Raw genomic sequence first — 72,089 nt, 5'->3', positions numbered from 1 at the left:
TTAATTCTCTGAGATCTGTTCTTAGTGAAGTAGATCAATGATGAAAATAGCTGAATCTGAGCATCAGAAGACCTTCCAGTCTGCCTGATGCATGATCTTCATACTTCTGAGAAGTAAAAGTAATTTAAAGCAATAAGGCCTTATGTCTGGGATTGTCAGTGTGTGAGTATGAATGTGAGCGTGTGTGCATGCATGTTTATAAAAGTGACAGCAGAGAACCAAGGACTGGCTGATGGATGAAAGAGATGGGAGGGTATATGTGTGTATGAAACGCTCATCAGTGCTGAGCAGTGATGAGAAGGTTTCATTGCTGACCTTTGTGACTATGAAGATTTCTACACTTGAACTGAACTCAGAATTTTAAAAAATAAGATATTTAAGATCACGTTCAGTACCATTTTCACAATATCTTATGCAACCCCTGCTGCAAACCTTTTTCTTGTTGTTGTTGTTGTTGGCAACATTTTAATAAAGTTTTTAATTTAAATTCCAGTTAACATACAATATATTAGGTTCAGGTGTACAATATAGTGATTCAACATTTTCATACAAAACCTGGTGCTCATCACAGCAAGTGCCCTCCTTAATCCCCATCACCTATTTAACCCATTCCCCCACCTACCTCTCTTCTAGTAACAATCAGTTTGTTTTCAAGAGTCTGTTTCTTGGCTTGTCTCTCTCTTTTTCCCCTTCTGCTTATTTGTTTTGTTTATTAAATTCCACATATAAGTGAAATCATATGGTATGGTATGGTACGGTATGTCTTTCTCAGACTGATTTCTTTCTCTTAGCATAATATTGCCTAGTTCCATCCACATCATTACTCATGGCAAGATTTCATTCTTTTCATGGCTAAGTAATATCCCGTTGTATATGCATACCGCATCTTTATCCATTCATCCCCCTGCTGCAAACCTTTAATCTCAGCCTGAATTATCTACAAATACATACTTATCAGAGCATAAAGTTGTCACAAACTCCAAGGGCTATTTAAAGGCTGTGCTGAGGCACATAGCACTACTACCAATATTCAGACAAATCACAACCTTAAGTGACTTTTACTTCAATCTACCTTTGAATTTCTAGGAAAGAACCTTGTTTCTGCACCTCAGTCCTTTCCCTGCTACTTCTTTGTTGACCTGTTTGATCTCTAATCACAATGCACACCTATCAACATATATTTTAGATGAGAAAACTCAGGCTCAGCTCAGGCTCCATGCAGCCTGACCACCATAGGGAGCAAGTAAGTCAAGACAGTGTTAATATCTCTATGTTCCATACAAATGGGAAATATGAGTAAATTTTTCTTGCATTTTAGTAATCTTGATTCTTTACACCAGGGCAATGATATGTAATTTCTTTACTTATTTTGCTATAAAAGACTTTATTTTTTAAGAGCAGTTTTAGGCTCACAGCAAAATTGAAAGGAAGGTACAGAGATTTCCCATACACCCTCTCTCTCAACACATGCGCGGCCTCCCCATCAACAACATCCCCCACCATAGTGGCACACTTATCACAACATGAACCTACACTGACACCTCATAATCACCCGAAGCCCATAGCGTAGCTTAGGGTTCACTCTTGGTGTTATACATCCTATCAGTTTGGACAGGTGTATAACAAAGCTTATGTTAACTAACTAGAATTTAAATAAAAATATGAAACCACACAAAAAATGTATAACATAGTATCATACAGGGAATATTCACTGCCCTAAAACTCCTGTGCTCTGTCTCTTCACCTCTAGCTCCCCACCCTTAACTCTGGCAACCACTGATCTTTTTATTGTCTCCATAGTTTTGCCTTTTCCAAAATATCATATAGATGGAATCATATAGTATGTACCCTTTTCAAACTGACTTTTTTCACTTAGTAATATGCATTTAGGTTTCCTCTATGTCTTTTTGTGGCTTGATAGCTAATTTCCTTTTAGAACTGAATAATGTTCTATCATCTGACTGTACCACAGTTTATTTATCCACTCACCTATTGAAGGGATGTCTTGGTTGCTTCCAATTTTTGGCAATTATGAATAAAGCTGGTATAAGATGTGTGTGTAGGCTTTTATGTGGACAAAAGTTTTCAACTCCTCTGGGTAAATACATACCAAAGAGTAAGTAAGTATCAAAGTCCTATAGTATCAGGCTTTCAGATTTGTTCTTCCTCTTCAATGTTATGTTGGCTTTTCAAATCCCGTTTGTTTGTTTTTTTAAGTTTCCTAAAATGCAGTTGTCAAAGATGCCACCCTGTCCTCTGAGATCGAATCTAAATTTTATTTTAGGAAGTCAGAGAAGTTCAAACATAGACACAAAGGAGTTTTCTCAATTTATGTTTTAAAAAATTACATGTGAATGCAATTTTGAGTAAACCAATGCTCCTAATTCCCTGTGGTTTTTATTTAAATTAAGCTGGTACAAGAGTATGGGGAAACAAAGAATATGTACACAAATATAATCAATCCTACTGCTGGAGCACACAAAGTCACACTGAGACACTGAGTGTGGCTATTCACTCTGAGTTTTTAAGAAAGAACACGGTTTCACTGTCATCTCAATCATCATCATCAATAACCACAGCTAATGTATATAAAAATGGTGGCTATGTAGGTCTTTTAAATACTTTACACATATTATTTATTTAATCTTCACAACGATCTTATGATGAAGACATGGTTGCCCTCACTTTTCAGATTAAGAAACAAAGTCAAAGAGCAGTTAAATAATTTCCCCAAGGTCACACAGCTATTAGGCAGCAGAGCTGTTATTGATCAGCCTTAAAAATGTGAGTGATTGATTCACAGAATAGTTTAGAACATTTTTTAAATCAAAGAGGTCTAGGTTCAAAACTGGGCTCTAAGGATTAAAGTACAAACTCATGAGCATAGTGATTAAATTCTTTTAACTTTAATTTGTTCATCCATAAAGCAGAAACCATATCCCTGACTAATAGGTGCCTAGGAAGATGAAAAGAAATAAGGATGTGAAGGTGCTTACCATTGGTCCAGACGCATAAAATGCGCGCAGCAGAAGTTAAATGCTTTTATTATTACATTTCCAATAAAATCTCTGTTGGTTGTAGCAATCAGCACTGCTATATAAACTATGCTCTCTACATGAACTTCATTCAATTCTTGACGTGTCAAAATAGTTACCAATATTTTCAGTAAAATTTTCCACCATGTGTTATGTATTCCCTGGCTCATTAGACCAAATGTACTGAATCACAAGATAATCATTAGGAAAAACAATGGTACTTGTGAACAGTAGAAATGAACGCAAATGTAGCTGGTTAAGGGAAGGACAGGTAAATGCCTGTTGGATTAAGCAATTGTTCTTAACTCTGGAAGGCTAAATTGTACTAGTGGGGATGCCTGATTTGTAGCTCAGAGATGCTCTTAAGGACTAAAGCAGTAGGCATTTTCCACCTACTGCTCATACCTCAAGGCCTGCCATAATCTCACCCATGGCGGAATGAAGCTTGGAAACCTGGGCCGACAAAGATGACAGTGTTAAGTTGACCCTAATGTCCACGCATATCCTCATTCCCACACAAAGAGAAAGCACACAAAGCAGTAGGCCCCCTTCTGTCCTGACTAGCTGAGGTTTTTTATTCTCTGCATCCAGAATCTTCCCTAATTGTCATTTTCTTTTGTGAAGTTCCATTGGCTGCTGCTGTACCCAAATTTGTATTTTCTAGTATTCTACAATCTTCTTTCTTTAGTGTCCCATAACGTCTCTCATATATATGTATTTGTTGAGTCCATTGTTTTTGGAAATGGGAAAATCACCGTAGGTCCCATCTCCCTTATTCCAGGAGTTTTATCCCTTCTCTCTCTCTGGATTAAAGGAATAGTTCGAAGTAATGAAAAGAGGTTGGGTCAGCTACTGGGAGACCAGGGCTTTATGAGTCACAGCCCCAGATGTATGTCTTACTAGCAGTGACAAAGTTACCTACCTTTAAGGAATTCAAATTCCTTGCCTATAAAATGGGAGAACAATTGTACCCATGTCACTGGATGGTTGTGATGATTATTTAAATGAGTTCACAGATATAAGGTGCTATTACTATTATTATTTATTAGTGCAATCTTTCAAAATCTTGACTTCCTGACTAACTGAAACCTTCCCATGCACAACTCATTCATTAGGGAATCCTCATTATTCCCACATCGCTGACAATGTTGAATTTTACCCAAAACCTATGATCCTAGAAAAAAGCAAAGTTTAAGAAATTTCCCCCTCCTTTTGTATTCTAGGCAACAGCTTATCATAAAAACCCACACTTCCCCATATGACTTAAATAAAACTCAGGGATGCTCCTCTGTTTACCTATGACAAGGCCAGACACAGACCCTCCAAATTCCCATCTTTGCTTCATAAATGATTAAACTGCTGTCCCCATTGATCAGCCAGAACAAAATGCCTGTTAGCTATAATTTGGTTAAGATTCTCTCCTTCCCGCAGGCCCCCAACTTTGACCTACCCTCATCCTGAGCCATCACTAAGCCATTTCTTAATAGCCCTTCCACAGTGTAGGCTGGCCTCAGGGTAAAACCTTCTCTGATCTGCTTTCCCATCATGCCATTTCTGTTCACACCACCTCCCTACACCCTGTTCTTGCTAGCTCTGTTTTCTCCTCTATGTAAAAGAAAAAGTCTTTTTGCCTAATCCCTGAGAGGTGTGCAGGTCTTATGGTCAATATGGTCTCTCTATAACAATAGTCCTCCTTCTATTGCAACTGCCCCACTCTTTGTAATAATTCATCTAAATAAAGTCCTTATCAAGTTCAGATTAAAAAAAAATTTTTTAGCACCTTCATATTCAAATTCTTGCTCTCCCTGAAGGAGAACTTCAAATTCCACTTGTGCAGGAAACTTTCTATGACCACCCCAGAATTCCTACCACTGTTTATGATCCATTTCTTTCACACTGCACTTTTTATTTTGCATCTTATTACATGCATAATTTATCTCTTCTGCTCAATGCAACTGCCCCAGGAGATCTCTGCCTATTTCATTCTTTGATTTATCATAGTGCTTAGAACATTACACAAATAATAACTTGGTTTTTATAAAGGAAATGAAGAATGGACTTAGTACATCTACAGAATCCATCAAACGGCAGTAGACAGTAAAACGCAGTCAACAAACAGGTGACTTTAAACTATTATGTCATGTATGATACAGTTTAAATCAGATAAAATATACAAAGTACTTATAATCATGCATACAGAAGGCATTCATAAAGGCTAGTTTTCATCATCATCATAAGAAGCAGCAGCACAATCCTCTTTTCATCTGCATTAAAGAGATGTTTACTTAATAACAGCCAACTTACATAATTATTATGTCTGAAATTAACCAGGGAATACTAACTGATTTTTTTCTCTCTTATATAATTCTTTAAATATAATTTTATTACAGTTTGTATCACGGTAATGAAAACTGACTGTGACCATTCTGGTGTCAAACAACCCCTCGGTACAAGGATAGACATGTAGCTAACTTATTGCTGCTTTTAGTTTTTCATTTGGTTGTTCTTTTATATTTTATACGCCAGAGGGAGGAAACAAGCTTTTCTCGAGAGTCTATTACATGCTATGTACTGTGCTGGGTGCCTAAATATAATTCAACTCTCATCACAATTTGAGTTAGACTAAAGGAAGTAACTGTGAATAGTTAACTTGCCCATGGTATCATTTTAGGAACAACAAAAAAATCCTGGTTTAGATTAGTATCCACACAATAAGCATTTCTTGAAAGAATAGTAATGGTTTATTGGCTTTTGGAGATTCTGTTCTTTTAAGAATAGCGTTGCCCTCCCCCACACGATGAAGAGATGCTATTCAGGAAACTTGCAAATATCAGAATAGCTTTAACTGTTAAACGTTTTATTGCATTAGAAAACTTTAGCCCTGGAAGGAGTCATAGAGTTCCCTAAGATACAAGTCTGGGTTAAAAACATTGGCCTAAACCAGGTTGGAAACAGGACCATAATGTAACGTCACCTTGCTCTGATCCAGACTCTTTCCACTATATGGCACTACCTCACATAATTGATAAGTCCCTTTCCTTTTCACTTTCTAAACATTTAAAGTATTTCTAATATTGCATCTTACAGATAATGCTGCAAAGAGACAGCTTAGTAACAAATGCTTCCTTCCTTCCTTCCCTCTCTTCCTTTCCCTTTCCCTCTCTTTCTCTCTCTCTTACTCTCCAAGATTAATGCTTAAGAAACACTCCCTCTACAAGAAGACCAGGCATATTTTTCTTTTTCACTCTCTCTCCTCCCTTTCTACCTCCTTTCTCAAATGTATTTATTTATTTTTCTGTTATCCTCTTCTTTTTAGGGGGTATGTCTTCTGTTGGCATTAGTCTTCCAAGCTGTTTCGGTATTCTATTTATTTTTTCATATTACGTTTGGAAGATTCCAACTTTAAACTATTTTACTATGTGTTTTATAAATGAATTGGTACATCCCGATGTTTACAGCAGCATTATCAACAATAGCCAAATTATGGAAAGAGCACAAATGTCCATTGACTGATGAATGGATAAAGAAGATATGGTAAACACACACACACACACACACACACACACACACACACACACTAGATAGATACACACACAATGGAATATTACTCAGCCATAAAAAATAATGAAATCTTGCCATTTGCCATGGCATGGATGGATCTAGAGGGTATTATGGTAAGTGAAGTCAGTCAGAGAAAAATGAATACCATATGATTTTACTCATATGTGGAATTTAAGAAATGAAACAGATGAACATAGGAAAATAAAAAGAGAGAGGCAAACCAGAAAACACACTGTTAATGATAAAGAACAAACTGAGGGTTGATGGAAGTTGGTGATGGATGGGCTAAATGGGCGATGGGCATTAAGGAGGACATGCGTTGGGATGAACACTGGGTGTTGTATCTAAGTGATAAGTCACTAAATTCTACTCCTGAAACCATTATATATGTTAACTAACTGGAATTTAAATAGAAACTTGAAATAAAAATAGTGGGGAAAAAAGTAAATGAACCTCCAGACTCTACAAGCTTTTAAAAACACTTCAGTTGACCCTATATAAGAAAGTATATTGTGCTTACTTTAAAAGAAAATGATATCATTTGAATTACTATGAAGAAAACAACCGCTATTATAGCTCATTGGGATTATTATAGATTAATTTGATAATAATGACTATAAAAAGAATTTTAAACAAAATAGTTACATTTTAACTTATTTTATGTATAAGCTGAAAGCTGTAAAAATATTACTTACATAACAGGTTTATGATTAACACTAAAATAACATGTAGCTGAATTATTTAGAATACATTCATTAAATACATACCCAATTTAGCTTTTGTTTATTCAACATTTCAAAAACTGCTCATTAATCATCTAATACTATGTACTAAATAATGCAGAATTACTGATAAAACCAAAATAGACAAGATGAAGCCTTACCTCAAGTAAGTTAGAGGCCATTGAAAAAGAGTGTCAATATAGCCCAACAACCAAATAAGCATAGAAGAAACAACGTCAGAAGCAATCTGACCTCTAGCGAAGAAGGGACTGTCCTGAACTAGGAGGAAAGCACTGAAGGCTGACTGGAGGGGATGGGTTTTTGATTTGCACCTTGAAAGACAGGTAGACTCTGAACATGCAGAGATCTGATGGATGTGCAAAGCAGATGGAGAATAAGTATAGAATGAGGTATTCAGACAGGAAAGTGGGAGTACAGCTTAGCAGTTTGCCTTTCAGATCTTTCATAACTTGACAATAATCATCTTTTATTCAAATGACTTTGCATTAGCAAAATGTGCCTGTGTTATTTAGGATAAAAGCTAGCAGCTGTAAGAGTAAACCTCAGGATTTTAGTGGTTTAACTTAAATGATGGTCATTTCTCACTCACAGAAGCATGCAATGAGAATTGTTCTGGTCAGTGATTAGCTTTCGCCCATGATGTGATTTAGAGATAAGAGCTCTTTCCCTCCAATGGGGCATAGGCATTCTCTGTCTCTAAGCAATTACTGTGGTAAGAACAGGAGAAAGAATATTCATTTCCTCACTACTTTGGCTCTGAAGTGACAGTTCCTCCTTTCCCTTCATTGGTGAGAACTAGTCATGTGGCTTTACCTAGAAGCAATAGGGGCTGGGAGGTAAACAGTTCATGAACACCACAGGTTTGAATGGCGCAGGTCTACTTGTACATACAGTTTTTACACTAAAGTACTATAAATATATTTCTTCTTGGGTCTTTCTTTCTTTCTTTCTTTCTTTCTTTCTTTCTTTCTTTCTTTCTTTCTCTTCCAGAGACAGAGAGTGAGAGCAAGGGAGGAGCAGAGGGAGAGGGAAATAGAGAATCTTAAGCAGGCTCCACGTCCAGCAAACAGCCCATCATGGGGCTCGATCTCATGACCATGAGGCCATGACCTCAGCTGAAATCTAGAGTTGGATGCTTAATCGACTGAGTCACCCAGATGCCCCATCTTCTTGTGATTTTCTTTTCTCAAGCTTACTTTATTATAGGAATACAGTATACGATACATACACAAAATATGTGCTAATTGACAATTTATATTACTGGTAAGGCTTTTAGTCAACAGTAAGCTATTGGTAGTTAAGTTTCTGGGGAGTCAAAAGTTACATGCAAATTTTTGACTGCAGAGGAGGTCAGCCTACAGAATGGGAGAAGATATGTGCAAATGATACATCTGATAAGAAGTTAATATCCAAAATATATAAAGAACTTACACAACTCACACCAAAAATAGAAATAATCCAGTTAAAAAATGGGCAGAGGACCTGAGTAGACATTTTTCCCAAGAAGACATTCAGATGGCTTATAGACAGATGCAAAGATGCTCAACATCACCAGACCACACAAATGTAAATCAAAACCACAATGAGATATCACCTCACACCTCTCAGAAAGGCTAAAATCAGTAAGTCAGAGAAAGACAAATATCGTATGAGTTCATCTATATGTGGAATTTGAGAAACACAAGAGAAGAACATAGGGGAAGGGAAGGAAAAATAAGACAAAAACAGAGAGGGAGGCCAATGATAAGAGACTCTTAAATACAGAGAACAAAATGAGGGTTGATGGGGGTGAGGGGGGAGTGGGGTGAGTTAAATGGGTGATGGGCATTAAGGAGGGCACTTTTCAGGATGAGCAATGGGTGTTACATGTAAGTGATGAATCACTGGGTTCTACTCCTGAAGCCAAGACTACACTGCATGTTAACTAACTTGAATTTAAATTGAAAAAACCTCAGATATTAAGGAGGTTTGTAAAATGCCAAAAAAAAAGACAAAACAAAACAAAACAAAACAAAACAAAACAAAACAAAACAGGTGTTGGTAAGGATGTGGGAAAAAATGAACCCTCACATATTGTTGGTGGTAATGTAAACTGGTGCAGTCACTGTGGAAAACAGCAAGGAGGACCTCAAAAAATCAACTAAAGAATCACCATATGACCCAGTAATTCCACTACTAGATATTTATGCAAACAGAATGAAAACACTAATTCAAAAAGATACATGCACCCTACTGTTTACTGCACCATTATTTACAACAGCCAGTATACAGAAGCAGCCCAAGTGTACGTCAGTAGATAAATGGATAAAGGAGATGTAGTATACATACACAATGGAGTAACACTCAGCCATAAACAAGAATGAGGTTTTGCCATTTGCAATAATGTGGATGGACCTACAGGGTATAATACTAAATGAAATAAATTAGAGAAATACAAATACCATACGATTTAACTCACATGGAATTTAAGAAGCAAAACAAACAAAAAGAAAACGAGATAAACAACAAATCCAGAATCTTAAATACTGACAACAAACTGGGGTTGCCAGAGGGGAGGTGGGTGGTTGGAATGGGTAAAACAGGTGAAGGGGACCAAGAGTACCTTATCATGATGAGCACCGAGCAATGTATAGAATTGCTGAATCATTACACTATACACCTGAAACTAACATTATACTGTATTTTAATTATACTCCAAAAAAAAGCAGTAAAAAGGAAATCCTTGACTCCAGACTGTTTTTACCAAAGAAATTCAATTAACAAAAAACGCACAAACATGACAGGTAAATTTGTGACTACATAAGAAGCCCTGCCCCTAATCCCTGCATCGATCAAGGGGTAACTACAGTTGTGGACTGAGCAGCTGCTGTCCAGCAAGAGCTCAAACTATATGAAGGAAAGGAGACTCTTTCCCACCCAGTACTGTTTGGCAAAGTACAGAAACATGTATATGAAAATCTATCTTAGATTCCAATTAATGGGATACTTGATACATTTATATCACAGAGCTTCATGTATATTGGCAACTGTGACTCCAAGAACTGCAGTCAAGTGGAAGACTTAACCACTACTACAGGAGAATTGCTGAAATCCTCTGCCATTATCTTCTAGGAATGTGGTTATACACCAGAGTAGAGCCAAACAAAACCAAATTCTCAGACTGAATTGGACTTTAATCAATGACGAGGAATGATTTGAGTAAGAGTAACAGGTCATTATAGATGTTTCTAAATTAAACAGACAAAAACCATGGAAATGTTAGGATTCCTATGAATTAGAAACGTGGGATCCTAGTTGAACTTCTGAGGATGGAAAAGTCCACCAAACAAATTTGTATTTTTTTACGTAACTGTATTTCACACATATAAAAGCAGCCTCTCTAGTTTTATTTCTCTGGAAAATCACCTTTTCTCAACATCTTTGTTATCTTTGCAGCATTTTGTCCTTTGACACCTAACATTCTACTCTATACATTGTTCCTGAATAATCCCATTCACTGTTATAGGTTCCAGTGTCATCTGTGTGATTAATGCCAAATTCTTATCACCTTTCTGTCCCATATTTCCAATCATCTCCTAAAACCTGCCAACAGATATCCCATAGATACCTCAAGTCCAACTTTACCAAACCTTAACTGCTACTTTCTGGGCACAAAATCTAGCAGCCTCTCCAAACCACCCCTCCCCCCACCCCACCCCCACACACCATCCTTGCCATCCTTGTTGTCCTGATATTGTTCACCCTACTCCAGGTCCTCATGTGCTTCATGGGGAGGCTGAGAACCTTCTAAGTGCAGGGTTGAATCTTGAATGGTCATAAACAGTCATATTGACAGTGATCTTGGCCCCCTTTCCAGTGATTGGTTTATCCATGGGCAATTTTTAACAATAGGATGGTGGTTGGAAGTGTGCTCTGGGAGCTTCTGGGAAAACGGACCTTGCTCTTATTTAGGGAATATAATATGGACCAATTCTTTGTCTGTAGACACAGGGGTCTACACATGATGCCATTTGTGAAGCCAGGCAAAGAGGTCAAGTCATTTGCAGAGAATGGCAGAGAGGAAAGACAAAAAAGGAAAAAAAAAACTGTACCTGATAATGTCATTGTAGCTGCTGAATTACCAGTCCTGGGCCTTATCTACTTCTGGAATTTTTGTTAGAGAACATAATACATGGGGCATCTGGGTGGCTCAGTCGGTTAAGTGTCTGACTTCAGCTCAGCTCATCATTTCGCTTTCGTGGGTTCAAAACCCAGGTTGGGCTCTGTGCTGATAGCTCAGAACCTGGAGCCTGCTTTGGATTCTGTGTCTCCCTCTCTCTCTGACCCTCCCTTAATTGTGCTCTATCCCTCTCTGTGTCTTAAAAAATAAAATAAAATGTTAAAAAAGAAAACATAATGTATGTCTTTGTTACTTAAGTCACTAGTTACTTGAAGTAAAACAAACAAAAACCACCTCAAAATTCAAATCCTCCAGACAAAAACCAGGCCCCCACTCCATGAATACTCACATGTAACAACTAATCATATTATGTGAGATACACCTAGGTATATTTCAGATCTGTTACCTCTTCTTCAAACTCACTGTCTTACCTTTGTTTCAGCCTCTTGTCTGCCATCAAAAACAGCACTTCTCTAAGCATTTGGGGTAAAGAACCTCTTGACTCTGTTATTTCCAATCTATACATTGAATGGTACCAGCGTAGAAATTCTCTATAACTTCTAACTTTATTTAAAATAATAAATGCAGATCTTACAACCATAGAGCACATTCACTGATACAGTGTAAATAGCTTGTATACGTACACAATTGTTGCTCTGAGTGTAACTGTATTTCTTACAAAATGTTTATCAAATGATTTTGTTGAATAAAAAAAGCATATAAAAAAGGTAGGTCAAGACTATTCAGTTTATTTAACTCAGAGAGAAATTAGATTAATATAAAAGGATCTAATTATATACCCCAAATGGAAAATATCATCAAAACTATTTCATTACATTTGTACTAAGCTTTTTTGCTTTAATCTAATTTTAGCAATGTCATAGCCAACCAGTAAACAGTGAATAGCCTACTACCTCTTTGCTGCCCCCATAACATATTGCTTTCATGTTAATGGATATTTTTCACATCTCTGCTATTTCACTCCCATCCTTCATGTTTGGTGTTGACAGGTGCTATTGGTTTCATTATTCTGAAAGGGTTATATGATTAGCTAAATAGCACCATAGCAACAATATCTAAGTAGAAACATTCTGTTTTCAGGTTATATTTTTAATCGGGGACTCATAAAAGTTGATGCATAAAAGAAACATGACATGTTCGTGACATTCAGAAGCCATGGTTTCACTTAAAAAGTTTAAAATGCATTTTTACATTTTTTTAAAAAAGGACATGTTTCAGCGTCATTCTTTCATCCTTAATTTGACAAAGCAAACCTCAATTAAAAAAAAAAAGCTCAGTATGTACTTTGCAATCCTAAGTGATATATTGAAAACTAAACATTTTAAACAAATAATAGAAATCACAAGACTTAGAAAGCAGGGCATAGAAACAGTAGCATTTATATTCACATTTAGAGTATGTGTCAAGGTTTAGTGAATAAAGCAAATGTGTCCTTCAAGAGATGGCATTATGGAAAACAGCATAATTTTCTAAGGGAACATTAACAGTAAGGACTCATTAAAAATTCCATAATTTTCTGTTGACACCACAACACAGGAGTGACTACTGATAGTACTTCTATATTTAAAATAATACCTCTTAACTTTAAGAGACAAAACAGATGAACATATGGGAAGGGAAGCAAAAATAATATAAAAACAGGGAGGGGGACAAAACATAAGAGACTCTTAAATATGGAGAACAAACAGAGGGTTCCTGGAGGGGGTATGGGAGGCGGGATGAGGTAAATGAGTAAGGGGCATGAAGGAATCTATTCCTGAAATCATTGTTGCACTATATGCTAACTAACTTGGATGTAAATTTAAAAAAATAAATTATAATAAATAAATAAATAAATGAATGAATGAATAAATAAATAAAATAATACTTCTTACATGTTAATTTGTATTTTTTTATTTCCCTGATAAGCAAAGTATACTGTATAATTTGAAATAAAGTCTATGAAGTTCATAATGAATCTGTGGTGTTTATATCCCAAGAAGTCATAGGTTGATATATTGGAGTAGAACCCAAGGCTGAACCCAACAGATGATTAAGAAATATATAGTAAGATCTTCTAGTTAAGGCAAGAGTAAACTATTTCTTACATCTTACATAGAATTCATAAAATGTCTTTAATTTGCATATTCATGTTGAACTGTCCATTTATAATTCATTGGATTTTTTAGGTCTTCCAGATGGAACAACAGATGCTAACATAATGACTAAAAGCTTTGGTCAAGCATTTTAAGAAATGAAAACATTAATTCCTCTTATGCAAAAGCCATATATTTTGACATGAATAAAACCAATTCTATTTCTATGTGGTTTTCTCATAGGTAGTTCTAAAAATTCTTTTAAATATGTATTACACAATGTCCACATCAATTGCAAGTTACTTTGAAGAGTTACCTCTTGATTTTACCAAGAAAGAGACTTCAAAATTGTAGGAGAGACAAGTTAGAATTCTGGAATACTGTATACCTAGTGGACCTGTTCAGAGTGTGAAGATAATAAAAGCTCTTCCAAATAGTTAAAATCTTTTGAAAATAAACATTCATCATTCAAAAATCTCATTATGTAATTATTAAGTTGTCATATCAAACCCTAATATTTTGATTTTAATTGCTTCCTGGTTTTTAAACCATAAAATATCTTTGAAAAATGTGAGTACTAAAATAATGAGCATAATGGAAAATCACTAGAGTCTCCATGACCTTCCTCCAGCTTGTCTATGCCTACACATACCTCAGAGGGGAACTGATCATATTTTTCTTAAAAGTTTATTTATTTATTTTGAGAGAGACAGAGACAGTGCAAGTGGAGGAGGGGCAGAGAGAGAGTGGCGGGGGGAGAGAATCCCAAGCAGGTTCCACACCATCAGCACAGAGCCCGATGTGGGGCTCAAACCCACGAGGCTGTGAGATGATGACCCAAGATGAAATCAGGAGTCCGACGCTGAACCGACTGAGCCACCCATGTGCTCCAAATCTATCTTATTTTAAAAACCTCCAAAGAAGCTAGCACCAGCAATCTCTCCCAGTATTGAGCAATGAGTTGTCTAGGAACCATTGTCAAATGCTAAATTCATAGAACTATAAATTGAATCTCCTCACTTAAGTAGAAAGGATATGTGGAAAATGTAAACGTACTGTCATGTAGCAGTAAACAATTAAAAAAAATAAAACCTTCTAAATCATGATGAAACCTTTACTTGATGTATTTTTAGTGCAATAACTTCTACTTGCTTTTTCATTATTGTGAATTTTCCCAATTCTCTTTTTTTATTTTTTTTAAATGTTTATTGATGAGACAGAGAGTGTGTGTGAGCAGGGGTGTGGCAGAGAGAAAGAGGGAGACACAGAATCTGAAGCAGGATCCAGGCTCTGAGCTGTCAGCAGAGACCCAACATGGGGCTTGAACCCACAAACTGTGAGATCATGACCTTTTTGAGATTTCTCCACACATATAAACCACTCCTTAGTGATCAATGAGTACTACTCAGTGATTTATATTGATGATAATGTCATTTGAAATACTGGGTTAGGATTATAAATATTAACATTCCACTAATTAAAACAAGCAAAGGTAAAGATTCATAGATCAGACCAAATCATGATAGTGGACACTTCCATTTCCACATTTCTTTATAGCCTGCTTTCACATGTTTCGGCTAATTTACTCCTTACTATAGCACTGTGAGTGGGTATTCACGGTCTCAACATTACGACTACACTTAGTGAAGTCAGGTGATTTGGCCAAGGTCTTTTAGCTCATGAGTGACACAGCCACCAATGGAACTACACCCAAGGTTCTGGGTCCTGTGCCTTCCCCTTACACTTTTCAAAACAGCAATCACATTCACGTTCTAGAGCAGTGCTGTCCAATACCAATATAAGGCAAGTGACATATAAAATTAACAGTTTTGTAGTGGCTACATTTTAAAAAGTAAAAATAGGTAAAATTAATTTAGTAATATTTTGTATTTAACCAAATATTATAACTTCAATATGTAATCAATACAAAGTTACAAATTATATATTGTGCATTATTTTCTCATACAAAGTCTTTGAAATCTGGTATATATTTTATCCTTACAGCACAGTTAAGTCCAGTCTAGTCACATTTCAAGTGCTCAATAATCACATGTTGCTAATGTCCACTGTATTGGACAGCGCAGTTCCAGACGTTTCTCTAATTAACCTCTAAGCTAACCATTCTATGAAAGAATATTTATTGGTCAGCTCTTCGAGCAAATAAAACAATGGAACTTAATTAGAAAAGATGATGATGATTTGTATTTAAAATTATAAATTCATGTACTTTGAATTGCATCCTTGGTAAAATGTAGATAATAAAGCCTATAAATCATTCTGCATGGTGACTGCCATATGGTTAGGAGTCAAAGAAAAAGTATCTGTTTCTTTCCCAATGAGTTTGGTTAGTGGTCTGCAAGGCCAGGAGCTGTACAGCTCTCATACTGGGATCAGACCAGAGGGATGGCTGGGGACAGGAAGATTGTACCATTTCTCATAGGCAAGCAGTCCAAAGGATTGCACTGGTAAGGTCATCATAATGAAAACATTCTAGTACACTGCAAATCCAGTGCTTTCAAAAGCAGCAAGAAATCAAAGGCTAGCTCTTGCTGATAAACTATGTCAGGCAACAATACAACACCAAAAAGTAGGCCATAACATTCAATCAAATCAAAACATAGATATGGGGTAGGTTGTACTGCTGATTGAGCATTCTTAATATGGACACTCGCACACAGAACCAAAAATGGCATCCTTCTTTTAGGGTTTTAAAATGTCACTCATCCTTTTAGGCATGGCTAATTTATAACCTGTATCTATGGATTCTGGTATTTGACATTCTTAGGGATGTCATATGGCTTTGTTTTTTGTTTTTGTTTCTGTTTTTTTTAAATGCTATCCTGACCCAGGCTCAGTTGAGGCCCTGGCTGGAGGCCACTCAGTGAGCAAGGAAAAAACGAATGCTTTTCAAGTGTAATTTATAAAATCTAGAATAGCCGGTGCATAGAAAGCACCTGAAAAGTTCTTAAGGGTGAGTAAATTGAGGTTATGTGGATTCAATGAATAATTATAAATAAGAACTTAGAACAGATCCTGGCACATAGTAAACAGCATTAACTATTGCGATTACTAATGTTTATTATTGCTTATATTGATGGAAATTATCCAGAGGAATAAAGCCTTATTTTCCCCATGGCTAGAAATGGCACATCCCAAATTTGCTATTGATATATTTTAAAATATCCTACAACATTTTCTGCTTAAGAGTAAAAACATCATACTTTTTATGCAAAGTTACCATGCCTTGACATTAAATATTTGCTTGATTAATACATTTTGGCAATTCACTCAATATACTGAGAGATCAAACAATAAATTAAGGTAATTAGTGTCAGCAGAGTTATCATTAGAAAATACTCATAAGAGAGGTCTTTTGCTCTAGGTACTGAAATCCACATCAGGATTGGACAGCCAAAATGATTAAACTCAGTTTCACTATATTGATCAGCTTTAACCTCTTTGAATTCAAAACTCTGAATTAATCTAAATGATTTTTGAGCTGCAAAATATGGCAGAAAAACAGCTAAGACTATCTGTAATATGACTCATTTTATAAAAAATAATATATGTGATGGTTGTTGTGGGCATAAGTCCTAGCACACTGATTACTGAACACACAAAGTCAAGTCTGGAATTTATCAATTCGTGTTATCAATTTCATCAATTCTTGTTAGGTTACAGCCAGTAGAGCACACATGAGGCTATGAAATGTGTCGGTAAAAATAGTTGTTTAAAAGGGAAGATAAAAGGAACTGTTTGTTAAGGAAAATAAATAAATAAAAGGAATCACTGAGCGCCCCTGGGCTTCGCTACAGAAGCACCATTTAATTATATCAGTAACAGAAGAATTAAAGGACTCATAATAAAATGTGTTTCAGTTGAACTTAAATGATAAATCTTTCATAGTGATCAGCAGAGCTCATATGAAAAATACAACGCCTGTCTATTAATTATCCAGTAGAGTAAATCATAAACTGAAGTTCAGGAAATTAAATTTTATTCCTAAATTTCTCAGCATGATGCTTTGTGATAAAGCCACTTAACCTTTCTTTGCCTCAGCTTCCTCATCTATAAAAAGAGGAGGAAGATGTACTTTTTGAGAGCATATCTTCAACCTCTGGTTGATTGGGAAGTAGTTTAAATATAATGCTACATTAACTCTGTTAAAAATGTTAAACCAAGTATAAAAATGCTACTAAAACCATCACATCCTTGTAGCAGTCACTTCATTGTTTTTGTGGTTTTTTTCAAGTCAGTATTCTTTTCTTCACTTCTCTGTTTTTGCTGACTACTGCATTTTGTTGGGAATTTCTTTTCCTGATGTAACAATCCATTTTTTTAACCAGTACTTCACTTAATGATCTAGCCCTACAAATTAAATGGCTTTTCTACTAGTCTGACTCATTTCAAATTTTTTGCTGGAAACATGGTGTTATTTTGTTCTTAATCTTTCTTCTAAAACCTCCAGAAAAATGTTTCAGCCAGAAGAAAAAATAAGTATTAACGAGATGAAAGGGAATATCATATAATTTAATCAATACTTCTAGGGAAAAAAATCTATATAGTGTGTAATTTTTTCCTCAGATGTAACAAATTCAAAACAACGTATCATAACTTACGTCTGTATTTTTTAAATCTAAATAGGGACTAATGTACAAAGAGCCAAGCTGGTCTAAATTATTTTGGAATTACTAGGTCTATTATGGACCATCTCTGGACACAACATTTTCCCCATCCTCGCAAATAATCGGGCAGGGGATCTGTGTCAAAGCTATGGTCTGAGTATGAGTTAGAGTTTAGTGTAAGGAATCCTCAGATATAGAAATTTATATGAAAACAAATTTGAACATTTTCACATTTTTATTTAGCAATATTGAAGTATGGAAAATGGTTATAACACCCACAATAGATTTTTATGAATATCAAACCACATTTTACAATGTTTAAGAAATCATACTCTTTAGAAGTACTGGACATCTCTTCTTTATATTCCTTGAATATTTTTCCCCTTCTTTGGGCACCTCAACTTTTCTTTGGAGTACTACTCCCCTCCTCCTCTTATTTCATTTAGTTGGGTTGGCCCATTACCAAAGCAATCCAAGAAATATCTAGTACATTTAAAAACATACACACTCTGAATAAGCTAATCCACTCCTAGGTAAAAATTCTACATAAATGCCTACTATTAGGCAAAATGAACAGTGTGCGTGTGTGTGTGCGCATGCTTAGGAGATGGTTAATGATAATATCACTTACATTAAAAAAAATATGAAAACAACCCTATCAATAAACTGGGAGATATTCATGTAACAGAATATTATAGCATAAAAGTAATAAATCAATGACAGATAAATGAAATAACATGGATGAATTTAAAAAAAATAAAGTTTTTATTTTAATTCCAGTTAGTTAACATACAGCATTATATTCCTTTCAGGTGCACAATGCAGTAATTCAACAGTTCCATACATCACCCTGTGCTCATCATGACAAGTGCACTCCTTAATCCCTTCCACCCCACCTCTTAATCCTACATCAACTGGATGTAGGGTATATAGGATCTCTCTCTAATGTCTTCATAATTTTCCTATAAATGTAAAACTGGTCTCAAATAAAATGCTTATTAAAAAGAAGACATCCCAGGGGCGCCTGGGTGGCGCAGTCGGTTGAGCGTCCGACTTCAGCCAGGTCACCATCTCGCGGTCCGTGAGTTCGAGCCCCGCGTCAGGCTCTGGGCTGATGGCTCAGAGCCTGGAGCCTGTTTCCGATTCTGTGTCTCCCTCTCTCTCTGCCCCTTCCCCGTTCATGCTCTGTCTCTCTCTGTCCCAAAAATAAATAAACGTTGAAAAAAAAAATTAAAAAAAAAAAAAAAGACATCCCTTTGTAAGTAGCTCATGTTCTTGTGGAAGAACAGGAGTGTCAACAGTTACAGTGCAATGTGTAAGGGCTGCAGTGGGGATTCTAAAAGTGCTATGAAGGCATGAAGAACGACGGGCCTCAAAACAAAGGGAACATGTGAGTTGTGCCCTGAAGAAAGGGTAAGAATCAGCTCTGTGACAACGCGTAAGAAAAAGCATTCCAGAGGGAGCGAACCAGGTAGAGGGGCTCAGAGGGAGGATATTTGGAGAACAGTAAAAACTTCAGTATGGCTGAGGCTTACAGAAGAGCGTAGACGATACAGATTGATGCTAAAAACACCCTGAATTTAACAAAATAATAATGTTGAAAGTATACCCAAAGTGATAAGCAGGTTTATTATTTTATCCCTGTGGTCTGTTTTCCTGAAGCACTACTTCACTTAAGTAGACACAAGCACTTTTAATAAGTGAAAGATCTCCTAATATTGGGGCACCTGGGTGACTCAGTCAGTTAAGCATCTGACTTCGGCTGAGGTCATGATCTCGTAGTCCGTGAGTTCGAGCCCTGTGTCGGGCTCTGTGCTGACAGCTCAGAACCTGAAGCCTGCTTGGGATTCCACGTCTCCCTCTCTCTCTGCCCCTACCCCCCTCATACTCTGCCCCCCCTCAAAAGTAAATAAAACATTAAAAAAATTTTCACAATATTGCCTGCACATTTAGCCACCTTATGAAACTAGAAATTTCCTTTCCGCTTCACATGCAGGATTCTTTCTTATTTTAAAGAAGCATGTTCTAAAACACTTCAAAATATTTGCTTATCATCAGCTAATGCAGATGCACTAAAATTAAATGATATCATGCTGTGCATAATATTTACATCAAGTACAATATAATCATGATTTGCAGAAAATCAAGCTACAAAACACTGGTTAATTATGATCCAGAGAACAGCCCACCTTTGCTGCTTTAGTGACAGATATAATTTGGGTTCTAAGAATCGTTCTTTAATTTGGTTACAGGCAAAGTAAGTGTGCTATGGTGTCACACTAAAGCAATGTTATAAAAAAACATTTTTATATAAAAGTCATAGACTTTTATTTTAATAAAAGATGCATTTTAATACATCCTATTTTAATTATAGGTCATGCAACTCCCCCATTCATCCAAAACTTCATATATAGGCAAACTTGGCTTTATATTTTTTTACCCAAATCAATGTCACAGGTAAGGCCACTTAAATTAGAAGTATTCAGGATTATGAGTTGAATGAAAACTTCCGTTAAAACTTTTATCTACTTCCTCTTGGATAATACAGAATAACTACTCACTCTTTTCAAGTAAAGACAAGATATTTTTGGAGAAATAGAGTTAGGAAAATATAGTAGCCCTGAGTAGCATTTAGGAGAAAATGATTCTATTACTCGTTATACAAAATAGCCTCATTTAAGTGATTGTACCATTTGGGACCCAGTCTCCAGTCTCTGAGATTTTTTTTTTAATCACCTCTTTCTAAATAGTGGTTTGGCGTCCTAATGTTTCTAGAAAGGGAAGAGATGTGTTTACCAAGGATGAGTTCTATAATCCAAAGAATAAAGACTAGAAGTATATTCGACATTCTTTAGGGAATAGATGTTTTTTCATTATATTTTCAAATTCCTTGTCTCTATACCTACTCTTGGAAAATCTACTTCAGTATAGATTGAAAGCAAAAAATAAATAAAACCTCAATATCTATTGTAAAGAAAACCCAAGTATAAACAGTTACGTTTTTCACTCTTCCATTAAACAGACAGGAAGATAAACTGTTAATTGTAATTTTCTCTACAAAGACCTATTAAACACAGCAAAACTGAAAACCAAACTAGTTATAGATTATACCCATGCATACCATTCATACATAATACAAGAGTGAATGTGTGTTTACTATTTAAATATATCATATATTGCAAGTGTCAGTTATTTACTAGGTCTAATGTTTACCAAAGGCATTACTAAAGAGCACCTGATTTATTTAAGTAAAATTTTATTTAGATAAGAATAATTAATATTCATCAAATGAATTTTATAAATTGAATTATAGTTTTTAAGTCAAAATATATGATAATCTCAAGATACAAAAGAAAAGGCAATGATTGTAAGATGAAGGTCACTACCACTAAGCTCTCTTCATATACGAAAACTATACTAAGTGAATCAATGAACACATGAAAATCTCTTAAAAGTATATAATATCCCTTGTACACTTATTTCTATATGTTTCATAAATATGATTGTACAAAAAGTTACCAAGAAGAACCTTTCTAAACAAGATGAGAATAATTTCTTTAACTCCTAATATTGCTCTTATTTTCCCCTGTTTTTTCTCTTGGGACCACTCTTAGAGAAGTAAACTATCAAGTAAAAAAAAGGCATGAAGATAATATATTACATGACATAAAATGACCAAAACGCACATTTGGATATAATTCTATATTATGCAAACTGATTTCACATACCTTACCTCATTAGATCCTTGCAAAAATCCTATGAAATAAACAAGGCAAGTTTTATAATTGCCATTTGGTACATGAAGAAACTGATACGGTGAAGGTTGTGGTGATTCCAATATGGTCATGAGACCAGGGAGCTGCAGACTCATGATTACAGAGTTCTAAATCTTGTGCTCATGTCCTTCTGTCTTAGCAACCAGAGAGAGGAATGACACCAATTGCTGCATCTCATATAATTATTCAATTATTACACCTGAAATTGTTATTTTCAAGTTCTTGGGAACACATACATCAGATTTATAGAGCGATAAGTGAAGAAAATAGTAAATTTTCCGATTTGGAGCAAGACAGGAAGACAGAGATAGATTTCATATATTCTATTTTAACACTTGGGAAAATGTTTCCAAAAAATGATACCATTACAAAATATAAGCATAATTTTCTGAAATTGTAAACTCATTATTTCAAGTACTTTCAAAAGCTAAAATTTCTATAATTCCCTAAGCATATTTTCTTTAACCTTTCAAATGCATTTCAGCACAAGATGATTTAAAACCAAGCAGGAATAAATGTCACCTACAGGAGTCCACTTAGCATTTGGTTAAGTACTTCTTTCAGTGCACAGATTTGAAAAAACCAATAAGTAGCATAAAAACTCGACTTCATTACTTGCACATGAAATACTGAAGACTGTGATTACCTGTAACAGTTAATTCAGTAGTTCTTCTCACAACAAAGCCTCCATATTTTAATTCACAGGTGTAATTTCCAATGTCATCTTCCCTGACTTCTCTTATAAGCAGTGTATCTCTTTTGAACACAATACTTGGCCTCCATGTTTTTGTCCTGCATTCCTGCATGGAAAACACAAAATTTCTGTAGTAAGTAAAATAACTGAAAAATAGAGAAAAGATTTCTAAATAGCTAAACCAAAAGCTTCTAATATTATATTTTAAAGGGCTGAAAAGTTTGTAATTAATTCTAAGAATTTTCATACCTTCTCCACATCTCTGGGAACTCAGGTACCTCAATTTGAAAGCTGTTTTTTTTTCTTTTTTTTTTTTTCTTTTAGCAAGAGTCACTTTATTACCTTCAAAGATTAGTGTCTCTAAATCAGGTATACATTGATTTAGAAGATATAAGAAAAAAGACACTCAATTAAGATAACTACTAACATTTTTGGAAGTAAATACTCTTTATTTGCTAACTATGTAATTAACCATCTTCATACTAATAACATAAAATAGAAAATATACTATTTTAGTGTGAAGTAGAAAAATTAATTCTGTAGAGGAAAATGCTTCTATTTCAATCTTTTAAATCTTTTAATACAACATTTAGAAATAATTCAGTCTCTTCATAACATGTACATTCTATAATCCGTGAAAGAAATGGCCAACATTCATATACAAGGTCTTTACAGTACTATAAATATCTATTTTCAATGTTGGTGGGTCTACCAAATTATGGTCTCTAAATTAAGCTTAGGATTATAATGATGTTGGCTCAGGAGCTTTCTCTTTTTGCCAGAAATCCATTTCCACTAGCCAGATTCAAAATCAAGGCAATGAGGATAAAAGTAGCTTTAAGCCCTTGGACACTGTTCACAGGTAGTATTATTTCTGAAAAAAAATTATTGCCACATCAAGTTTTTGCAGGCTATCATTTTCATTATGTGGATCAATGCCTTTGTATAAATGGGAGAGAACCGTCCAGTTATTTCAGACCAAAATATACATCTTATATACTCATATTAGTTGCATAAACTGTCATAATTGCAGAAGCTATATACATCGAATACATGGAATATATGTTGCCTTGAGTATGAGAAAATAATCTGGATTACTGCAAGACTTTTAAGTTTCATGTATAATGCATCTCCTCCCATCACTCCACTAGTGACAGTCTTTACAGCTTAAGGTCACAGTAATTGGGGTGTTGGTGGAAACATGACTAAAGGACCAATGTGAGGCCAGCCATTTTAAATACTGAGTGTGTGTGTGTGTGTGTGTGTGTGTGTGTGTGTGTACATGTATAGAAGGTGAATATACACATATGACTACTAGACAAACATTTGTTCTCAGAGACTTTGGGTCAAACTTCCCTAATAGTCTCCCCTTTGAGGTAATCATTAGGGCTTGCTAAGGATCTGCTTGTGGAAAGCAGGCATGCCACTGAGAATCAGGGTATGAAATACTTACACAAAGAAAAACAAAAGGGAAAAAATAAACCTCATCTGCACAGCAACAGAAATCAGTGGGGCTAATATTTGAGGGCTGTTTGACATTGTCTTGGAGAGAAATTCAAAAGAAATATACAAAAATATTTCAACAGTTCAAATGTTCTGAATCTTCCATTACTTGCTATCAAGAATGAAAATTAAGTCTTACTCAGAGAAGGTCATTGCTAATTATGGCAAATCCTTTACAACTTATTAAATATTTGTTTCTTGTTAATTTCTCATAAGTTCTGAATTCATGACATACTGATATTTGTGGGTGTAGTTACTAAGAGGTCATGCTTCCTAAATTCCTACTTATAGGGAATTATACAAAGTAAAATTTAAACTAGTACTCTTTAAATCATAGACACAATATCCCAGACAAATGGTCATAGCACCTATATTATATTTCTTGAAGACACTCAGTAACAAAAATTTCTTGTATGGTAGAAATAAGTTGAAGAGTACATCCAAATCTTAAAACTGAGAGAAAGTCAATTATGTGATAGGAAGGACAGGGGTTGGATTATTCTCCTTTAGTATGAAGTTTCTTTTGGTTTTTGAAAAGAAGTTTATCTAGTGCTATTTTTATAATGCCATGAATTTTCATCAGATTTTAGAAAATGTATGTGTTTTTATATGAAAAGGAATTGAATATGCACAAAGGTACTTCCATTAAACAGAAGAGTTTAATAAAGCTAGAATACCATTTTTTCATAGAAGTAAATCAATCCTTTCCTTGCTTGGGGACATTAGGACTGTTTATGTGAAGAGCTCTGAAATGAATGCTTAACGTATTTTAGTTCCTGAAATTATCAACACAGATTATAATCGACTTGAAAGAATTGTGTAAGCTAGATGTGAACATTAACACAACAGCTTATTGCAATGGATTACCAATATAAATATTGAAAGCCATTTATCAAAGCTATTGGTTTGAAAACTTATAACGAGCAGCACAATTTGGTGTACTATTTTAGGAGCACAGAGCTGAACGTCATCATATCCATTTAATTTTTTTATCCAACTTGTCCAAGAATAAGATACACATTCATCTATTTACAAGTAACAAAATCATTCACAGCACATACCTTATACCATAGGATTTCAGGTTCTCTGGTTGGTAGTAAAAAATCTTCTATGTCACGGCATGAAATTTCCTTGCTTTTGCTAAGTTCAGCTTTATCAAAGTATTTCATCTTGGAATTGTAGCAGAGTCCAGTGTCATTTTCGCCCACTGTCAGTGAGATGGATACCTTCATACAGTAAGTGGAGTTTCTGTAATGAAGCAAAATAAATAAGGTGGTCTGGTGTGAACAAAAAGTGCTGCCAGAATGTGTTTACTTCACTAAAAGAGAAAGAGAAACAGAGACAGAGAGAGAGGAGGAGAGGAAGAGGGAAAAAGAAAAGCAAACATTCCCTTGATTAGTTAAGGTTATGGTATTATGGCTTATTTCACAGAACTTTCTCTTATCACACAGCTAAACAAAGCTTGGTTTGGTGAAAACATTCGTACATTTTTCATTTGTTAGAAAAAAAAAGTTTTGTATTATATACAAGTGTGGCTTGAAACCTGTTCACTAGGGATTTTTGTATCTAAAAAAATGAATGAAATAAAGGAAGATTTGGGTCAGAAAAGAAGTCAACCTTGCGTTTATGCTAAACGTGGCAAACTCAACAGAGTAGAAAAATATAACTGGTCTATTGGGCATAATGGAATGAGAAGAAAAAGGCTGCTCAATTCTTGTAGTATGGGTTGTCTTGGTAAGTGGAGACATTATCAGTGAATATGGGAAGAAAAGTCTTGGGTAATACTGCACACTCACTATCTTTATAGACTCAAATCCATTTGGGTTGGGACCTGGAGTCCAGGTTGTCAGACAAGATAAACATCCTAATGTACTATGTAAGGATGGACCCCATCCTGATAGGTTCTACATAATCAGCTCATTAAATCAGTGCCTCATTTTACAACTTGTTGGTTCCTAAATCAAGTTTCTAACTTGAAATACATGAGAAGAGAAATCATGTTCAGAGATCTCCTTGAAAGAGTTGGGCCAAAGGAAGTTTTCCTGTAAAGTGCACTATTTGGGTTTGCCATTTAAGTCTCTGCACATTCAATGAACACTGCTATGGGTCAGGCAGAGTCATGTAGGCAGTGAGAAAAAAGAGAAGCATAAAACATCAAATTCAAGGTTTTATAGAGAACTTCTTAGGTGGTAAGTGCCCAACAGCTCATTTGTATACTTGGTTATCAAAGTTCTGGATTTGAGTTTTACTGCTTACTATTTCCGCAATGTTGGGCAACTCATTTAACCCCTCAGAACCTTAGGTGGGGGTGGTGGGACAACACGTGTCTGAGTTTGGCCTGTCACCGGTGCTCAGTAACGTTGGCTCTTCTCACTCTGCACTGGTGCACACAGATCACAGTCCCCTAGTTCTCCTCCTTATTCAGCCAAGATATTTGCCATTTAAACAGCCACTTGATTCAAATTTTTGTTTTTTGTTGTTTTTTTTTTTTTTTTAATGCCAATATGACAAGACGAGAATAGCCAGAAAATAGGTAGGTTGGTTGTGGTACAATAAAAATATATATTTGGTCTTAGTTCATGGCACAGATTTCCTGAAACTCCTAGAACCATCAGAGTGATAGGAGTGGAGCATCTTTGAGTATTCAAAGTGAGCCCCTTTTAATCACCTTTGAGTTTATGTTAATGAGATGCCTTAGGATGAAGCCCTTAGAAAGCCTCAGAATGGGGCTGGTTACCAGAAAGACCAAGTGTTCAGAGGATTGGAATGTTTAACTCCAGCCATGGACCCTAAGGCAAGCGGGCAGGAGCTTCAGGTGAAGCTCTATAAAAACTCTAGAACAACAATTGGGGTGCCTGGGTGGCGCAGTCGGTTAAGCGTCCGACTTCAGCCAGATCATGATCTCGCGGTCCGTGAGTTCGAGCCCTGTGTCAGGCTCTGGGCTGATGGCTCAGAGCCTGGAGCCTGTTTCCGATTCTGTGTCTCCCTCTCTCTCTGCCCCTCCCCCGTTCATGATCTGTCTCTCTCTGTCCCAAAAATAAATAAACGTTGAAAAAAAAATTTAAAAACTCTAGAACAACAAAGGTTGATGAGTTTGGGTGGATGAACCGTGGAGGTTCTGGGGGGGGGGATGCCTGGAGATGGCATGGAAGTCCTGTGCCACTTCCTCCACACTGTGCCCTACATGTCTCTTCCATCTGACTGTTCATTTCTACCCTTTGAGATACCCTTTGTAATAAATTGACAATAGTACGTCAACTGCTTCCTGAGTTTGTGAGCCATTCTAGCAAATGACTGAGTCCAAGGAGGGGGTTGTGAGAATCTGATTCGTAGCCAGTCTGTCAGAAGCACAGGTGACAGCCTGGACTTGCACTGCTGTCTGAGTTGTGAGGCAGGAGGCAGTCTGGTGGGACTGAGTCCTCAACCTGTGGGGTGTGATGTTATCTCCAATAGATAATGTCAGAACAGATTTGAACTGTAGCATAAACAGCTGGTGTTGCAAATCCCTTGGTGTGGAAAACCCCCCACATACCTGGTGTCAGAAGTACTGAGAATAGAGCAGAAAAATAGAGTTTTCCTTTACAGTTACTTATTTTGCTTTATATTGGGTAACAAAGAAAAGTGCCACAAAATTATTACGCAGAATGATTAAATATTGATGTCTCTACTTCGTATAATAGCCTAGAAGCACATCTAAAATACTTCACAGGTAAAACCTTTAACCTTTAAACAAAGTCAGTCAGTAAAATGGTCCTGGAAGAATGTGTTCAGAGATTTTGTTAGAATGATAAAACATAGTATAGTCCCTGCTCTCAGGCCCTTGTAATCCAGAAGTGATACACAAGTAAACAGCTGAAATTCAATGTGATAAGCACTACAGAAAGATAGTGTGCACCACCACAACAGCGTCAAAGAAAGAATCAAGACTTCTTAGGTTGTGATACCTGGTTGTCTTAAAGAATGAGAAAGAATCCGGCAAGTTTTTTTTTTTAATTTTTTTTTTCAACGTTTATTTATTTTTGGGACAGAGAGAGACAGAGCATGAACAGGGGAGGGGCAGAGAGAGGGAGACACAGAATCGGAAACAGGCTCCAGGCTCCGAGCCATCAGCCCAGAGCCTGACGCGGGGCTCGAACTCACGGACCGCGAGATCGTGACCTGGCTGAAGTCGGACGCTTAACCGACTGCGCCACCCAGGCGCCCCAAGAATTCGGCAAGTTTAACAAAGGCTAATCCAGGGAACAGTACGCACAAAGGCTTGAAGACATGCAACAACTTGATGTGTTAGAGGAATTGCAAATAATTTGGTGTGGCTGGACTCCAGAGTAGTTATAAAGGAACAGCAGGCACTGAGTCCAGAGAGGTGTGCAGAAGCCAGAAGGAGAGTCACGTAAGCCACAGCAGAATGTGGACTTTATGCTGGGAAATGAAGACAATGGGATTTTGGAGAGATTTTTCTGATGGCAGTGAGAAAAATGGATTGGAGAGAACAGAGGACTAGGTGCAGTGAGAAAATTAGAAAGCAACATCATTCATTCAGGAGAAACATGGCCGCTCCAAAGGCAATGACCACTGAGACAGGAAGGAGGAATCATGCTCAAATTATATTAAAGATACCGAATCACTACAACAGTGAAGGAGCAAAGGAAAGAGAGAGTTATCCAAGATGATGAAGAACTTTTCTCAGATGAGTATATGAAAAGTAGAGTCAATCTTTCGGCATGGAAAATACTGAAGGGAAAAAAAAAAAAAAACAGCTTTGAGAGAAAAGAAAGTGTGCTAAATTTTAGCTTGAGCTTCACACCCAAGTGGAAAAAATATCCTCTTTGGGTTTGCCAGAAATATTGCTCATGCATTATTTATTAATTTTACTCCAGCACAGACTAGAACATGCTCTTTATAGGCTCATTTTAAGGTAATATTTTCAGAAAAAATAATTATCCAAGGTAAGCAATTAACTATCCTAGGACATATCCCAACGTGCAGTAAGAAAATACCCACGTTTTAGAATAATACTGATATTTGTACACATTAGAATTCTTAAAGAACAGACTTTTCTAAGAAGCAAATCAGTGAATTCTAAATTTGAATGAACATTCCACATGAATGTTTTAAATTCATGAGTCTTAGGTTTTCTTTCTCCTCAAACTACTAATTACTATTGTTTGTTTGTTTTTCTACACCTTCTTTTATCAAATGCCAGACATTTTTTTATACAAACAGGGCTGAGTCAAGAGCAAGATCTCAAAAGCCCAGCTGTAAAAGATTCAGATTCCAGCTTGATCGCTCAGTACTTTTGACAAGGAGAGAAAGTTACTTGACTCCTGAGGCTGCCATCTTCTCCTCATTTGTATAAAGAGAACGTAATACTAAAAACCTTGGAGGTTGTTTTGGGAATCAAACATGCTAAAACACAGAAAGAGCTTAGGGCAGGGCCAGTCTTCCAGAGAGCACTGAGTAAGTTAGATACTATCGGTACTACATCCCTTGTCCCTATTTCCTTTAGATTTCCATTTCCCAGTACAGCCACCAAGTGTTTTTAGAAGGCAGGTTAGACAGACAACATGACCATGATGATGCCTTCAGTTCTTCAGTGCTTAATTATTGTCAAGCATAAGAATCCAGAAAGGTCCTTCTATTTTTCATCTGGGATATGTGAGCGGGCTGGAGAAGAAGGAGTAAACCTGATGAAAAATACAGACTTCCCACCCCACCATCCCTTTCTCCTTTCTATAGACGCAACTGACCACCAATTTTCAGAAAGCAGCACCAGATGAGTACACTTAGGTGTTCTTATTTTCCTGACTTTTATTCCCCAGCTCTGGGAGGTGACTGCTGATTTACAACTGTCTGGTAATGTCTGGAATTCCAGACTCCCCAGGATAGCACTATTTTCAAATTACTTTCAATGTTTTAATACTTGTTTACTGTTTCTGTTCATCAGGAGGTGATTTAAAAGGCTAAAAATAAAGCAGCATCCAATGAACACGATACTCCTATTTACCGAGAAGAGCTAACAGGAAGCAAGCAACTTGTGACACATTAATAAACATATGATCCCTGTGAGGGGAATTACACACTCTCAAAGTAAACAGTACCATCCGCCATCATCAAATTTGCAGCATGACTGCTATGGCACCCTGGCTCTGTGCATCAGGGAAATACCATGCGATGGGGTAAATGGGGTAAGGCAAAGGCTCCTACAGGACTTCCGGTGAAAATCAAAAGCACATATTTACTCGGCTTCTATTGTTTAGAATGGATGGGCTGTCATCTAGGCAAAAAGCTAAATCATGACTACTAGTTTCCATGTTTATAAAGTGGCTAGAGAGACAGGATATACATGTATGTGGAGAAAACACTTGTTCTTTACTGATATTCAATACTCAGTTGACTCTGGAAGTCAGTACAGTGCATTCAAGTTCTCCAAGGGTTTCTGAGCAGTGTGCTACCTTGAAAGAGACAAAGATTCAATAATATTATTGTGGATTAAAAAAAAAAAAAAAGCTAGCTCTACTCTACTTCAATGATAAAAAATACAATATTAATTTCAAAAAAGACCTAGTTTTCTCTGGCAAAGGTGACCTGAAGTACAGACCAAGTACACAGTATGTATTGTACAAATAGTTCACACAGATTTCCTTCATTTACCCAGCTGAGGTTACAGCAAAGTAACCCAATGCCTAAAGAAGTCAATGATTTACCCAAGTTCTACTATCCATTTAGTGGCAAAAAAAATAGGATTAGAACTCACATCTCGTAACTTCTAATTCTATATACCGGAGATTATTAGTGCTGGATATATATATATATATATATATATATATATATGTGTGTATATATGTATATGTGTATATATATACACACATGTATATATGTATACGTGTATATGCATATATGTACATATACATATATATGTATATATACATGCATGTGTGTATATACATATATATACATATATATATACATATATATGTATATATATACATATATATACATATATATTCAACATTGTTTAAAACAAAATAAAGTTACCCACTCTTAGCCCCTGGTTTTTATATTATTTTGTACCCCCAAATAGATGTCTTCTGGAGAAAGGGAAAATGTGATCTAAGTTGGATTTCTTTGAAAATTTGGGTCTTAAATCCCTCAAGTTTAATAAGGACTAAAAGGGAGCAAGCGACAGATCTTAAAGAAATATTATAGTGTTTTTCAGGTCCTTCTACTATGTACTTTTTACATATTTACATACTTGTCAACGAGTTGGCTTCTGAAAGGACTGCCTTAGAGTCCTGTCTTACAAGGGAGTGAAAAAACCATCTAACCTTAAACCAATACAAAGACTAAGAACTAACAAATATATTAAAACATAATTAAGAAGCAAATGTATGACACAAATATAAAATGAAAATAACTTCTGTAAGGGCAGACTTTGGAAGCCAGTACAGTGGATTCAAGTTCTCCAAGGGTTTCTGAGCAGTGTGCTACCTTGAAAGAGACAAAGATTCTGAATTGCCATGCATAGGAGCTATCACAGATTTAAAAAATTCATCTTTTAACGGATGCAACACTACACAACTATAGATCAAGGTGTGGCAATGTGGGTAGTCCAGACAGGAGGTAAGAAAGAAAACTGTGTGTGAAAAGGGAAATTTTGTATATTACCTGATTAGCTGATAGAGTATAATAAAAACCACACGACACCACACGTTAAGGGTAGCACAGTTGCAATTATTCTGTAATCACACCTCCTATGCATGATCATGTGTAGTGTTGAATGTCTCCTACTCTAACAGAATTACCAGTTAACATGATAGTTAAATAGATCCTCTAACAGACTCACTAACTACTTGATCTGTCTGTTATGTTAATTCTCAGGTCTCTAGGGAAAATCATAACATTTCCATAGTATTTGGAAATGTTTTCCCACATAACGAAGGGCTGAGAAAGACAGACAGGAATTTGAACAATGGTTTTAAAGGATTAAGTTGTTCTCTGCTTCTCTGTTTCTTAAGGTGTACTCTAACATTTACTGGTCATTTCTTAAGTCGTAATCTTCTGCATATAATTGTTTTGTACAAATAAAAGCACAAAGTATTTTTAAAGTGTCAAAAATATTTGCCCATGGAAAGACATCTCTGAATCAGTTACTGCAGACCTGAAATTTGACCATAGTGTCTAATCATTAGTTGTGAAACTAACATGTGTGGAATCAAAAATGTAAGGGTTGGATTGTGGAGGGAACATTTTACAGTTTGTTAAGGCTTAAATATGCTCTGACAGTTTATTTCTAATCTTAAAGCCTTCCAATTTTCTCCTATATTTTAATGTTTTCTCAGTCTTTACCATGATGCCTGAAGCAAAGCATGTGGCCCCTCTGTTACATCTGATCTTTCTTACACATACTATGCTTATGGCTACTGGCACAAAATGTGAGATTTGTTTGGATTAGGTTTTCTTTTGAGAAGAGCTCTGGAGGACCTATTGATTTAACTGTGCTTGAAATCAGCCCTTCTGACAAGATTACAGAGAGACCATTGAGCAAATGATAAGACTAAAAATGCCAGTTTACTGCCTTTTGATTTGAAGTTCTGTTTTCTAAAAATTTAACTGGTACACTGAACTTCATCTACAGTCTTATGTTAACTATAAATTCAAAATAATTATCTCTGTCTTTTTTGTTGAAAAGTAATTAACAGAATTTTGCCATTTCTGTTTTCCTAGCCTAAGATTCTTGAAAGACTAGAGTTGGAAAGTCCTCGGTATATGGAATTCTAATCCAATATTTCTCTGCCTGAGCTACCCTTGGGTGTGAGGACTTTTGAACTTCACAATTAGATTCCAAGGTCTCCTTCCTGACCTCTGCTTGAGGAAGAAGAGGGACACAGCAAAGCAAAAATAAATACGTGTCCCTGAAAGGAAAATGAGGCCCAGAACGTGGGTTCGAGGTCACATAAATTACAAATAATTTTCTCAAGAAAGCTTATCCATCTTATCCTTTTGTTTATTTTCCCCATAACAATCTCAACTTTTTAAAATTTGATTTAAATCCACCTTAGTTAACATATAGTGTAATAATGATTTCAGGAGGAGAATTGAGTGATTCATCACTTACATACAACACCTAGTGCTCATCCCAGCAAGTGCCCTCCTTAATGCCCATCATCCATTGTGCCTATCTTCCCACCCAACACCCCTCCAGCAATCCTCAGTTTGTTCTCTGTATTTAAGAGCCTCTTACGGTTTGGCTCTCTCTCTGTTTTTATCTTATTTTTCCTTCGCTTCCCCTATGTTCATCTGCTTTGTTTCTTACATTCACATATGAGTGAAATCATAAGATATTTATCTTTCTCTGGCTAACTTCTTTCACTTAGCATAATACAATCTCGATTTGTAATCATCTATTTCCAGTTATTTTGCTGCCTCCTCTGTTAACAGGCATTCTTCTTACAGTATATAAAATGAAGGAGTTAGCTCTATGCTGTTTGAATTATTAGAAGCATATTTTTTTAACTGAGGTAAAAGGAATACAACATGGAATTAACCATTAACCATTTGAAAGTGTACAATTAAGTGTCATTCAGTACATTCATCGTGCTGTGCAACCATCATCTCTACCTAGTTCTAAGACATTTTCATCATCCCCAAAAGAAACCCATAACTATTACCAAGTACTCCCTATTCCCCCATTCCCAAAGCCCCCAGCAACCATCAATCTGCTTTCTGTCTTCATGGATTTGCTTATTAGGAATATTTCATATAAATGGAATCATATAATGTGTGGATTTTTGCTGCCTGGCTTCTTTCACTCAGCATAAAGTATTCAAGGTTCACCCACGCTGTAGTATGCATCTACCTGTACGCCATTCCATTTTTTGGCTAAGAGCCGACCGTACAGATATACCAATGTAGTTCATTTGTACACGAGCAGATGGACATCTGAATTTGTTTCCACATTTTGGCTATGGAGAGTAATGCTCCTATGAATGTGCATGTACAAGTATTTGTTTGAGTCTGTTTTTTTAATACTTTTGGGACTATACCTTGGGGTAGACATGTTGGGTCATGTGGTTATTCTACATCTCAGTTTTGGACAAATCAAGCACTTCTTTTTTTTAAGCTCTTCTACCCCTTCTGAATACGAGTTTCTGCTGCCAAATGGAGACAAAAGCATTAGAGAAACATGGTCACTGACTATTGTGGCTCAAAACTTAAAAGGCCCAATGACTTTTTATGTGCCTAGCACTGTGCCAGGCACTGGGGAGGCGTTGTCAGTAAATATTTGTGAAATGAATGAATAAACTCTTGGCCAAGGGCTATCAAGTTCTGATTACATTTCTTCTTTGATTCATCTCTTTAAACAACTCTCATGTATACCCCACCAAACTAGTTTTTACGCCCTTTTGTTTTATACTTCTTTGAAATGGCATGCACTTCTGGATAGTGGATGGGGCAAGAAAACGTGTCTTCTAGGCCCGGCAGAAACTTGTAAAGATTTCCTGGTACTGAATAGCTATCTGCCATCACCTGGTTATCTCATTCTCTGACCCTGTATGCAACAGACTAGTTGGCCTTCTCGATTAGAAAGATAAGAAAAAGGGAGAATCAAAGTGTGAGCCATGCTTGGGTCAGTTATAAACCACTTTTGTTTTTCTCCCCAAGGATCACATAGGCAGCTTTTAATACAGTGAGTCTAGCAGTTCTTATACTGTTAGAAATCTTGTACAGAAGTGACCTAGGATCCAGATGCTTAGCTAATCTTGTACCCCATCTCCTCATTTTATAATCTAAATTCCAGGGAAAGTTGTAACAGAGTAAAACAAAATCTATATTCATCTTTAAGACAGAAAGCTACCAAGGTTCGCTGAAATTTTACCCATTCACAAATAGGTTTTTCAGAGTTAGATTAATAACATTTAAACATATGAAAACAAGGTTTTTTTCCCCTTGTTGTATAGAAACCATATATGGACTATGTCAGGAAACAGCCCCCATAATCAGTGGGGGGTTTTTTCTGCTAATACTTCTTTAAATATTTTCTTTTTTTTTTTCTTTTTTTTTTGTGGCTATTTATTTATTTATTTATTTATTTTTTTGTATATATGAAATTTATTGACAAATTAGTTTCCATACAACACCCAGTGCTCATCCCAAAAGGTGCCCTCCTCAATACTCATCACCCACCCTCCCCTCCCTCCCACCCCCCATCAACCCTCAGTTTGTTCTCAGTTTTTAACAGTCTCTTATGCTTTGGCTCTCTCCCACTATAACGTCCTTTTTTTTTTTTTTTTCCTTCCCCTCCCCCATGGGTTCCTGTTAAGTTTCTCAGGATCCACATAAGAGTGAAACCATATGGTATCTGTCTTTCTCTGTATGGCTTATTTCACTTAGCATCACACTCTCCAGTTCCATCCACGTTGCTACAAAAGGCCATATTTCATTTTTTCTCATTGCCACGTAGTATTCCATTGTGTATATAAACCACAATTTCTTTATCCATTCATCAGTTAATGGACATTTAGGCTCTTTCCATCATTTGGCTATTGTTGAGAGTGCTGCTATGAACATTGGGGTACAAGTGCCCCTATGCATCAGTACTCCTGTATCCCTTGGGTAAATTCCTAGCAGTGCTATTGCTGGGTCATAGGGTAGGTCTATTTTTAATTTTCTGAGGAACCTCCACACTGCTTTCCAGAGCGGCTGCACCAGTTTGCATTCCCACCAACAGTGCAAGAGGGTTCCCGTTTCTCCACATCCTCTCCAGCATCTATAGTCTCCTGATTTGTTCATTTTGGCCACTCTGACTGGCGTGAGGTGATACCTGAGTGTGGTTTTGATTTGTATTTCCCTGATAAGGAGCGACGCTGAACATCTTTTCATGTGCCTGTTGGCCATCTGGATGTCTTCTTTAGAGAAGTGTCTATTCATGTTTTCTGCCCATTTCTTCCCTGGGTTATTTGTTTTTCGGGTGTGGAGTTTGGTGAGCTCTTTATAGATTTTAGATACTAGCCCTTTGTCCGATATGTCATTTGCAAATATCTTTTCCCATTCCGTTGGTTGCCTTTTAGTTTTGTTGGTTGTTTCCTTTGCTGTGCAGAAGCTTTTTATCTTCATAAGGTCCCAGTAATTCACTTTTGCTTTTAATTCCCTTGCCTTTGGGGATGTGTCGAGTAAGAGATTGCTACAGCTGAGGTCAGAGAGGTCTTTTCCTGCTTTCTCCTCTAAGGTTTTGATGGTTTCCTGTCTCACATTTAGGTCCTTTATCCATTTTGAGTTTATTTTTGTAAATGGTGTGAGAAAGTGGTCTAGTTTCAACCTTCTGCCTGTTGCTGTCCAGTTCTCCCAGCACCATTTGTTAAAGAGGCTGTCTTTTTTCCATTGGATGTTCTTTCCTGCTTTGTCAAAGATGAGTTGGCCATACGTTTGTGGGTCTAGTTCTGGGGTTTCTATTCTATTCCATTGGTCTGTGTGTCTGTTTTTGTGCCAATACCATGCTGTCTTGATGATGACAGCTTTGTAGGAGAGGCTAAAGTCTGGGATTGTGATGCCTCCTGCTTTGGTCTTCTTCTTCAAAATTCCTTTGGCTATTCGGGGCCTTTTGTGGTTCCATATGAATTTTAGGATTGCTTGTTATAGTTTCGAGAAGAATGCTGGTGCAATTTTGATTGGGATTGCATTGAATGTGTAGATAGCTTTGGGTAGTATTGACATTTTGACAATATTTATTTTTCCAATCCATGAGCAGGGAATGTCTTTCCATTTCTTTAAATCTTCTTCAATTACCTTCATAAGCTTTCTATAGTTTTCAGCATACAGATCCTTTACATCTTTGGTTAGATTTATTCCTAGGTATTTTATGCTTCTTGGTGCAATTGTGAATGGGATCAGTTTCTTTATTTGTCTTTCTGTTGCTTCATTGTTAGTGTATAAGAATGCAACTGATTTCTGGACATTGATTTTGTATCCTGCAACTTTGCTGAGTTCATGTATCAGTTCTAGCAGACTTTTGGTGGAGTCTATCGGATTTTCCATGTATAATATCATGTCATCTGCAAAAAGCGAAAGTTTGACTTCATCTTTGCCAATTTTGATGCCTTTGATTTCCTTTTGTTGTCTGATTGCTGATGCTAGAACTTCCAGCACTATGTTAAACAACAACGGTGAGAGTGGGCATCCCTGTCGTGTTCCTGATCTCAGGGAAAAAGCTCTCAGTTTTTCCCCGTTGAGGATGATGTTAGCTGTGGGCTTTTCATAAATGGCTTTTATGATCTTTAAGTATGTTCCTTCTATCCCGACTTTCTCAAGGGTTTTTATTAAGAAAGGGTGCTGGATTTTGTCAAAGGCCTTTTCTGCATCGATTGACAGGATCATATGGTTCTTCTCTTTTTTTTTGTTAATGTGATGTATCACGTTGATTGATTTGCGAATGTTGAACCAGCCCTGCATCCCAGGAATGAATCCCACTTGATCATGGTGAATAATTCTTTTTATATGCTGTTGAATTCGATTTGCTAGTATCTTATTGAGAATTTTTGCATCCATATTCACCAGGGATATTGGCCTGTAGTTCTCTTTTTTTACTGGGTCTCTGTCTGGTTTAGGAATCAAAGTAATACTGGCTTCATAGAATGAGTCTGGAAGTTTTCCTTCCCTTTCTATTTCTTGGAATAGCTTGAGAAGGATAGGTATTATCTCTGCTTTAAACGTCTGGTAGAACTCCCCTGGGAAGCCATCTGGTCCTGGACTCTTATTTGTTGGGAGATTTTTGATAACCGATTCAATTTCTTCGCTGGTTATGGGTCTGTTCAAGCTTTCTATTTCCTCCTGATTGAGTTTTGGAAGAGTGTGGGTGTTCAGGAATGTGTCCATTTCTTCCAGGTTGTCCAATTTGTTGGCATATAATTTTTCATAGTATTCCCTGATAATTGTTTGTATCTCTGAGGGATTGGTTGTAATCATTCCATTTTCATTCATGATTTTATCTATTTGGGTCATCTCCCTTTTCTTTTTGAGAAGCCTGGCTAGAGGTTTGTCAATTTTGTTTATTTTTTCAAAAAACCAACTCTTGGTTTCGTTGATCTGCTCTACAGTTTTTTTAGATTCTCTATTGTTTATTTCTGCTCTGATCTTTATTATTTCTCTTCTTCTGCTGGGTTTAGGCTGCCTTTGCTGTTCTGCTTCTATTTCCTTTAGGTGTGCCGTTAGATTTTGTATTTGGGATTTTTCTTGTTTCTTGAGATAGGCCTGGATTGCAATGTATTTTCCTCTCAGGACTGCCTTCGCTGCATCCCAAAGCGTTTGGATTGTTGTATTTTCATTTTCGTTTGTTTCCATATATTTTTTGATTTCTTCTCTAATTGCCTGGTTGACCCACTCATTCGTTAGTAGGGTGTTCTTTAACCTCCATGCTTTTGGAGGTTTTCCAGACTTTTTCCTGTGGTTGATTTCAAGCTTCATAGCATTGTGGTCTGAAAGTATGCATGGTATAATTTCAATTCTTGTAAACTTATGAAGGGCTGTTTTGTGACCCAGTATATGATCTATCTTGGAGAATGTTCCATGTGCACTCGAGAAGAAAGTATATTCTGTTGCTTTGGGATGCAGAGTTCTAAATACATCTGTCAAGTCCATCTGATCCAGTGTCTCATTCAGGGCCCTTGTTTCTTTATTGACCGTGTGTCTAGATGATCTATCCATTTCTGTAAGTGGGGTGTTAAAGTCCCCAGCAATTACCACATTCTTATCAATAAGGTTGCTTATGTTTATGAGTAATTGTTTTATATATTTGGGGGCTCCGGTATTCGGCGCATAGACATTTATAATTGTTAGCTCTTCCTGATGGATAGACCCTGTAACTATTATATAATGTCCTTCTTCATCTCTTGTTACAGCCTTTAATTTAAAGTCTAGTTTGTCTGATATAAGTATGGCTACTCCAGCTTTCTTTTGGCTTCCAGTAGCATGATAAATAGTTCTCCATCCCCTCACTCTGAATCTAAAGGTGTCCTCAGGTCTAAAATGAGTCTCTTGTAGACAGCAAATAGATGGTTCTTGTTTTTTTTTTTTTTATATATGAAATTTATTGACAAATTGGTTTCCAAAATGGGTCTTGTTTTTTTATCCATTCTGATACCCTATGTCTTTTGGTTGGCGCATTTAATCCATTTACATTCAGTGTTATTATAGAAAGATACGGGTTTAGAGTCATTGTGATGTCTGTATGTTTTATGCTTGTAGTGATGTCTCTGGTACTTTGTCTCACAGGGTCCCCCTTAGGATCTCTTGTAGGGCTGGTTTAGTGGTGACAAATTCCTTCAGTTTTTGTTTGTTTGGGAAGACCTTTATCTCTCCTTCTATTCTAAATGACAGACTTGCTGGATAAAGGATTCTCGGCTGCATATTTTTTCTGTCTAGCACACTGAAAATCTCGTGCCAAGTCTTTCTGGCCTGCCAAGTTTCAAAAGAGAGATCAGTCACGAGTCTTATAGGTCTCCCTTTATATGTGAGGGCACGTTTACCCCTTGCTGCTTTCAGAATTTTCTCTTTATCCTTGTATTTTGCCAGTTTCACTATGATATGTCGTGCAGAAGATCGATTCAAGTTACGTCTGAAGGGAGTTCTCTGTGCCTCTTGGATTTCAATGCCTTTTTCCTTCCCCAGTTCAGGGAAGTTCTCAGCTATGATTTCTTCAAGTACCCCTTCAGCACCTTTCCCTCTCTCTTCCTCCTCTGGAATACCAATTATGCGTATATTATTTCTTTTTAGTGTATCACTTAGTTCTCTAATTTTCCCCTCATACTCCTGGATTTTTTTATCTCTCTTTTTCTCAGCTTCCTCTTTTTCCATAACTTTATGTTCTAGTTCACCTATTCTCTCCTCTGCCTCTTCCATCCGAGCCGTGGTGGTTTGCATTTTGTTTTGCATTTCATTTAAAGTGTTTTTCAGCTCCTCGTGACTGTTCTTTAGTCCCTTGATCTCTGTAGCAAGAGATTCTCTGCTGTCCTGTATGCTGTTTTCCAGCCCAGCGATTAATTTTATGACTATTATTCTAAATTCACTTTCTGTTATATTATTTAAATCCTTTTTGATCAGCTCATTAGCTGTTGTTATTTCCTGGAGATTCTTCTGAGGGGAATTCTTCCGCTTGGTCATTTTGGATAGTCCCTGGTGTGGTGAGGACCTGCAGGGCACTTCCCCTGTGCTGTGGTGTATAACTGGAGTTGGTGGGCGGGGCCGCAGTCAGTCCTGATGTCTGCCCCCAGCCCACCGCTGGGGCCACAGTCAGACTGGTGTGTGCCTTCTCTTCCCCTCTCCTAGGGGCGGGATTCACTGTGGGGTGGCGTGGCCCGTCTGGGCTACTTGCACACTGCCAGGCTTGTGATGCTGGGGATCTGGCGTATTAGCTGGGGTGGGAAGGCAAGGTGCACGGCGGCAGGGGGGGCAGGCTTAGCTCGCTTCTCCTTAGGTGATCCACTTCAGGAGGGGCCCTGTGGCAGCCGGAGGGAGTCAGATCCGCTGCCGGAGGTTTGGCTCCGCAGAAGTACAGAGTTGGGTGTTTGCGTGGAGCGAGCAATTTCCCTGGCCGGAACCGGTTCCCTTTGGGATTTTGGCTGGGGGATGGGCGGGGGAGATGGCGCTGGCGAGCGCCTTTGTTCCCCGCCAAACTGAGCTCTGTCGTCCGGGGGCTCCGCAGCTCACCCTCCCTTTGTCCTCCAGCCTTCCCGCTTTCCGAGCAGAGCTGTTAACTTATGACCTCCCAGACGCTAAGTCGCGCTTGCTGTCGGAACACAGTCCGTCAGGCCCCTCCGCTTTTGCAAGCCGGACTCGGGGGCTCTGCTTGGCTGGCGAGCCGCCCCTCCGCCCCGGCTCCCTCCCGCCAGTCCGTGGAGCGCGCACCGCCTCGCCGCCCTTCCTACCCTCTTCCGTGGGCCTCTGGTCTGCACTTGGGTCCGGTGACTCCGTTCTGCTAATCCTCTGGCGGTTTTCTGGGTTATTTAGGCAGGTGTAGGTGGAATCTAAGTGATCAGCAGGACGCGCGGTGAGCCAGCGTCCTCCTATGCCGCCATCTTCCCAGAAATGGCCTTAAATATTTTCTAACTGTCATAATGGCATATGCTTTATTCAGCTTTACTTAGGTCAATATTACCTGATAATAACTTTGCTTTCTTTAACTTCACAAGAAAAATACAATATATAAACTGTAAAGAGAGTAAATAATTATTAAGGACATTTATATCATATTTCTAATTACATGTATAAGACAAAAACTGAATCTGTTCCATAAAATTGATACGGGTGCATATTTCTGGACTCTAGAGACTGGTGTTATTTTAAAGATATAATGCTTACTAAAAGTCATGATCAGAGTTTCATGTAAAGACTGATCTCTTTGAACGTGGCATGTTGAGAAACTAGCCTGATTGCTGCAGACACAAAGGGGACATAATAGCAGGCTTGTATCCAGGAAAACTATCCCTCATCCAAGAGAGTTTTGGAAGAAAAGGAAGAGGAAGACAGGTACGTTCCCTGAAAAAGAGATGAGGCTACCACCCTTGACCCAACATGTTCATACCACTAGCTCGGTGCTCAAATTTGAAGGTAACATGTGAGATCTTGCTTGCTTTTTCCATGACACTCTAATTTCACTTTTTGGACTCTTCCACCGATTTTTCTCCTGGAACAGTTTGAAATAGTTTCTTTCTGTATAAATTCAGTATATTTCCTTTTACCCTTCCCAGAGTAAAGGCATACTATTTGATAAACACAAAATAAAATCATTCAGCCCAACAGAGAACACTCAACATTATATAGGAATAAATGTATAACATCATTTATTACATGAGTCAATTACCTATCATTTATTGACCATTAAAACTTTATTCATTTAGTGAACACATATTTGCTGAGCAAAGACTGTGTCTGGCCCAGCTGGGGATAAAGCAGTGAACAAGCAAAGTACTTGCCTTTATGGAGGTTATATTTTACTGAGAGGAAATGGTGTAGGGAGGAATACTGTACAAAAAGCTTTATACAATACCACTTCACAGACACTAGAATGGCTATTATAAAAAAAAATGGAAAATAACAAGTTTTGGCAAAAATATGGGAAAAAAATGGAACCCTCGTGCATTGCTGGTGGGAATATAAAATGGTGCAGTTCTTCAAAAAGTTAAACACAGAGTTACCAAATGATCTAGCAATTCTACCCCTAGCTTTATACCTGAAACAACTGAAAGCAGGGACTTCAACAGCTACTTGTCTATCAATGTTCATAGTAGCATTACTCACAGCGCCAAAACACAGAAACAACACAAACATTCATCAAAACGTGAACAGGTAAACAAAATGTGGCATATAAATACAGCAGAATAGTATTTGGTCTTTAACAAGAATAACATCCTGATACCTGATGCAACACGGATAAGCCTTAAAAACATTACGCTAAGTGAAATAAGTCAGACACAAAAGGACAAACAGTGTAGAATTCCACTTACATATCTACAATAAGCAAACTCAGACAGACAAAAGCAAAACAGAAGTTACCTGATCTGAGGGAAAGAAAGGTACTGAATTTGTTTGGAATGATAAAAATTTCCTGGCAATGAATAGTGGTGATGGTTGCACCACATTGTGAACGTACGTAATGCCACTAACATGTATGATTAAAAGTGGTTGGAATGGAAACTTCTATGTTAGGTATATTTTACCAGGATCAAAAAAAACCCATTAAATTATACATTCTGGATGCATGAATGATATGGCTTGTGAATGCTATCTCAATAAAGGCATTATTTTTTAAAAAGCTTTCACGCATTCTGTCATCTCATCTTCCTCTATGTAATCACATTTAACCTTCATATTTTAAATATCATTTCTGTTTTTGACTTCTGTGTCTGTATCTCCAGCTCTGATTTCTCTGTCAACTCTAGATTTACATATTCAGTTGCCTATTTATCATACCTATTTGAAAACTAAAAAGTTACTTCAGACCTAACGACCTGACGTGCCCTGGAAACAAATCTCTACTTTTACTCTCAAATCTACTCTTCCCCTGGCCTCCCGTATCTCACGAATAGCCACACCATTCACCGAACTGCTCAAGCAAAATAGCTAGAATTCTCTCAGACGTTACAGTGTCAGCCCGACAAAACTAGCATGAGGACAGTGAGGGGGTACCAAAGACAAAATAATTAAGGTAAATGATATTTCAATCCAATGTTTAAAAAATAAAATTAATACCAAAAATCCATGAGAACAATAAAGGTTTCACAGTCTTAACTGTACCACCCTGCTTTATATGTATCCTATCAATGATCACTAATTGATATTTCCTTCATTTTATTTCTGTGTATAGGTATATATTTCATCTTCCATTCAGTGTAAGTACCATGAGAGCAGGAGTTTAATCTGCCTTGTTCACCACTTTATCGCATGAAGTTGTGCTCCATTTACCAGGCTCTCCTACTGGCTGAGTTCAAACGTGAATTTTTCCAAGAGAGGATCTGTCATTTCAGGTTCTGGAATTGGTTGTATGACCTCCTTCCTCTCTTCTTCCCTCTAGACAGAGGGGTGCCTGTGGCTTCCCACTGTTGCTAACCCCTGGAATGCCTCGTGTTATGCCATTTCAGCTCTTCCACCATATTTATAACCCATTTTGCATATTAAATGTCCCCTAAGGAACTATTTGGAATGTATTTGTTTTAACCAACTAGATCCTGGCCACTACAGTAGTTTAGGCAACAAACATCTGAGTGTGTGTGTTTTTTTTTAATTTTTAACATTTATTCATTTTTGAGAGAGAGAGAGACAGATAGAGCATGAGTGGGGGAGGGGCAGAGAGAGAGGGAGACACAGAATCCGAGGCAGGCTCCAGGCTCTGAGCTGGCAGCACAGAGCCCGACGCGGGGCTTGAACTCAGGAACAGTGAGATCATGACCTGAGCAGAAGTCAGAGGCTTAACCGCCTGAGCCACCTGGGCACCCCCAAACATCTGAGTGTTTAATCAACATTATACATAAATTCCTGAAAGTCTTTCATGAGGTAAAATAAAAAGATAAGCAAATTATATAGTTATGTATTCGCAAAAAGTACAAATAACAATGTATAAACACCACACATTTAATAAATTAAGGCACTTTTGCATTTTCTTATCTATGAGGAAAGTCTTTTACTGATATTCTACAACAAAAAAAGAGCAGAATCAAACAGTGAGTTAGTTTAATTTAAAGGCAGAATCAAACATTTTTGGGGAGAGACGTTTTTATTCTATATGACATGCAAATTTTGCATTTGCTTTCTTTTCAATACTTCTTATGCAGTTTTAGTATCAATTTCAATCAATAGTAATTTTTAGATTTTTCTGACTAGAAAGAAGAGCCATTAATCTGGATCACCTACAATTCACTAAAAGAACCAATGGTTTAAATGCCAGCAAACTGATAACTTTCCTTGGCAAAAACAGGACATTTTTAGAAAAAAAGGTCTAATAATTTGCATTTCTTTATAAATATAAACATGCTTGCAATGTGACAATTGTAGTAAAAAATTTTTGTCAACAAAGAATGTAGGAATAAAATCCTCTACACTCTGCCAGAATATAATGCTATACAGTCCTGTTAGAGGTATGACTAAAAGTGTTAAGAACAAAACACAAGTGGGACTAATATTACCCAAATATGAAAAAAAAAATACAAGAGGAGGAGGCTTGCACGGGCAGAAGAAGCCACCAACATGCTGTGTGATTACGGACAGGTAACTAGTCTTCTCTGAACTTCAGTTACCTGATCATAAAATTATAAAGGTACTTAATTTCCTATCCTTGCTGTGAGAAGCAAAGAGCATCCTAATGTAAACATACTTTGTAATGGACAAACAGCTACTTAACATGTATCACTGCTGTTTCTGTGATGTGCAGTGATGGCTTCATCCCTTAGATGATTGTCAACCTCACTACATGTCTTGAACCTTCTCACTTCTGCCCAATGTTATTTCATATACCTTTCATTACTCATAATATTTCACCACTGGCTACATATGGAATTTATACCAAGGTCACCACTTTTTAAAAGCTTTATCTCCTTTTCAGCAGTACCTCATAAAAGAGATAAATCAGATAGCCCTTGATATTTAGTCTCCTTATCCTACTGTGAATACAGTGTTCTTCCATTTCTGTTCTCCAGATCCAACTACTCATTTTTATAGAAAAGTTCAATATAAACAGAATGCCCTTTCTGGGACTGAAGTCCTATACATTTGAAATTCAGTTAAACTTGTCTCATAGTATTGCCAGAAGGAGCTGCAGTTGACCTGAGGCATAAAGTGGAAAGTATCCATAGGTGCAGCAGTAGGGAGAAAAATAAATAAATAGAACAGCAATAAAGGAGGCATTGCCCATTATTAGCTTTGCTCTTTCCTTGGTTTTAGATGGAAGAATCACCAATGAGATTCTAGAACTGGATGATTAAATATTTGCAGTTGTCAACAGCTGTGTTCATGGAACATTCATTTTGAAATTCAGTATTTTCAGAAGCATGGGTCACATGCAAAACATTTATCCCTAGCCAGAGGATAGGTGGAATAATTACACAGGAGATAGTGCCACAGTCAGCTGTCAAACCTACTTAGCTGTCAATACTATAAGGTTATTTCTCATGTTGTTCTCATATGAAATGACTGTCACAAAGAATTGAAAATGGCTTTATTGTATGCATGAATTCCAATTATAATATCTGCTTCTTCCTTAAAAAGTCCATTATGATAATAGCCAGAGATGGAAAACGCTATTGGAATGGAGGAGTTCAATCCTATTACATTCAGTCTTATCAGAATGCAGGGCTTTCCCACATTATTCTTCATACACACATGAAGAATATCATAACGATTAACTGGACATCTTTTATTTGAGTGCTTTCTTGAAGCCACAATTGATACAACAGCACTGTAATCATTCCCACTCTCAAAACCCTTCTGTTCACTAGTCTATTAAATACAATTGCAATGGACTACCTTGGTGGCTAATTTGAAAAAACTATTACATTGCTTTTTGCTTCTGGTTTCCCTTACTAATATGGATTTATTTGCAATACAAACTGTACAAAGTATTGCTGCCTAATTTGACTTTGTAGTTACTGATGTCTTTATTTACCACATATTATGTCTACAATGTATAAAGCACATAACACGAATAAGTCATTAATTTGCATTGTGGCCTTGGGTACATTAGTTTCTCATTTGTCAAATAACAATCTACATGAAGGTTTACATCCTTTCCTGAAATTCCAAAATGATATTGTTGATACTATCATTGTGCATGTTTACATTTACCTGATTCATTCAGTGCATTATTGAGAAATTTTACAGAGGGAGTCTTTGTGTGCATGTTTGTGTACTCTGTGTACCTGTACCTTAGCTCTTTCCCTTCACTAATACAAATCATTCAGTGATATTGTAAACTATTCTAATTTTCTCAACACGGGCTCATCCCTTTCTATACTATGGTCTCCGTCTCCTCTCCATTATTTCTCAGAAAATGTTGTTACTAGTGTTATCAATAATCTCCCGACTTTCAGTGATTATCTGGCTCAAGCACAATATGACATTTAATAATGTTTATGTCCATTCATCTTGAGATTTTATTACAGGGCCTTTACCTGGTTTTCCTTTTGTGCTTCTATTCATTCACTCCTTTCCCCTTAAATGCCAGAATTTCCCTAGGTTTTTGTCCTCGCTATTCATTCCCGCTTGAGTGCTCTTATGTTACCAAGTGGTACTCAGAATGAAATACAGCTACCCCGATTGACAGATAACAGTTGTGCCCTGGTAGTGTAGGAAGTAACAGAGGAAATGTTGCACTTGTTCAAAATAAATGGAAAAGTAAGTAAATTTTTAATGAGTATATGCTAACAGTGGAAAATTCTCACCTATGATCCCCAGTTACCCTGAAGCCAAATCGAGGGTCAGATCCTGGTACCAGGTTCTTTGCTGTCCACAGGATTTCATCCAGTTAAGACCCTCAACAACAATGGGTAACACCTGTCTGTTTCCCCACACCAGTGGCTAACAAGATAAGCTCTAAAGTGCTTTCACCTTTGGCAATACAATAGGTAAAAACAGGTCTTTTATTTTAGTCTTAACTTACAGTTCTATTATTTGTAAGGCTGAATGTCTTTTCATATACTTAAGTAGTATTTATATTCCTTCTTTGATCATTTTGACCTCTTCTTTCCTCCTGGGTTACTGATCTTATTTTTATTAATTTGTAGACAGTTTTTGAGACTAAATTATGAGACAGGAAATACTGAGAAACACTTTGGGACCAGGCAGATTAGAGCACCGGTTATTGAGGTATCAAAAGAAAGGAGCATAGGCACACCTGGGTGGCTCAGTCGGTTAAGCGTCTGACTTCAGCTCAGGTCATGATTTCATGGTTCTTGAGTTTGAGCCCCACGTCGGGCTCTGTGCTGACAGCTCACAGCCTGGAACTTGCTTTGGATTCTGTGTCTCCCTCTCTCTCTGCCCCTCCCTTACTTGTGCTCTGTCTCTCAAAAATGAATAAATGTTTGAAAAAGAAAGAAAGCAAGCAAGCAAGAAAGAGGCATAGAAAAAGCATATGACCAGAAGTGGTCATCCCTTCTCAAGAAGAGAGTGCGGTACCTTTGAGAGGAAATGTGTCCTTTGAAACCTAACGGTCAAGGGTGGGGGAGGAAATGCTGCCTAAAAATAAAGGGCTCTAATAAACCAAGATATTGTCAATGAATAAGAAACCAGACTTGTGAAAGAAAAGACCATTTTCTAAAAACTACTACCACCACCACCAACAATAAAAACAATAAAATCTATGTGTGTAGATAATAACAGCAAATGAAGGTGGTCTTGAAATATGAAATGAAGTAAGCCGTGTGATCTCCCTGCCCTAGCCACCTCAAAGTGTCTTCTCTTGCTGGTTCAGGGCAAAAAGCCATTGAGTATCAGTTAAGCAGGTAAAACCATTGTAAAATACATCTGTGCACAGAGGCGCCTGGGTAGCTCCATTGGTTAAGTGTCGGACTCTTGATCTCAGCTCGGATCATGATCTCAGTGTTCATGGGTTCAGGTCATGCATTTGGCTCTGTGCTGAGAGTGCTAAGCCTGCTTGGGATTCTGTCTCCCTCTCTCTGCTCCTCCCCCATTCTCTCTCTCTCTCAAAATAAATAAACTGAAAAAAAAAAAAACCCACATCTGCATACATACACATCCACACTTGCACACAGCAGAGGAAAATTTTTAACACAATACCCCAAAAGGAATTTTATACTTAAATAAGTGATTGCAGAATTAGAAAAACACTATGAATCATAAAATTGAAAAAAAAAATAATCTCCAAAAAGAAAATGACAAATCGCAGGGAAATGTGAAACAGGAGCTAATCAAATTCAGGAGAGAGAGAACATGAATGAGGACTAAATTGCAAGGTGCTTGTGGTAAGCGGAATTTTTAAATGGCCAGTGAAAGATGACCCACTCTAATTTTCAGCATGCTTAAATATAAGACTTATTACTCCTTTCGTTATGTTATAGGCACCATAACTTAAAATAGGGAAGATGATTCCATATTCTCCAGATGGGCCCTTAAAGCATAGAGCTTTCTCTAGCTGGTAGCAAAAGAGGAAGTCTGAGACCCTTGAAGCATGAAAAGGATTCAATATGCCATCACTGGCTTAAAGATGGAGGAAGACACTTAACAAATAGGAGCAACTGTGAGGAGATAAGAGTGGTCCCTGGCTGACAATCAGGAAGAAAATAGGAATCTTAATCCTATAACCACAAGAATCTAAATTTAGCCAACCACTTGATATGGATTCTTCCCCAGATATTCCAGTTAAAAGCCTGGCCCATGCAACCTAGACTCTTGACTTGTGAGACCCAAAGCTCAGTCTGCCCTGTGTTCTGACCAACAGAACTGTAAGAAAACAAAAATGGGTTTTATTTTTGGCCACTAAGTTTGTGGTAACTTGTTATGGCAGCAATAGTAAATTAATAGAGTTCCCAAGGGAGAACAGGTATAACCACCATTAACATAGGCTTATAAAGGACAGAATAGAAAAGAGAAAAAAAATACAAAAAGGTTTAGAAAGAATGTGACAGAAAAGACACAAATAGATGATCCAGCATACTTATAACTGAAATCCCTGAAAGAAAAAAAAAAAAAAAAACAAATCAAAGGAACAGAAATGTTTTAAGACTCCACTCAAAGAAAACTTTACTGAAATAAAAACTCTTGATTTACATATTAAAAGAACCCAACACATAACAGGCAAAAAAGAGAAAGGATGGTTAAATCCAAGAAATACCTTATCAAAACCATTATGCTTTAAAACTAACAAAACACTCTGCACTGGCAAAGCAGTCTTGAAAGACAAAAGCAACCTACAGAATGGGAGAACATATTCGCAAAAGACACATCTGATAAAGGGTTAGCATCCAAAATATATAAATATGCTTATATAAGTCAATACCCCAAAAACAAACAATCCAATTTAAAAATGGACAGAAGAGGGGCACCTGGGTGGCTCAGTCGATTAGGCATCCGACTTCGGCTCAGGTCATGATCTCATGATTTGTGGGTTCAAGACCACGTTGGGCTCTGTGCTGACAGTTCAGAGCCTGGAGCCGGCTTTAGATTCTGGGTCAGCCTCTCTCTCTGCCCCTGCCCTGCTCACATTCTGTCTCTCTCTCTTTCAACAATAAAATAAACATTAAAAATTTTAATAAAATAAAATAAAAATAATAAAAATGGACAGAAGACATGACCAGACATTTCTCCAAAGAAGACATCCAGATGGCCAGAAACATAAGAAAAGATGATCATTATCACTCATCTTTAGGAAACTACAGATCAAGACTATGATGGGGCTCCTGGGTGTCTCAGCTAGTTAAGCTTCTGACTCGGTTTTGGCTCAGGTCATGATCTCATGGAGTTTGAGTCTTGCATTGGGCTCCTCACTGAGAGTGCAGAGACTGCTTGGGATTCTCTCTCTCCCTCTCTCTCTGCCCCTCCCTGGTGTGCGTGCATTCTCTCTCTCTCTCTCTCTCTCTCTCTCTCTCAAAATACATAAATAAACTTTCAAAAGACTACAGTGGGATGTCACCTCATACCTGTCATAATGGCTAAAACAAAAGGCACAAGAAACAACAGGCGGTGAGGATGTGGAGAAAGGGAAACGCTCTTCCACTGTTGGTGGGAATGCAAACTGGTACAGCCACTGTGAAAAACAGTATGGAGGCTCCTCAAAAAGGTAAAAACAGAACTACCTTACAATCTAGTGGGCTTTTACCCTCCCCAAATACAAAACATTACCTCAAAAAGAGAAAGGCACCCCTATGTTTATAGCAGCATTATTTACAATAGCCAAGATATGAAAACAGCCTGTGTCCATCGACTGATGAATGGATAAAGATGTGGTATATATATACAATGGAGTATCATTCAACCATAAAAAAGAATGAAATCTTTCCATGTACAAAGACATGGAAGGAGCTAGAGTGTATATTCTAAGTGAAATAAGCCAGAGAATGACAAATGCCATATGATTTTACTCATATGTAGAATTTAAGAAACAAAAGAGCAAGGGAAAGAAAAAGACAGAGACAAGTAAAGAAACAAATGATTCTTTTTTTCTCTAATGAGAACAAACTGATGGTTACCAGAGGGGAGGTGGGGGGGATGGGTGAAATACATGATGGGGATTAAGGAGCACACTTGTCATGAGGGGCACAGGATGATGTATGGAATTGTTGAATCACCAAATTGTGCAGCTGAAAATAACATAACACTGTATGTTAACCATCCTGTAAATAAAATAAAATAAAATAAAATAAAATAAAATAAAATAAAATAAAATAAAATAAAATAAAATAAAATAAAAATAACATCCTCTGAACCTTCAGAGAAAAGGCCAAGTCACTTACAAAAAAAGAAAACACAAAGCCCAACAAGGGCAGAGTAACATTTTCAAGAATGTAAAGGACAGAGTATGAGCCAAGATTTTTGACCAGCAAGGTTTTAAACATTAAAAAAAAAAAAAAGAATGTCAGGAAATATTGTACATATAAATGCTTCCTACAAATAGAGAATGTTACAATGTTACAATGGACAATGTTACACTGTAAGGACAGAGAAGGATCTGGAGAAGATTTGGTAGTGAGCATACTTAACTGAAGTTCTGGTACTAAAATAAACACAGTATTAAGTATTATGGTCGTAAGAATAACAAATAAATGCTATTTTCTCTGATGAAGTATTAATAACACACCTAAAAAAGGCAGAGAGAAGGAAGAAAGGAGTAGAGAGTAACCTGATTCATTAACATATAGGTGAGAATTAAAATATTTACAGCTGGCCTAACAGTATAAATCGAGGTAAGATAAAAGAGGAGTAAAATCACATAATGGTATCAGTGTAAAGATAACTGGTGGGAACAACAACAAAAAAGAACAGAGAATAAAAAATAGTATGGCAGAGCTGTAGGATCTTTTTATATTAAGGATATTTATGTATTCTGATTTCTAGCTCAAATATCTTTGGTCAGTTTGTTGTCATTAATTTTATTTTGACTGCCATGAAGACTGGCTACTATTTCTTTGTAATAATTGTATCAATCATTTTATAACTTCTGGATTTTGTGACTTTTAGAAAGACCTTTTCTATGTTGCAATTATAAATATTTTAAAATTTTTCAGTATTTTCTTCCAGTACTTGTGTAGTTTCATCATTGACTTATATTTACAAAAATGGTAAGATAGAAAAAAGCTTGTTTTTTCAAATAGGTTCCTTTTTTACGAACACCACTGAGTGAAAACTTTATCTTTCCTCCACTGACATGTGATGCCACTCCTGCTGTATGGCAAACTTCTGTATGTCTCGGGAATTATTTCTTAGATATCCAACTGTTCACCTTATCTCCCGTGAAATTTATACACCAGGAAACCCAGATATTAATTTAATATAATTAAATTAATATCTGGTAAGGCAAATCCCTTGCCATTACTTATTTTTTAAATTAAGTTTTTATTTTAATTCCAGTATAGCTAACACACAGTGCAATATTATTTTCGGGTGTACAATATAACAATTTAACAATCCTATACATTATTTAGTGCTCATCCTGATCAGCATACTCTTTAATTCCCATCACCTGTTTCATCCATCCCCCCGAAATAATCTCCTAAACAATTTCTTCATTATTCTTGGGTATTTATTTATCCATGACTGGTTTTAATGGGATGTCTTTATGAATGATCAATTTTGCATAACAACAAGTAATTTAATGTTTTACATTAGCGAAAAAAAAACCCCACAAAATTTGCATGTCATCTTAAGATGACACCCTATTGGTCATCTATCAGCAAATTCCCTATCAATGTTTCCAGATGCCCCTCTGTTTTTAGGGGTAGTTTCCTAGAGAAGTGGAAAGAGGCTAGACTTTGCAGTCAGAGATTTGGATTTGTTCCCTGCCTCAAATGCTTACCATTTTATAACCTTCAGCCTATTACTTAAGTTGCTTGAATGTCAGATTCTTCACTGGAAAAAAAGAGGGTAAAAATGCCTGCTTTCTAAAGTTCCTGGAGCATTAGATAAATTGTATTTTGAATAACTTTGAAATATGGCTGACTCTTGGTGGGAACTCTCTGGAAAATAAATTCAAATAGATTTTGACAACATCCTCATCCATAGCTCCAATATAGATTTCTCTCCTAACTCCAGAATTTCCATGACTTGAATCCTTTTGTCTGATAATTTCTATTCACCCTTTAAGAAAGCTCAACTATCATTTCCTTTGCAGATAGTTGGTCTCACTTCTCCGTGTTTAGCACTTCCTCTCCTTTACCACTCTGCCCACAAGTCTATAAACTGTGGTGTATTCTATTTATCTGATTACTTGTTTGCCTCACCAAGCAAACTGTTAACTCCTACATGGAAAGTCACTTGTTACTGATCCTATTGTCTCAATCTCAGCGTACGACTTCCCTTGTAATCCATTCTCAAAAGCAGCTGCGGGTTGAACACACATACATCTTTTTATGGGGAAAAGGAGAGCACATAGGTCATAATTATATTTGTAATTTTTCTTTGTTCTTTATTTTATGACAAGAAAATGGGGAAAAGCATGACACCAAATCAGTTCCTAGAAATGGTTTTCGTCATTATCCCTTAAAACTGCCATCGACTAGACATGGCTTCCGGGCCCTACTTGTCAAGAGGAAGCGCAGGCATCACAACAGGAAGTGCACAAACAAAAGGAAGTGCAGGCCACTTAACACCCCACCATCGGGGGCGCGGAAGGTGCAGCCTGAGGCAGCACGCAAGCGCACTGAGGCAGCACGCAAGCGCACTGAGGCAGCACGCAAGCGCACTGAGGCAGCACGCAAGCGCACTGAGGCAGCACGCAAGCGCACTGAGGCTATGTAGCTTGGCCCCTCCGCGTCAACTTCCGGCCTAGCCAAGGGCCACGACGTAAGGCCCGGTACAGAGGCTACGGCCTGTACAGACACAGGTATTTTGGGAGACTGCCAAGAATTCTGTGATTTGTTTTCTTGCTGGCGGGTTTCTTGGTATTAATTTTGAAGTTAGGCTGGTGGCTCCAGTGTGGAGTTGGGACATTCTGCAGACCTATACATTTGTATCAGAGACACTATTTTTATCCCGCTCATCAAGGCACTTGCAGTTTCCCTTCTTTTTAGGGCCCCTGTTGCCCCACGATGCAACAGTCTTTAGAACGAGCTCTGGACCGTGCGGAGTACGTCATTGCCAGTGCCCAGCAGAGGCCTCCTAAAAGGAAAGGCTCAGCGAGTGGGGGTGCATCTCTGGATGAAAAACTTTATGACCTGTATGTGGAAGAATGCGGGGAAGAGCCTGAGGCTACGGAGGAATTAAGAAGCAACGTGAACTTGTTGGAGAAGCTCCTGAGGAGAGAGTCGTTGCCGTGCTTAGTGGTCAACCTATACCCAGGGAAGGAGGGATATTCGCTGATGCTCGAGGGCGAAAATGGATCCTATTCGGAGACCATTCGACTGCCTTACGAAGAAGGGGAGTTGCTCGAATACTTGGATGCTGAACAATTACCTCCTGCTCTGGTGGATCTCCTGGAAAAATCTCAGGTTAACTTTTTTCACTCTGGGTGTGTCATAGCCCAGGTACGGGACTACCGGCAGTGCAGTCGGGAACCTCCCGGCTACGCGAGCAGGCATATTCTCCTGCGGCCAACGATGCAGACGTTAGCCTGCGACATGCAGTCCATGACCAGCGATGACCAGACCTGGACCCAGGAAGACAGGCTTTTGCTGGAGAGCCAGCTGATCTTAGCCACGGCCGAACCGCTGTGTCTTGATCCTTCTGTATCAGTAGCCTGCACTGCAAACAGGCTGCTCTATAACAAGCAAAAGATGAACACTGGCCCCATGAAAAGGAGCTTCAAGAGGTATTCTGCACCCTCCCTGAACCGGCAGCAGGAGCTGTCTCATCGTCCACCTCCTCCTGAGCTGAGAGCATGGCCTTCTTACAAAAAAAGCAGAGAAAGTACAACAAGTGATAATTGTGACTTCGTAATTTCTAAACCGGGGAATTATGTAGATACGTGGAAACAGAGACCCCGTGACTTGGCTGTACCTTCTGAAGTGGACGTGCAGAAATATGCTAAATGGGAGAAGTTTGTCAAATATGATGAGTCACAACCAACAGACTGGCCAGCCCACGAGGCAAAAGATGATTTTGAATTTGGATATGAAGGTGGCGATGAGTCTCAAACAAAGCCAGCCTTCATGCAGTCACTTAATGATCCACTTATCTCTGGTAAAAGAAGGGTACGTAAAAAAATCAGATATGAAAGACAGGCGTCCCCTCCGCACTCCTCCACAGGTGACCATTCAACTAGTGTTCTGCCTAGGTCAAAGAGTGATGCTGGGAGGGAAGTCACTGTGTCACAGAGCTCCAGTGGCTCAGCCAGCCTCAGCCAGCTGCCTCCAGGGAAAGAAACAGAAGAGCCTGAGATCGTGTGTGTTCAGTCTTCAGTCCTGGGGAAGGCAGTCAGCCATCCATCTCCAGCCATCAAACCTCCCTCAAGCTCAGGAAAGACTTGGTCAGGTAACAGTTTTACTCCATGGCAGGGAAGCAGCTTTCTTAAGTCTCCATCTCCTGCTCCAGCTTCTAAGCCACCAAGTCCTTCCCAGAAATCCCCTGTGGAAGTGAATCCAATCAGCACATTTCCTGTGGCCACTCTGTCTACCACCAGCTCTCTACAAAGAACCCTGGCCACCCAGGTCGCAGCGAATTCCCAGAAATCCTCTGTGGAAGTGAAACAAGCTAGCGTGCTTCCTGCAGCCACCCTGACTACCACCAGCTCATCACAAAGAACCCTGACCACTCCGATCACAGTCAACTTTCCGAAACCTTCTGCAGAAGTGATTCAAATTAGTATGCTTCCTCCAGTCACTTTGTCCACTACCAGTTTATCACAAAGAACCTTGGCCACCCAGGCCATGGCCAGATCTCAGAAATCCTCTGTGCAAGTGACTCGAGCTAGCGTGATTCCTGCAGCCGCTGTGTCCACTACCAGCTCATCACAAAGAACCTGGACTACCCCAGTCACGGTCAATTCCCAGAAATCCTCTGTGGAAGTGATTCGAGTTAACATGCCTCCTACAGCTACTTTGTATACTACCAGCACATCACAGAGAATCTCGGCCACCCAGGTCACAGCCAAGTCCCAGAAATCTTCTGCGCAAGTGACTCAAGTTAGGATACTTCCTAAAACCACCATATCCACTACCGGCTCATCACAAAGAAGCCTGGCCACCCAGGTCACGGGCAAGTCCCAGAAATCTCCTGCGCAAGTGACTCAAGTTAGGATACTTCCTAAAACCACCATATCCACTACCGGCTCATCACAAAGAAGCCTGGCCACCCAGGTCACGGGCAAGTCCCAGAAATCTCCTGCGCAAGTGACTCAAGTTAGGATACTTCCTAAAACCACCATATCCACTACCGGCTCATCACAAAGAAGCCTGGCCACCCAGGTCACGGCCAAGTCCCAGAAATCTTCTGCGCAAGTGACTCAAGTTAGGATACTTCCTAAAACCACCATATCCACTACCGGCTCATCACAAAGAAGCCTGGCCACCCAGGTCACGGGCAAGTCCCAGAAATCTCCTGCGCAAGTGACTCAAGTTAGGATACTTCCTAAAACCACCATATCCACTACCGGCTCATCACAAAGAAGCCTGGCCACCCAGGTCACGGGCAAGTCCCAGAAATCTCCTGCGCAAGTGACTCAAGTTAGGATACTTCCTAAAACCACCATATCCACTACCGGCTCATCACAAAGAAGCCTGGCCACCCAGGTCACGGGCAAGTCCCAGAAATCTGCGCAAGTGACTCAAGTTAGGATACTTCCTAAAACCACCATATCCACTACCGGCTCATCACAAAGAAGCCTGGCCACCCAGGTCACGGCCAAGTCCCAGAAATCTCCTGCGCAAGTGACTCAAGTTAGGATACTTCCTAAAACCACCATATCCACTACCGGCTCATCACAAAGAAGCCTGGCCACCCAGGTCACGGGCAAGTCCCAGAAATCTCCTGCGCAAGTGACTCAAGTTAGGATACTTCCTAAAACCACCATATCCACTACCGGCTCATCACAAAGAAGCCTGGCCACCCAGGTCACGGGCAAGTCCCAGAAATCTGCGCAAGTGACTCAAGTTAGGATACTTCCTAAAACCACCATATCCACTACCGGCTCATCACAAAGAAGCCTGGCCACCCAGGTCACGGCCAAGTCCCAGAAATCTCCTGCGCAAGTGACTCAAGTTAGGATACTTCCTAAAACCACCATATCCACTACCAGCTCATCACAAAGAAGCCTGGCCACCCAGGTCACGGCCAAGTCCCAGAAATCTCCTGCGCAAGTGACTCAAGTTAGGATACTTCCTAAAACCACCATATCCACTACCGGCTCATCACAAAGAAGCCTGGCCACCCAGGTCACGGCCAAGTCCCAGAAATCTCCTGCGCAAGTGACTCAAGTTAGGATACTTCCTAAAACCACCATATCCACTACCAGCTCATCACAAAGAAGCCTGGCCACCCAGTCCACAGACAGTTCTGCTGGCTCCAACATCATCCAAGTGGTGGGCCCTGTCAGTGGAGTCCAGGCTTGGGCAAGGGATTCCAGCCTTGGGCAGGGCTCTACCACTGGGGCCACAGCTCCTGCGGGAATCAAGCCCAGTAACTTGCCCTCAGGATCTTGGCCACCAAATGTAGGGCCCACGGCACTGCAGCCTCCTTCTCAAGCAGGTGCTCAGTTTTTTTTTAACGATACCCCAAGTATCAGGCCAGTAAGCATGTTCCAGCTTCCACAAGGTTCATACCTTTTGAACACCCAGCAACTGAACACACAGCAACAGCCTCAGCAGCAGTGGCTCTATCAGCTGATTCCACTACAACAACTTCAACAACCTACAGCTTCCAGTCAGCAGCCCACAGCTCCTCATCCTCAGCAGCCAGTATCACAGGGTTCAAGTGCACAAGGGTCAACCAGTCAGAGAACAGCCTTATCTGCTCAGCAAGCTGTTGTCCTTAACCTTGCTGGAGCAGGAAGTTTGCTGCAGCCCCTGCAGGCAGCTGTGTTGTCTCCACTTGGCTGTGTGGAGAGCCAGAGAAGACCTGAGCAGAGCGGCTCTCTGCACACGCTGCACCTGTCCTCTGCCTTACAGCTGCAGCCCCAGCAGCAGGTACAGCTGAGAATTCTGCCACACCCAGTGCCTCTGACAACAGTGGCCTCCCCAACAGCTCAGCCACATCCATCTAGCGAGCAGACAGCAAATCAGTCAACAGGTAAAATGAAGAAAGGCACACCAACCACTCCAAAATCCTAGATCTTGCATTACATTTCCCTCTCTTTTAAACAAAACAAAACAACATTGAAGCAAAGGGTTTCTGACTTTTTACTTCATCTTTGTCTTTGATGTCTCAGTATTTTACACTGCTAGGTAAACAAACCATACAGAAGCTCAACCCTGTGCTTTTTAAATAAAGACAGTGGAGTGATTTAATGAAAAACAAAATGAATGGACTTTGATATTAGCCACCATGAGGTCAGTATCCCATCTCTGCAATTAACTAACCTGAAACCTGTTTCTTAACTTAAGTGACTCTCCAGTTCCTTATCTGTAAAATGGGAATAGGAATATTGCCTTCTTAAGTTTATTGTCAAGGTTAATATAAGATATATTAAATACTGAAATTTAAATTAATTTTAATGAATACAAATGTTAAATATTTGAAAGAAACATAAGTACTTAAGCTGAAAATGAACTACAGTAATAATATTAGTGCAAATAATAGTTTTGTTGCATTACATAAAAGCCAACCTTGGAACCAAGAGCAAATACACCATATGAATTTAATTCCTCACAAAGAACCACCCTAGACTTTTAAATGCACCCACGCACACACCCACACCCACACACCTCTCTTAGGTTTTCAAGTTATATAGATATAGGTACAGTTATAGACATATAGATCCAGATCCAGATATAGAGATTTTAATCCTCTATTAAATAAAGAGTAACCCTTTTACTCTACCTAGATGGCCCACATGGTGAATTCTCTCTCTGATAAAACTGGATGCATTAGGCACTTGTAATTCGTTCTTCAGTAATTGAGGGATGATTGGGATATATGACTCAATATCATTTGCCAGACAATATTCGTCCAATGCATTATTCATGTGGTGCTTATTATTTTACAAACACTTCATAATATACAAATGCACCTGCTGTCTGTCTCTTGCTCCCCTATTCCATCTTCCTCCTCTAGTCTGTCTCAATTATTTTGTCCCCATCAGACAATAACCACTAGAGAGAAAAAGTAAAAGTTTCTTGACTTAGAATGGACACATGAATGAAAAATGCTAAGTTCAGATGAACTGTGAAACAAATTACAACAGGTAATTATAGGGAAAAGAATAGATGACTGTGATATGAAACTACCTTAAAAATAGCTGCTAATTAAAAGTGATTTCTGCAGCTCCTAAACAATATATTTTATGATAACATTGTAAGGCAAGAAGGTAAATGACTACATTAAAATCCCCTCATTGCCAAATTTGGATGAATTCATAAATGTGGATAATACTTTAAAAATACTTAGATGGAGGGCGCCTGGGTGGCCTAGTCGATTAAGCATCCAACTCTTGAATTCAGCTCAGGTCAAGATCTCATGGTCCATGAGACTGAGCCCCCTGTTGGGCTCTGCACTAACAGTGCAGTCTGCTTGGAATTCTCTTTCTCCCTCTCTCTTTGCCCCTCCCCTGCCTCTCTCTCTCTCTCAACATAAATAGTCTTAAAAAATAAATAAAATAAAATAAAATAATTATATGTAACTAAAAGTTTTGTATTACTCAAAATGTCATCTTCCTGAGTTTTTGGAATTTGAGATTGCTTGAAAAAAATGAGCTATTGAAAACATCATAAAAAATATATTTCTTAAATAGTTATTTTTGTTAAAAGACTTTTTGTAATTGTAATATTTGCTATTTGAGACATACCCTTGGGTGAATGGTAAACATTTTTCATTTAACATGTCCAAACATGATGGCATTCATCATTTCCCTGAGCCTACCAGTCCCTTTACTGTTTGTTGTTAAAATAACTCACAAAGCAATGGAATTAATTACCAGGTAGTTTTAAGTACTTTAGGAAGCAGAAAATTCCTCTGTATACCCTTATCCCTAAATACTTCTACACCAATTTGTGGGCTTGGAGGGATTCTTAGAGAAATCCTCAGACTTCCTTTTAACAGCTGAGCGACCAACCACCTGGCCTAAGGAAACAGGAGGAAAAAGTTGAGAATGAGTCCTGACACTAGCAAATAGATTTTTGATAAAATATTTCATCTGTGACATTTTAACATGTGTCACAGTGCATTGCTAAATACCCTTCAGTGCACGTGCATACTATGTGGAATCAAATTCAAACTATTTTGTTTGGCTATATGAGGTCTTTTTTGACCTGGGTTTGGCCTCTCCTCCCCATTTCCTCCCATTTCCCCATTCACATCTGTGGCTTCCTCTGTACTTAAAGTACAGGTGCTCCTGATATCCGAGTTGTTCCTCACTTCCATGTTGTGGTGGAGACCTTGAGCCAGGAACTCCTTTCCCTTCTGTGCTCATCCTGTAATGCTTAGCCTAAGCACTGTCGCTCTGGAATCTGAATCTATTTCTATATCATCCGTTAGGACAGCCCCTCCAAACTATTGCACAAGATTATTTGTGGATCAAATATGGTAGTAAATATAAAGAAAAATAAGAATTGAAAATGTACATTGATATAAGTATCCTTTTCAGATTTTTGTTTAGTTTTTCAAACATAGATTTATAATGCTGCATGCATTTTATAGCATTAGTATTTTATTTAATTGATTAAAAATCTGTTATACATAAAATCATAAATATATGTAATACATATTTATATTCTCTATGTTGAATGTCACAACTGTCTTTTTAAAACATCAAAGAGTACTAAATGGCAATTATTATTATAAAATACAGGCTATATATAATAATAGCACTTTTTCGGTATTTAAATGTAATTTCTCTTTGAGCAGAGGTTAAAATGATATCTATATATAAGAAATGAGAAAATTAAATACAGTTTTTTTTTGCTTTCTTGGCTTTGAACCAAGAAAATATTCCTGAAGTTATGATTCAGTTGTAGGTCAGTCTGATGAACTATAACAGAAAAGTTTCCTTTTGCAAAATTCTAAGGCCAAACTGAAGAACAAGAAAAAGACATATCAGTACAAATCTTTTTATTTCAACTCACCCCATTTCTTGTGTATATGTATTTCTTAAAAATTTTGAATTCTGGGCATAAAGTTATCTATGCAAATAAAACAATGTCCTGTCTCTGTTTAGCTGTAATTATATCATGTGATAGTAGTGTGATGGAGTTTTATTAGAATGGGGGGGGGGGAGACTGTCTTTGGGATGACAGGAATTAAAAGATGTGGGAGAAAATGGGGAATTACTGTTCAACGAGAAAGTTTTGAGTTTTGCAAGATGCAAAAGTTCCAGAGATTTGATGTACGACAGCGTGAACACATCTAGTACTACTGAACTGTATACTTAAAAATGTTTAAGGTGGTAAATTTCATGTTTTGAGTTGTTTTTTTTTTTTTGTACCACAATTAAGAATTTAAAACAACCACCACAGAAGAGATGTGGCATACAAAATACTTCATTTTCAGAAGCCTTAGGGAAGCCTTCACCTATGCATTCACAGCACAGTGGTCACGAGAACAACCCTCTGGGGCCAAACTGTATAATTGTAAAACCTGGCTCTGCCACTTGCCGGTCGTAGGGCCATGGCTAAGTCACTTAACTTCTCTGGGCCTCCATTTCTTCATCTGCAAAATGGAGATATTTAATGGGAACTTTTTTACACAGCTGTTATAAGGATTAAAGAAGATAGTATTTGTAAGCTGTTTAGACATTCCACAGAATAAATTCCCCAGAATAACTGAAACGGAGGGGTCAGTCTCACCAAGTTTAAAGAAAATGTTTTGGACGATCTAACAAAACAGGCAGTCTCGCAAACAGGAAGTAACGATGATGAGTTCAAGGGACACCTGGAAGCGGTGCTCATTCTCTGATGCAAATAAGAGTTATGCATTATCATTGAATTACAGAAAAGGTGTGAGATCGGTTTCTGAGGCTGTGGACACAGCAAACAAAGGGTGGTTTCTAATATAAGCTCCAAAGCAAACATCCCAACAGGATGCCGCCTGAATTACAAAAGAAGTTGTCTCACACCTGCCCCAAGTCACAAAGCCTTCGCAGGTGACTGTAGGCTTTACCTATTTAATGACTGAAGATTCCCTGAGGCAAAGAGGGAGAAGACCAATCAAAACCAGCAGTCTCCAACTATTCCTCTAAAAGACTTAACAGTGACTGTGAAGGGGTCACCAAACCTTGCATCCATTCATTCACACATATTAATTGAGCACCTATTACAGGACAGATGATATCAAAGCCCTGAAGACACAGGAGTAACTGAGACATAATGCCTTTCAACAGCTTATAGTCTAGTACATTAAGAACAAATAAATATTAACAAAGTAGAGAAAACTCTAGCTTGGCTTTCAAATCAAATTGTATTTATCAAGCACAATTTATGCATTAACATTTTAATTTTTTATTATATTTCAAGACTGGCATTCAATGCTAATTTTAAGAAACATTGCAATTTAGGATTTCAACGGAAATAGCAACAGATATCCAGATGCTATGTTGACATAATATCACCTTTTTATCACTTGCCCTCATTTCAGCTTAATAAGCTCTCTTGGCTCTCATCTTTCAGTGTTTAATCCAAAGCAATTATACTGATATGCAAATGCCATCTCCCTTGCTTTAAGAATGACACTTAACACACAATTTCATTATAATAGGCTGCTGGAATGTTTGTAGAATGATCAGCTCATTTTTATTTTTAAAATAAGTCTTTCCTTACAATGTGTGCTTGTAAATAAAATGTCCACACACAAATTTTATTTGATAAATGCCATGTGGATAATATTTGTCTTGTATACTGAACACCAAGTTCATACATACCATGTGATATTTCTATTAAAAGCCTGCTATTCTTGTGCTAGTCTCTACAGAAATATTTTAGCTAATGAAGTGCATTAGCAAAAAGTATAAGGTAAGCAGAAAATGAACAAAGTTATATGTGTATGTGCGCACATGTGCACGTGTGTGTGTTTATGTTTGTCTTTTAAGATTCAGCTTTAAGCAATGGTTCAGAAGGCTAGAGTGGAAATGCCACACATACTTTATGAGAATAGATTCAGTGAGTTAAGCCTATATAGTAGATTGGTTGTATTAATGGCCCCAGTTCTTCACTCCTGCTTATATCCATACCCTTTGGCATGTAACCTTCACTCTCAGTCCAGGACGTGACTTGCTTGGGCCAATGGGATGTTATGAGTCATGAAGCAGGGGCTTGAATCAGTACTTACACATCTCTTCTTCCTCTGTTACACCTCTGCTGCGAACATGAGGATATGCCTGAGCTAGCTTCTGGAGGATGAAGGTCTCACAGAGCTAGATTCTAGCCTTCCCGATTACTCCATCTTAGGCCATTCGAAATCAGTCAACAAGTAGTTAACTTCTAAAGAGCACTCAGCTGTAGTTGGCTAGGTTTAGGAGCCAGTGTATTTTCTCATGTGACTCATTTATTTTAATCATCATCAGTTGGGAAAACACATTTTATGGGATAGTATGTATCAATGTCTTAAGACTTAAGAGATTTTCCAGTAAGCATTAATGACATATATTCAATAACACCCTTAAGCACTCAGAAGCTTTAGAAAGATACTGTATTAAAAATATGTATCAGAATTTGAGCATTTTTTCACAAAGGAAATATTTCTCTTTGGTCTAGTAGCTGAAAAAACGTTTAATGGACAAACCAATATTAATAATAAATGTATACTTGTCCCACACATTCACTCAATAAATATTTACTGAGAAACTACTATGTGCTAGTCATGGTCAAAACCTATGGAAAACAAAACATAAGCTTTTGGACTTTGATTTAATTGCTTTGCTTGGTAAACTCAAATAAAAATAATCCTTAATTCAACCAAATACTATAAACCCAATGACAAGAAAATCAGCACTGCAAAATTTAATTTGACACATATAAAAAGTTAAAAATAGTGAATCTGTGTTTATGCACAAAAAGAAAAAAATATAAAAGACTGAACTATGTGAGCTATAATTACTATGGGCTTATTATTACCTTAATTTTAACTCCTGTAATTATTTCCTAAATAATCTTCTTCATCTGTGACCTAAGACTTACATGGCTAAGAATCATTTAAGTGAATCTAAAAACTTACAGTTGTAGCATGATCCCACAATTGGCCAATTTAAAAAACTCTGAATCATGGAAACCCCTATCTCCTGTTGGAAGTGTTGAAGGGTTTAGAGCATGGTTTTAAGGGGAAACAGATCAGGTTTAAATCCAACTGCCACCATTTATAAGCTGCCTGACCTTGAGTCCATTATTTAAACTCTAACTTATTATATACATTTAAAAAAAATTCCAGAGTTGTACTATACTAAATATGGCTTCTTAATTTTGGAAGTATTAATAGCTCACCATATCATAGATATGTTTTTCCCCCCTCTGATTCTATGGCCCCATGAAATCCTTTCTTACCTACAGCAAGAATCTGAAATGAAAGAAGCAAAAAGAATTCTAGCCAATTAGCATAAATTTACCTCACACACTCCTTTTCACTTTGATCATCACACCCAAATTTACAAACGAGATTTTTCTGACACCCAAAAAGAAAGAGATCATTAATATTTTGGGGTTGCAGCTTTATGCCACAAATACTTCCTGGCTTTAATCACTGGAACACATGAAAAAAAAGTATCTCTAAAAAATGTACCTGACAAAACTAAATAAATAGTTGGAACAGAGAATGCCATTTATAACTATACAGTCTACTTCTTACATTCTTCCAGGAACTTTTCACACATTGTCCCCATCCCTTGGGTCCCTCTCATGGCATTACACATAAGATATATATATTATTAGATACAATTACTATTGGTCAGTAAAGGTTTTCTAAATCTGATCTAACTCATAGGCTTGATATGAGAATCACAGTTAAAATATACTTTAAATACAGGTGAAAGACCTTCATAAACAATAAAGTTAAGTGTTAGTAATTTTCTGAGTCTCAGTTTCACCTACTAGATAGCAATAATAATTTCCAACTCACAGGATTTTCTGAGCATTCAATGGGAAAATATATGCAAAAACAATATAATGCCAGAGGCAGAGGAGTAGCTCCATAAATGATGAATGGTGGCCAAGCAACTTTAAACATTTAAAACAACTTAGAAATTCAGAGGTAAAGAATTTTACATATATATGTTTATACCAACACACACACACACACACACACACACACACATTACAATCCAAAATATAATCACATATTATACCCTCTTTCAAGTGTAGTACATTAAATTGTTCCAAGTGAGAAAGAATAGCAGGGAAAATGTGATATAAAAATAACATGATGAAATTTATGCTTTCTGAGTCTCCCTATTATCTCCAGATGAAAAACAATCATCAAGTATCAGATGTCCTATATAATAACTTTCTGATTTTCTATTGTTTCTAGGTATTGCTTTGATGAGTGAATGTACCAAGAATATTCTTTTGAGGTCAAAAGATCCTTTGTTATAGATAATATCTGATAGTTAGTTATAAGAAAAGAGAAGACTACCAACCAGCCCTGATTTATGTGGTCCATAGTCAAATGTTCATCAATTGATTTTTTAAAAATCTGAATACAGGATAGAATTACCCAAGATTAACATGGCTCTCGTACTTGTAGTTCCATCATCATTCCTGCCTGTCTTACCTCCTTTAATCAACTTATATCCCATAACCCCTTCCTAGCTTAGTTTAATTCTCTGACAACCTAAATGGTCTGGTCAATCATCTCAATAATGCTCTCTTTCTATCCATGAATTTCTCACTACATGTTTTTATTTCACCCATTTGTCAAGTCCTGACTCTTTCTCCAAAGTCATGCATCCATTCTTCAAACACACAACTATATCATCTGGAGGATTTTTAAAGATTTTTTTTTTTTTGGAAAATATGTATCACATTCATGAGAGTAACTACTTCAAGGTATTTGATGTTGATATAAATTATTCAAAGGAGAAAATAAAGGTGAAATGGAGATTATAAATAAAGCTGCCAGTAGCAAGAAAGTAAGGTCAGAGGTGAGAATTATGTCCAAGAAATATTAAATGTTAAATAGAAAATCTGGCTGAGAAAACTCCCATTAAAAAAACAATGGGGAAGTTCTGTTTCTAGTAGTATGGCAATCTAGGTTATGTGGACCAACCTTAACAATAATAAATAAAAATACTGTGGGGTTTTTTTCTCTCAAAATGAAATACTTCATAAGAGTCCTAGGCCAGAATGTAAGTAAAATGGGAACTTGAAGAATTAAGTGGAACACTGAAGATATTTCCCTAAGGGCGTTTATTGGACCCAGTCATCCCAGTTGCCATAGCCTAGGTTTACTTTGGTGCAAGACTGAAAGAGTGGGGAGAGGGGGCTCAGTCAAATACCACACTGCAGAGAACCCTCATCAAGAAGAGCTAAGGGCTCCACCCTCAAGAAAATTATGAAACATAAACAAACGTGACCTTCCCCAAATCCTTACACATTCTTCAGGTAGATTTATAATACAGTATTACTGAGTCCCCCCCTCCAAAACCTCAAGCTATGAATTTCATTTAATTTATAGTGACTCCAGAGTATCACACCTTAGGCACTCTTTGACAAGGCAAATGGAAACCCTTTCTAGAAGAGTTCTCCCTTCATTCTAAGCCCCAGAGAATCCCCAAAAATAATATTCCAAGGAAAATGATCAGCTCATTGAAACAAACAAACAGGGGCGCCTGGGTGGCGCAGTCGGTTAAGCGTCCGACTTCAGCCAGGTCACGATCTCGCGGTCCGTGAGTTCGAGCCCCGCGTCAGGCTCTGGGCTGATGGCTCAGAGCCTGGAGCCTGTTTCCGATTCTGTGTCTCCCTCTCTCTCTGCCCCTCCCCCGTTCATGCTCTCTCTCTGTCCCAAAAATAAATAAATGTTGAAAAAAAAAATTTATAAAAAAAGAAACAAACAAACAAACAAACAAACAGCAACTAAGCATGAAAGGAAATAAGGGACCTTGAGCAATAATCATTAGAACATAAAGCAACTCTCTCTCTCTACTGTCTATAGTGTAAATACAGATCTAGAATTATCAACTGGCACTTTTAAAACAAAGAAATAAAACATAAGCATTAAGTATAGAGAGATATTTCTATACCTGTATATAATAATAACCTAACCAATTTGAAATAAAAGAGTTCTGGAACACCTAGATGGCTCAGTCAGTTAAGCATCTGACTCTTGGTTTCAGCGCAGGTTATGATCTCACAGTTTGTAATATCGAGCCCTGTGTTGGGCTCCACACTGACAGTTCAGAGCCTACTTGGGATTCTCTCTCTCTCCCTCTCTCTCTCTCCCCCTTCCCTGCTTGTGCGCACTTTTCCTCTCAAGATAAATAAATAAACCTTAAAAGAAAGAGAAAAACAGCAATTCTTAGAACCTTCAGAAAATGAAAAATATAAGGAGTGCACTTGTGATGAGTACCAGGTGTTGTATGGAAGTGTTGAGTCACTATATTGTACCCCTGAAACTAATATTACATTGTGGGTTAACTACCTGAAATTTAAATAAAAACTTAAAAAAATTAAAACCTTAAGGGGTAGGTTTAATATCACATTAAATACAGCTGACAAGAAAACAGAACTAAAGCATACAGTGGTAGGGAGGGAGAAAGTCACTAAAACAGGAAAGTGCGAACCATCTCCCGAACATCCTTTACACAGGGTGAGCCAGAACAAATAGGTAATGAAATGCTCATTATAAATGGGATGGATCTTGAGGGTCACAGATGATGGTAGATTTGCTTTCATAACAGCACAGATGTAAGGACACCATGGTCACAGATTTCTGGACTGCATCCTTGGCCTTGATCACCCTTAAAATGAATGTTTTGCTGCTTACATAAAGGACAGGAAGAAGGCAGAACAAGAAAAAATTCATTTTCAGGAAAAAAAGAAAACTAGAACTCTGACCATGTATCTTAGAAGCTTCTTCCCAGGTATTTAATTATATAGTTTTTTTCAAAGTAAAGTGAATGAAAAGATCATAAAAATGTGATGTTTTATACTGCAATCAGACTTTGAGAGAGAAATAATAACCAAGCACTTATGTACCAAACAAGGTACTGTTTGATGTATATTATCTCCTCAACTCTCACAATATCCTAGGAAGCAGAAATTAATATCCTTCTTTGATACCTAAGGAAATAAATTTGGACAGGAGAAATAGATTGTACAGAACAGGATTTGAACTCAGATCTGCTGCCTCAAGAGCCCAAGCTCTTTTTGTTTGTCTCAAGGTTTTACTTAAACTCTAATTAGTTAGCATACAGGGCTATATTGGTTTCAGGAGTAGAATTTAGTGATTCGTCACTTACATACAACACCTAGTGCTCATCACAAGTACCCTCCTTAATATCCATCACCCATTTAGCTCATCCCCCACTCACCTGCCTCCACCAACCCTCAGTTTGTTCTCTATGGTTAAGAATCTCTCGGGTTGCCTGCATGGCTCAGTCTGTTAAGCATTCCACTCTTGATTTAAGCTCAGGCCATGATCTCGTGGTTCATTAGTTCAAGCACCGTGTCAGGCTCCAAGCTAACACCAAGTAGCCTACTTAGGATTCTCTCTCTACCTCTCTCTCTGCCCCTCCCCTACTCTCTAAATATGAATGAATGAATCTCATATGGTTTGCTTCTCTTTTCATCCTTCCCCTATGTTCATCTGTTTTGTTTTTAATTTTCCACATGTGAGTGAAATCATACGGTTTTGAATTGCTCTGACTTATTTTGCTGAACATAATACACTTTAGCTACATCCATGTCATTGCAAATGGCAAGATTTCATTCTTTTTGATGGCTGAGTAATATTCCATTGTGTGTGTATACATATGTATTACATACACACACACATATATATATATATATATAAATATATACATATATCTACATATAGATATATATACCACATCTTTTTTATCCATTCAGCAGTCAATGGACATTTAGAAGAGCCCAAGCTCCCAACACTGAAAACAGTGTTTTTTTTCTTTTTTAATTTTTTAAAATGTGTATTTATTTTTGAGTGACAGAGTGTGAGCAGGGGAGAGGTAGAGAGAAGGGGGACACAGAATCTGAAGCAAGCTCCAGACTCTGAGCTGTCAGCACAGAGACCAACATGGGCTCGAACCCACGAACCCTGAGATCATGACCTGAGCTGAAGTTAGACACTCAACCAACTGAGCCACCCAGGTGCCCCAGTGTTATTTTTTTTAAGTAAACTCTACACCTTACATCCAACATGGGGCTCAAACTCACAACCCCCAGATCAAGAGTCGCATGCTCCACTGAGCCAGCTAGTGCCCCTAAAAAAATAACACTAAAAATAGCATTATTATATATCTATAGCTATATATGTAAATAAATTCAAGTTAAAACATCAGTGTCATCTTATTTTAAAAGCACTTTTTACATCTATACCATTTCCATGAAGTTCCCTCCAATTCCTCCCCAGCTCTTTGACAACTTACTATTAAGCTGTAATAATGCTGCTAGGCAAAAGGACTGTATTCTAGTTGTTTCACACTCTACACCGTGAACAATGTCCCAAATGGAAATATAGGAGGCAACCTGATAAACAGGACCAATTTGGGATCTGAAAGTTCATGCAGATTAAAGTAACGGCCAACTATAACAGGGCAAAATGTAACATCAATAAAGAGAAGAGCTTCCACTTGGTTACACAGCCAGCTGCAAAAGATTAACAGCTACTACAACAGTGGCAGCACGTGACTATGAGCCATCTGGGGGATGTATACAAATGGTTTTAGCTATCAAAACAAACAAAACATCACAATATTTAGACCAAGGGAGGGGCTAGTCTCATTCTTCTCCACTTGTTAGACCAAAGGACAGTGATGTGACTGGAAGTATGTCAAATGAATCACTATAAGAACTAGAGATGTTCAGCTGATAAAAGAACACAGGAGCATAAGAAGGGGAAGAGGTGACAGAGGTAGACAAGTGTCCCCAGGCATCTGTCCACAAGGAGACCCTAATGATTCCATGTCAGGGTGGTTGTAAATTCAATTCTGCAGTTTAGATTTACGGAGCTTAGAACCCCTTCAACTTCTGTCCTTTGTTTTCTGTGTTTATTTGTATCTGGGAAAATTCTAGCAAGGACTGAGCCAAAGAAGGAGTAAAGATATTACATCGCCTCTGAGCCCCCTTTACACTCCCAGCATTACTGGAAGAGTAGGACGTTCCAGCTTTCCTAAAATATCAGAAGAGCTTTTGTAAGAATGAAGAAGTGCAATTGCTCTAGGGTAGGGTCCCAAGATACAGAACGTGGCTCAGAAGGAAGGAACTTTGGTGAGCTCAGAATAAAGAAGAAATTTCTAAGTGAACGATGCAAACAGAAATGCGTGCCTCAGGATGTCATGGACTTAAAGTTCAAATACAGGCTAGACAACCATTTGGCAGATACCGGGCAAGGAAACACATGATGAGTGCATAAAACTAAATGAGCTACAAGGTGCCCTCCCCCATCCTATGATTGTTTTAGACTAAAACTCCCAAATCTCTTTCTCTTTCTTTTACTCTTTCTGGAATTTCCAGTCTGATTTTCAAATACTGGTTTGAAACAGTCATCCTCAAAATTCTTCTAGCATCTTAAATCCATTCAGTTAAAGACCAGAATATATCATCTCCTCAATTTCCTGTTTCTATTCTGATACCGCATTATCCTAGTCATCCAAGCAGGAAACCAGTCATTAGGGCCCCTCCCTTTCCTCCTTAATCAGTTGCTAAATCATGTGGATTCTGCTTCACAAAATGTTTCTCACACCCACCTCCTCCTTCCCAGTTCTTTCCCACTCTCATAGTCCAAACCTTCACTATTTCTCACTAAGGCCATTTGGTATTTGGTAATGAGCTGTTAACTATTACCCCTCCCTCTGATCTCACCTCCATTCTATTTATCTAATATATGACAGCCAAATCAATTTTTCTCAAAAGTAGGCTGGATGACACCTCTCCCTCTTCAAAATTCATTACGTCCTACAGAATTAAGTACAACCCCCTCACAAGGAGATGTGATCTGAAAGCTACATTGAACTTTTCCATTCTCTCTCTCACTTGTGATCATAGGTGAAACACCCTCCATTTCTGCCAAAGTGTTTGACTTTACATCCTTGGGTTTTCTCTCTCTCTCTCTCTTAGGTGGCATTAAGCCCTTGCTTGGAGTGCCTCTAACTCTCACGTTTGTACTCAAAATTCATTAGAAGGGTGCTTGCGTGGCTTACTCGGTTAAGTGTCCAACGTGTGATTTTAGCTCAGGTCATGATCTCACTGTTGGTGGGTTTGAGACCTGAGCTGGGTTCTGCACTGACGGCACGAAGCCTGCTTGGAATTATCTCTCTCTTCCTCTCTCTCTACCAGTCCCCCGTGCTCTCTCTCAAAATAAATAAACTTTAATAAAAAAAACTCATTTCAAATATTACCTACTGTAAGACATCTGTACATGTGTGATTACTCTCATTTATAATCCTTTAGAGATCTTTATTTACATTTTTGTTAACCCACAGTGTAATGCACTTTGTATTGTCAGTATCTGCATACTCAAAAGAATTCACCCTACTATACTTCAAAAGCCTAGAGCAAAATGACCATTAGTCACTGATGCTCTGTAACATCTGGCACAGCGTGAGTATTCAATAAATAGAGACAGACCAATCAGCACTGCCACTTTTTCAGTATATACATTTCATTCTCAATTTTAAGTGGGTATTCTCATAAAAACATGACAATGTATAGCCCATACACAATCACGACTACCACTGGACAAACCTGCTGAGGTGTATTTCCTTCTGATAGTCAACAGTGAAAGTTTAATATGCCCCAAGAAAAGGAACTGACAAAATCCATCAGCCCTCTCAGTTAAGAGGATATATCATATGTACAAATCAATTCTCTGCTTAAAAATGTCTTCCTTGTGGGCACTATTTTTGTGGTTTATTTAACAAATACAATATATAGATATACATATATTACTATGCCCAGGCATTGTTATAACTGCTTTACAAAATATAACTCATTCAACTTATCGTG

General features: G+C 37.8%; 1 protein-coding gene and 2 non-coding genes across 3 annotated transcripts; all 3 read left to right on the top strand.

Annotated features, from left to right (window-relative positions):
• Positions 1-32: 32 nt before the first annotated feature.
• On the top strand, positions 33-112 carry LOC115507973. The gene has a single exon (XR_003966883.1). It is a non-coding gene; the product is annotated as a small nucleolar RNA U2-19 (small nucleolar RNA).
• Positions 113-285: 173 nt separating this feature from the next.
• Positions 286-355, top strand: LOC115507972. Its single transcript, XR_003966882.1, has one exon. It is a non-coding gene; the product is annotated as a small nucleolar RNA U2-30 (small nucleolar RNA).
• A 53,572-nt stretch (positions 356-53,927) lies between these two features.
• LOC115506737 (transcription factor SPT20 homolog) lies at positions 53,928-58,100 on the top strand. Its single transcript, XM_032592045.1, has 3 exons — positions 53,928-55,484; positions 55,917-55,927; positions 57,326-58,100. The coding sequence occupies exons 1-3, from the start codon at positions 53,928-53,930 to the stop codon at positions 58,098-58,100; spliced, it is 2,343 nt and encodes a 780-aa protein (XP_032447936.1).
• Positions 58,101-72,089: the final 13,989 nt, after the last annotated feature.

The sequence above is a fragment of the Lynx canadensis genome, chromosome X, assembly GCF_007474595.2.
Source record: "Lynx canadensis isolate LIC74 chromosome X, mLynCan4.pri.v2, whole genome shotgun sequence".
Taxonomy (NCBI): domain Eukaryota; kingdom Metazoa; phylum Chordata; class Mammalia; order Carnivora; family Felidae; genus Lynx; species Lynx canadensis.
This window is presented reverse-complemented; position numbering and strand designations above follow the sequence as displayed.

Excerpts from the sequence above, each read along its gene's own strand:
- LOC115506737 (XM_032592045.1), top strand. The coding sequence starts at position 53,928 with ATGCAACAGTCTTTAGAACGAGCTCTGGACCGTGCGGAGTACGTCATT.